Genomic DNA, 72,089 nt, shown 5'->3' on the forward strand with positions numbered 1-72,089 from the left:
AAGGCCACCCCTAGGTTCGGGCCAACCCCAGACCCCGGGGGTGGCCGCGCAGAGCCTGGGGTGGCCCATCGGGCCAGCCCTAGATGGATCTAGGGTTGGCCCGAAGGCCACCCCCAGACCCCGGAGATGGCCGCGCGACCGCCCCATGGACCAGGGGTAGCCGCGTAGCCACCCCCGGCCAACTTTGGGTCTAAGAAGAGCGGATCCTTCCCGTCCCGGAGCTACCCACCTCGTTCGGCTCCGTCGCGTCGTCGTCTTCTCCTTCGAGTTTCGACGCCGTGGAGTTGCCGATCTCAGGGTCCGGCGTTGCTGCGTGGGGCAGTGGCTGGGAGGAAGATTTTTCGTTTTGGTTTTGGTCTTTTTTTTTCTTTTCTTTTTTCTTTCTTAAGACCGAAAGAGTGAAGGAAGGAGGATGATTCGGTGTTGTGCCAACACTTAATTTTTTTGTGTTTTTTTTGTTCCTTGCTGATCTGTCAACTTCTTATTGGTGGGCAGAAATGTGTTGGTTTCTGCCGGTACCGAATTGAAGTTATTCTCTTTGCTATTAGCCTAATACCCTTTTCGTTTTTTAACCTTTTCTTCCTCTTTATGCTGGATCATAATTCAACGTTGAATTATCAATAATTTAAATCATCCTTCTTTGTGGTTGAATCTTTTGTGAGGATTAAAAAAATCAAAAAAATAAAATGCTATGAAATATATATATTTATTTCATACGGCTTGTTTAGAAGCTTATTATGTTGTATTTATTTTTTGTTTTTAATTTTCTGTTTTCAAAATTTTGAAAAAAAAATTTAAAAAATTTTTAAAAAAACTTTTGAAATTATGTTTGGAAAGTTTGAAAAACATAAAACGGAATTGAAAAAACATATTTGGGAGAGTTGATTTCATTTTCAAAAAACTGAATTTTTTTAAAATCAACATTTGGACGAGTGATTTTTATAGTTTATTTTCACGTATATCAAGGGAAGCTAATGAGCTGGCGCATTAGATGGTAGGGGCAGATCAACTACTCAGGTGATCCATAAAGCAAGGGGCAAATTTCGAGTACATCACGGTTGCGGGGGCAGCATGTACTCCCTCACTTTCAATCAGAGGATTAGGAAAAAAAAAACACAAAGTCCGTGTAGGCGATAGCCTGTAGGATTGCACAATTGCCATTATATACCGGTAGGCGGTAGCCTGTAAGATTGCACTATTGCAGTAGATGGAGGACAAAGCCCGTGTCAATATGAAGAGCTTCTAGAGAGTACAACAAAAGTCTACGACTTTATTTTCAATAGCAATACTTTTTTCTTTTTTCTTTTTTAAGCCCTATTTTTATAATTGCCCCACAAAAGAGAAAATTATTTAAATTTGTATTCCCTCCCCGGCTTTCGTGTGTGAATTTAATTTTGAAAATCAATTTAGTTAAAGTGACACATTGTCACATGAGAGACTTTAAAAATTATTTATGAATTGAATTAGGTTGAAAAAAAAAAAAAGACAAAAAAAAGAAGCAGAATTTTAGGTTTATTTGACCGAGACATGAATCTAGAGGAAAAAAGAAAAAGAAAAAAAAAGAAAAAAGAATTGGGTTGGATTTAGTGGCTTTCCAAAAAAGATAAATCCAACAATACTCCTGTTGTAGTCATAATTAACTCTTAATTTTTTTTTATTATTATTTTTTTTAAAAAAAAGAACTAATCTAAAAATTGGTTAGAACGACTTGACGGCGTGCATTTAAGCTTCATTTCTTTAGGGTACATACCCTAATATCGTCTGCATACTCCCAAAAGAAGCGGACGTGAAAGACTTGCATATGAGGGTAGGGGTGTAAATGAGCTGAGTTACTCGTGAGATTACTCGAGATCGGCTCGAATAAACTCGACTCGTGCTCGAATCGATTATTAAATGAGCTACTCGTAAACACGAAAATCAAACTCGATTATTAAACGATGCAAACTCGTATAAACTCGACTCGACTCGACTCGACTAAAGCTCGTGAACCCGCTCGTATAAGGATCGACTCGTATATATATAGTTTTATAATATAGTATATTAATAAATAATATACTATATGTAAGCATAAATTAAGTAATAAATAACAATAGTTATTAGTTAGTATATATTAATTGGTTATAGGTATATAAAAATAATAAAAGTGAATAATATCAATAATTAATTATTAGTCATATGATATAATGACAATTTGTATACTTAATCATATTATTCATGTTATATAATAAGATTATATGGCTATATATGATCATATAATAATATAACATTGTGCCATATGACATGTAAATATAAAATATGCAATCACTTTATTATATGTTATGAGTTTATCATTAAATACTTAATAATCATTATATCACGTGATCTAAGATCTAAGATTTAAGATCATACGAGTTGTTAAATCATGTTAATACATTAAATATGCTATCATATGATAATACTTAGATCGTATGATCATATAATATTAGTATTATTAGTAGGTAGTTATAAATTATGATTTATGACTCATAAATTCATAATGATCAATTTGACCATATTTAATTACTTATTATAGATTCATAGATAATTGTAATTCAGATTCTAGACTCATTGGCAATTGTCTTATTGTTTGCTTTTATTGCAAAATTCTAATACGTGCAAGTGCACATTATTTTGAAAATTTGTGGTTTAATTTTTAATTTTTCTTTTTTTTGCTAAAGTCAATAATTTAAACTATAATACGAGCCGAGCTCGAGCTCGAGTTCGGACAATAGTTTTTGTTACGCGAGCCAAGCTCGCACAAGATTTTTCAGCTCGTGTCGAGCTCGAGCTTGAGCTCGAGCTCAAGCTTTACTGTTTGTTAAATGAGCCGAGCCCGAACAGGCAATACCCGCTCAGGATCGGCTCGTTTACACCCCTATATGAGGGATAAGTGAAGGAAACAAGCTAGCATTGTTGACGGCAGGATGCGGAATTAGGTATTGGAATTTCGTTTATCATATGACTGTAAACGAAATGAGTCGAGCTACGTATTGCGATTTCGGGCTTGGCGCACAAAGCCCTTAGCCTTGCCCTAGTCGAGTACTCGAGTGATTTGGCTCGTAATTTTTTGAATTAAAAAAAATAAAACTCTTTATACGCGCTAAAAAAAATTGTTAATGTTCTTTACTCCATTTCGTTATTTACTCAAAGTTCTCTAATCTTGGTAAACATGTCAATATAGGTTTAATAAATAACACAAAACTAGTTTAAAAACGTTAATAAAACATAGTGCATTACCTCAGTACTTCAAAATAATAAGCCATGTCAAACAAGATTGTCCAACAAAAACCCCCCAATCAGAATATGCTATGGTAATAATATAGAATATATTATCACATATTCACATTACGTTACTTGTACTTAATACAAATTATCAATTCAGAATAGTCTCGTTCTAAATTCGTTCAGGTTTTTAGAACGGTAGATTCAAATCTTTTAAGATGTGATGTCATATTCAAACAACGTTTGAATGATTTCCTTCGTTCTAACACCAGACAGGTCGTTCGTACATAGCACTTGATTCCATCAATTCCTAACTTTTTTGCATCCATTTTCCTTTGTTTTTATAAGAAGAAAATTACAATTTAACCCCTCAAATTGTCAGCCGTTTTGCAAGTAGTCCTACGAATTGCCAACGCTTAGACCCTGACCTCCCAAACTACCAAAACGTTTCAAAAATGTCAATTTTGTCGAAATATGCCTTTATTACCCCTGTCATGTGTCGTTTTTCAATTAAAAATAATAAAAAAAAAACTACATTTTTTTTTAAATAACAAAATGTTTTTTTAATTTTTAATTTTTTTAGTTTTTTAGTTTTTTTTTTAAAAAAATTTTAAAATTTTTTAATTGAAAAATGACATGTAGAAAGAGTATTATTGGCATATTCGATAAAATGGATTTTTTTTTTAAATGTTTTGGTTGTTTAAGGAGTCAGAGTCAAAGCAATGGTAATTTGTGAGATTACTTATAAAACGATTGACAGCTTAGTAGGTGAAATTGTAATTTTTCCTTTTTATAGTTATTAGTCAAATCCTCCTCGTTATGATTACCTTCTGGCCCAACTTCTTTTCATGTTAAATTGAACGTGTGTGTTTTTTTTTTTTTTTTTGGGGGGGGGGGGACGGAGTATTACGACAAGTGCTTTGGGCTTTTTAATAGGTAACCTTGGGTCCTTGAGGCTTTTAGGTTAACAAACCTAGCCCTCTTAGCCTAGGGTGGTACACTAACCAATGGGCTCAAACACAAAACACAAGCTACAAGAGCATGCCTTAATCTTAAGAAAAGGAACGCCAAACCTCAATTGATAAATAGGGCAAAATAAGCTTAAATACTATTGAAGACATTGTTTGGATCTAGAGTTTGCCTGAGAGGAATGATTACACGAAGTAACCCTCCCCTTAAAGGGTTTTTCGTCACAAAATAAAATTAATATATATATTTTAAAAAAAAACCCTTGACTTTCATACTCAAGGTCAGAGAATATGCATCTAGGACATGCATGCCATGCAGAGTCTTTTGGCAGAAAAAGAAAATACTGCCCATCAGCTTTAAGTGAAAATCAAACCCGTGAAGCTCCTTCAAGAAGCTTTAGGGCCGGCTCTTCCACTAGGCGGCTGCCTAAGGCCCCCAAGTGGAAGAAGGCTCCCAAAAAATAGGTTTGTAAGAAAAAAGAAAAGAAAAGAAAAAAAAAAAAAAGAAGGCCTCTGCAACTTTCTTCACAAAAGAAAGAATAAGGCCAAAAAAAAAAAAAAAAAAAAAAATTTAAGGTCTCTCAACTATCTTCACAAAAGAAAGAATAAGGCCCCAAAAAAATATTAAATAAGGCCTATGCAACTATCTTCATAAAAAAAAGAATAAGGCCCAAAAAAAATTGAATAAAGCCTCTGCAACTATTTTCACAAAAGAATGAACAAGACCCCATAAATTGTAGAAAGAAAAAAATAAATAAAAAATTAAGCCCCAGATGCGGTCGCATGGTCCCTTCACAGAACCCCTTCTCCTTCTTCTTCTTTTTTCTCTTTCACATTTTCCACCACTTCTTCTCTTGAAGAAGAAGACAAATAGAGAGAGAAAATAGAATATAAAGAGAGAGAGTTGAGAGTATGAATGTAAAGTGGGTGCCGTGTGAGAGAGGAGTCAGGACAATAAGAGCTGCGTCATGTGTCATGATGTGGGGCGCCCCACATCATGACACAGGCAGTACTGTACACTTGGTTTTACTTTTTTGCTGTATAATACTTTTTCCAATTTTTTTTTTTTTTTTTTTTTTTACCAAGAACGTGTGGATGTACCACATGTTCCCTTTTTGCTTGGTTTTTTTTTTTTTTTTTCTTCGGTCATTGTCATGATAATTTAGGCTAAATTTTTTTTACAGTTAATTTGTTTATTCTTCTATTTATTTTTAGTTTAAGTTAATTTGTTTATTCTTCTATTGTCATGATGTGGCTCTTAAAATCACCATTGGATCAAAATTTAATGGTAATCTATCATAAATCTAATGGTAATTTCAAGAGCCACATCAATTTTGGGGTGACAAAAAGAGGACAAAGGGATGATGTGTACCATTACTCGTTGAGGAAATTAGATGATCTCAACATAAAGTGAAGTTGAAAGAAATCTTTTATAAAGGTTCTATTCTTCTTTTATTTTAATTTTATATTATGGATAATGTTTTTTTTTTATTTATAAATAATTTTTGTTATAATGTTTGCTATAAATATGCGTTTCAATATATAAAAAAACTGTAAAAAAATAGAAGAATAAACAAATTAACTGAAACTAAAAATAAATTATATGGATTTGATACTAACTAGCAATATAATATTAAATTGTAAAAGCTATACAAATAATTTTTAAATAAAAATATAATATAAAAATTAAAATAAATTATATTTATATTTATATAAAAAAGGCCCCGATTAAAATTATCACCTTAGGCCCCAAAATATATAGAGCCGGCCTTGAGAAACTTCACTCATGCATTGTGTCCAAAATGCCCCCGCAAGCTATCACCCATTGCATGGAAATGCTGATTAGGTGAAGGGGTATTTTAGACAAAATGCATGAGTGAAGCTTCTTGACAAAAATAAAATTAAAAAAAGTAAAAAAAAAAAATAAAAAAAAAATTGTGAAATTTAATTAGGTTTGTGCTAGAATTGTTTTGCAAGTGATGGAGCAATGAAAGCAATGACATATTACATGTCACTCTCCTTTTGGCCTACGCAACTTTACTATAAATATGGTGCCTCACCAATTTTTTTATTTTTTTTATTTTTTTTTTTTTATTTTTTTTAATTTTTCGAACTAAGGTGCCTCACCAAACTTGAAGCTACAGCTCGTTCCTTAAATCCCCTGCCCCAGATACACCTACTGATGAAGCAGATTAAATTAATACCCCGTACCGGATTGAGCCTTCATGATCACAATTCACATGCCTAAAAGATACTGTACGTTGGATCAGTGTATGTTTATGATTGTTCTTGGAATAAAATTCCTTTAACAACTACGGCCTCAAAAGTACTTTTGAGTTTTGAATATATTTACAAAGTGAAAACGCTTTTCAAAACATTTGTCAAACGAAACCTATCAAAGTATAACCTAAACTTTTGTGCTAGTCTTCATGGAAGAAATGTTTTAATTACCTTTACTTAGTGTTATAATATTTAGCCCAAGTTTGTTTACCAAAAGATGTCATCAGTCAGCCATATAAAATTCCTTCACGCAATTGAAAAACTCGCTTCAAATAGTGCATAGTGCATAGTATTTTAGCCCAAGTTTGTTTACCAAAAGATGTCAACAGCCAACCATATAAAAGTTCTTCACGCAATTGAAAAAGTCGGTTCAAACAGTGCATAATACTAACTAATTTTTATTTTTTTATTTTCTATTTGATCCACGCCGACTAAGATAAGGGCCGGCTAACTTGTGTTACAAGTGTACTACCCTGTGTTTCAAACGTGTAATCCTTTATGGAACTGGGCTTGCCCTGCATGTAAACTATTTTTGAAAATAACATTTTAAAATATAGTATGTACTACATATACTTTTCGTAAATCTCTTTTAAAACCCTTTTTCTCAATTACAAGTATTCAAAAGAGCAGTCTCATATCAATAAAATATTAATATCATTAGGGGTGGGCAAATTTTCCGCTTACCGCCTACCGACTGCTTACCGAACCGAACCAAACCGCCATCGACCGCCTACCGACTTTAACCGACTAATTTCGGTTCGGTAGTCGGTATAAAATTTTATTCCAAAAGCCGGATCGGCAACCGAACCGAACCGCCTTTTAAGCGGTAACCGAACCGAACCGAATTCTATTTCGACCGATTAACCGAACCGACATAAAACGAAACGACGTCGTTTTAGTAAGAACAAAATGTATGATATTTTTTTTTCCTTTAAAAAAATCAAAACGACGTCGATTCATTACCCATTTTAACCGAATGTTAACCGATTTAACCGACCGCTTATTAACCGCCTTACCGACTTAACCGACCGTCTATTAACCGCTTTACCTACTAAATCGACCGCCTATTAATCGCTTAACCGACTTAACCGACCGCCTATTAACCGCTTAACCGAAATAAATTCACCGACTACATTCCGACAAAAATCGGTTAACCGACCGAATTAACCGACTTAACCGCCTACTAAACCGACGCCCACCCCTAAATATCATGGTACGTAATTAAGTAAATGTATGCAAATAGTATCACTGCTGGTAAAGAGATTTACTTACAAATGCACTTATAAATTTAATTAATATTCTAGTTGGTAAATATATTTACTTACAATGCATGTAAATACACAATTGATACTTTAGCCCGTAAAATGATTTACTTGTCTTGCTTTAAATCCACTGTTCACATATCATGTGCCTAATTAATTTACTGAGCTTTCTACAGTCTCCATTTTTCTCATAATTTCTCTAGGTTTTTTCTCTTTCCTCACTTATAATATTCTCAAAAATCCATTTTTAGGTGCAAGCTACAGACTAAGGAATGAGAGTTTTAGAATTTCACTATGAAGCTCAGCTTTTTTTTTTTCTTTTTTTTTTTTTTTTTTTTTCGGAATTAATACATGGCACTACTAGGAGTTAACACATGGTGCTAACGTGATATTCCACTCGCGCTAATCTGACACGTGGCAATGATGTGATATTTACTCACATTGATCTAACACGTAATGTTGACGCGGCAAGCACAGATGCTAACACATGGTGCCATACGGACTTGACACATGGCATAATGCTCGGCATGATGTGTTACACAATCTAACATGTGGCATTGACATGACATGCGCATATGATATGTGGCAAGGTGTGTCACACGATCGGCTGTGGCATCCTTCATGGTGATTGTTTGATACATGGCAGTTGACGTGGCATATGCAGATGATAACATGTGGCATGATGTGGACTGCATGATGTTTGGCACATGGCATAGTGTGGGACTGACATGTGGCGCTATTTTGCGTATTTGATACTAATAAATTGGACACAAAGTATCAGAATTACGCATAAAACCTTAATCCGAAACTCTCTTTAGCGCTCATATCGTGGTGTTATTCTCAAACCAAAAATCCATCATTTTTATGTTTGAAAACCTAGTTTTAGTTATTTCTTGTCATTTAATTTCTAGGAAATATTCATTTTCCTTCGGGCATCTAGGGTTCTCTAATTTTTTCTTATTATCTATTTAATTTGAGATTTGTGTTGAAGCATTTTGAACTTTAAAATATGCTTAATCACACAAAAAATTACAAAACTTGTCTTCCATTTCGAAATTATATCGATAATTAATAGAGACATAAAAAATCAAAGACATATCAACGTATTTATAGATTGATTCTTCTTGTTTTGGCTCTTCTCGTGTCTACAATGATTATTGAATGGGTATTTTCAATTATGAAAGTTGTTAAAACAAGACTTTGCAATAAAATGGAGAATGAATCCCTAATAATTTAATTAGTTGTCTATATTGAAAAAAAAAAAAAAATTGTTGAGAACTTCAACTTAGATTTAAAATTTGATGATTTTAGTTATCTACAAGAGTGTAGGCTGTAATTTTAAATGCTTTATTTTAGTTCCTTTATGTACTAATGCGGCAAGCCTTCATGTTATGTTATTGATATATTAAACTGGACCTATATTTATGAATTTTGATAAATATACTTTTTTGATACATGTATTGTGTTACAAAATATTTTAGGGGAAATGTTACTTAACTCTCGTATATTGTCACCGCTTTTGCAATTATTCCAATAAACTTAAAAAACTCTCAATTTAGTGTATCTATCTTTTAATTTTTTTTTTCAATTTCACATCTTTATTAAGTTTTTTCGTTAAATTCTGTCAAAATTTTCAAAAGACTTTTAAAAACTGGGTATTTTTACAAATTTCGTTAAATATTGACCAACGCCTAAATCCTTCCAATTTTATTTTATTTTTTTTAAAAAATGGTATTTTTGGAAATTTAGATACCCTTCCATTAGGATTTGGTGAAATTGAAAGGTTGATGCACTAAATTGAGAGTTTTTTAAGTTTAGAGGAGTGATTGCAAATGTGATGAAAGTTCAGTGGGGTTAAGTGAAGTTTTCTCAATATTTTATTTCTATTTTAAATTGTATTTGTTATATTTTATATATAATAAAAACATAATATACAAATAAAAAATTATGTTATCATTATATTTAAGGAAAAATATAAAAAATCATTTTAACTAACAACGGTTTATAAAATAGCCTCATGAAATGACAAGTGTGTTAAAGTGGTACAACAAACTACCAAGGTGTGTAAAAAAGATCACTTTTTTATTATATTCCTATAATATTCTTATTCTCTTAAAAACTAAAATAAAAAATTAATAAAATAATAATAAAAGAACTAAACTAAACAAGTATAGTTGCATTTTTAGTTGTATAAAAAGTTAGCAAAAAATTATATCTATGTGACGATATGATGTGCACAGAAATTGGGACATGCATCTAGAAGACTTGAAGGCAATCCAGCTGGGAAAGAGGCCCACGTGTCAGACACACTAGCCATGATGAGGTCTCTACAGCAACCAAGGTGCAAGCAGCCGCAGGTATACATCCTTATTTCCCTTGTTTACAAAAATTTTTTGTCTTCAGTTTTGATCCCCCAAACAAAATATTTTTGGGGGCTCCGCTCTGACTTCAAAGGCATGCAATCCAGCTGGGAAAGAGGTGGAGCTGTGTCGAGACTGCTTGGTTGCATTAATATTAATATGTACAGATGGGCAATTAGACAAAGGGATAATGGTTTTTTAAAGGGCGTGTGTCGAATTTGTGGTCTATATGGGACCGGGCCAAGCAATCCCGGACAAACGCAGTTTGAAAAATTGAACATGTCTTTAATTTATTATTTTATTTTATAACTTTTCCTTTTCTTTTTTTTTTTGAGAAATAGATTTACTTTTCCAAAGATATCAGATCCCACCAAAAAAAAAGTAAGGCCTCCAATAATTCTATTATCCCAATCCAAACACGCCACACGCCCCTCACACGCCCTCTTTAAATACGCTCATGTTCTGCTTCGATCTCATAGTCGATCTCACTTTCCATCCATTATATATGTATATATGTCTTTTTGTGTGCAAACCAAGTAAGACACAGCAGATAGAAACTGAGCATGGAGGGAGGAGTTTTGCATCTTAGTCTCTTTTGTTTTGCTTTATTCGGAGGACTCCTCACCACCTCATTGGCCCAACCCTGGCTGCTAAATTCATCCACCTTGGAAATGTTCGTGGATCAGCTTCCTCATCTGCCCAAAATCTTTGCCTACGATGTTGTGTCTGGTGTTCCCAAATCCAAGTCACTGGAGATTGGCATGTTCAACAAGAAATGGGTAAGCTGCATGCCTTTTTCTTTTCTTTTTTCTCCTTTCTATTTAATTTTATATGTGCTCATTTTGTTTCGACGTAAAATATTAATTTTTTTTTTTAAAAATAATTTCCCTCCAAATATTTTCCGACGTTTGGGTCGAACAAAAAAATCACCAACGGCAAAAAATCACTGGTGACGAGATTCTGTCACTGGCCGGCAAGATTCCGGCCACTGCTGCTTGATTCCGACGATGAAGACCGGAATCCGGCAACTATGGCCAAATTCCAAACAGTTTCGTCAGCATCTAGGTTGGCTGGAATCCGGCGATATCGGATACCAAAATTAAGGTGATTTTCGGCGATAGATTCGGGCTATCAACAAACTCCAATGCCCGGCAGTGACGGATTCCCACAAATATGTCTGCAAGAATGAAGAGTTTAAATCCAAAAAACGATTCACAATTTTAAAATCATAAATCGTTTTTCAAAAATTAAAGAAGCTTTTACGGTCAAACTAAAAATGATTTATGTTGACCATCATTTTCGGTTGCTCAAAACAACGAAAAATACATAAAATATTTTACGCCCAAACACACAGCATTATTAATGGTAAATTTGGAAATAAGATTTGTAAAAATATCATTTCTCTTATGAATATTGCAAATTTGTAATGCCCTTAAAAATTAAAATATTTCCAAGTGTCGGACTTCCTGACTTCCTGTACCTCCCCCATCTACTCCAAGATATAACTGATGGTGAAGAACTCTCAGAAATTTGAAATGTCTTTCTGGTGGATTGTTTTTGTTCTTTTTGGCTAAATAATTAGAAGAATTAGAGAAGTTGATGAAGCCAGCAAATGTAAACAAATGAAGAAAAAAACAAACTCATGAATGGAGTTTACTTTGATGGTGGTAACTCGAGAGAATCTGTCTCTCTGTTTTTTTTTTTTGTTGGTAACAAAACAATCTCAGAAAAATTTCATATAAAATGATATCGAAAAGTATTTTATATATCAAGAAACGTGGCAATAATCATATATTTGATCGATGTGTGAAATATGCTTTCACATAATCTTGTTCAAATTATTTATTCATATATTTTGGCGTAGCTTAATTAGCTCCCGCTACAATCTTTCATATTGCATGCATTTCTAGGCGTGGTTAATTCACGCGAAGGATGAGGGTCTTTTTTGTCTTTTTTGTTTTGTACGAGATTCTTTTGTCTTTTTCCATATTATTGCAACGAGCAAAAACATAATAATGAAGGTTCTAGTTGGAGCCTTCACTGTGACTTTGGAATTTGACTGCCACTATTGAAATCAACGGTTGTGACTTGCTTTTGCTTCGCAGAAATTCCACCGAGATCTCCCTCCAACACCCGTGTACGCCTACGGTGTATCTGAGGACACCGCAACAGTTCCTGGTCCAACAATCGAGTCCCTGCACGGAATCGACACCTACGTGACGTGGCAAAATCACCTCCCTCAAAATCACATACTGCCGTTGGACACGACCATCTCAACTGCCGTACCAGCCAATGGGAAGGGCATCCCTACTGTGGTCCATGTTCACGGTGGGATCGATGAGCCCGCGAGTGATGGATACTTGAACTCATGGTTCACCGCTGGATTCAAAGAAAAGGGACCCACTTGGGCCAAAGAAACATACCACTACCACAACCAACAACACCCTGGAAACCTGTGGTATCATGATCACGCCATGGGGTTGACTAGAATGAACGTCCTAGCTGGCTTGGCTGGGGCCTACATAATCCGTCACCCAAAATTGGAGGCCCCACTTGGACTTCCTAGTGGCGACGAATTCGATCGATTGTTGATCGTATTTGATCGTAGCTTTCGTACTGACGGTTCAGTATATGTGAATTCCACAGGGGATAACCCCTCCATACACCCCCACTGGCGGGCAGAATATTTTGGTGATGCTATCATAGTGAACGGCAAGGCCTGGCCACGTTTGATAGTACGACGTCGTAAGTACCGGTTCCGTATCCTAAATGCCAGCAATGCTAGGTTCCTTCGGTTCTTCTTCACCAACGGTCTGGGGTTCACTCACGTGTCATCTGATTCGGCTTATCTTAACCAACCGGTGGTGAGCAATGACTTTTTACTGGGCCCGTCTGAGATTGCTGACGTGGTTGTTGACTTTTCGAACTCAAAGACTGATGTTGCTATCCTAGCAAATGATGCACCATATCCCTACCCAAGTGGGAACCCAGTCAACGAAGCCAATAGCAAGGTCATGAAGTTTATCATCCTGAATCGTCCAGAGGTTGACACGTGGAAAATTCCTAAGAAGTTGATGGATTATCCCGGTCCTGATGTATCCGGTGCATCGCACACCAGGTATATAGCTATGTATGAGTACACGAGCGTCGCTGGCCAGCCGACTCATCTATATTTGAATGGGAAATCATTCGGGTCACCGGTGACTGAGACCCCAAAAGTAGGGACCACCGAAGTGTGGTACGTGATCAATCTGACGCAGGATAATCACCCCTTACACATTCACTTGGGGCTTTTTGTGGCGATGGATCAGACTGAGCTGGTGAATGTGGACGAGTTTAAAAACTGCATGATGAGACTGAACGATGCGATCAAGTGCCAAATAAGCAAGTATGCGCGTGGCAAAAAGATAGAGGTCCCGGCATACGAGAAGGGGTGGAAGAACGTGTTCAAGATAAGACCCGGATTTGTGACAAAGATTTTAGTTAGGTTTTCTTACATACATTCTAATGCATCGTATCCGTTTGATGCAACCGTGGAGCCAGGCTACTTGTACCATTGCCATGTAAGTGATTTTTTTAAATCTGTCTAGATAAGATTGGCCCGCCGTCGTTTTTTGATCCGATCCATTTATTTAACATAGAAAAAGGCTCTTAATTTTCTTTCATTTTGACTTAATATTGCCCTTCAAATATATATACAGATCTTGGAGCATGAAGACAACCAGATGATGAGGCCCTTAAAGTTGGTCAATTAATTAAGAAGGGCCATATATGAGAAAGATGGGAATAGCCCAAAATAAGGTTGGTATTCAAATTTCTAACCCTCTTTTATGCTAATTTAATTAATTTGATATATATGTCTCATAATCTGTAAAGTTTTCTCTTTCTACATGCAGGATCATAACTTTTCTGATCCACTAAAGTCGATCAATCGAGAAAGAAATAAAGAGTCCGTTGTTGTGGAAATTGGACTCAGTAATTGGAGGGTTTATTTTGTTGTGTCAAAAAATAGACAGAAAATAAATGTAAAATTGATATAATATGTTGTACAATATGTATGGTACGGTGCTTACTTCTTTGAGAGTACGTACGAGTCGTATGCATAAATTCAAAGTTATATATGGGTATTTGATTTCATTATTATTTGACTTTTATTATACTTTAATTTTTATTAAGTTAATGTGACGGTACGTTTTTTTTTTTTTTTTATAATATGACCGATGGGGTTACGTATTGACCAAGCAAAAGTCAAATAGAATGTAGCAGCTAATCTGTGGCTCTGAGTGTAATCCAATTTGGACACTATCATGCACAATGTCCTTAGAGAATCGGTACCTCTAAACATTCAGTTATTAAAACTAATATAAATCATAGAGATCATGGAGTCAAATTTAATTCTATTGATATGAACCACCAGTCCATATGGATATTATCCATTTCTTTATTAACTTGTTTCACCAATTTTACTCAAGGGAGTAGCTTACTTTATTTTTGTTGGTACAGTTAACAGCATAACGATAGTTGGGTAAGCGGACTTTAAAAATAAAAAACAGACATAAGTGACGTGTTGGAAGTATTGGCAACAGACGCTTCAATGCCCAAGTCAATGCAATGCTTTGAGAAATGAACCATAAAACAAAAGAATAAGATCCGGCAAATTGTGAGTACCTTAAGCTAGGGTTTTTTAATGGTACAAATTTATATTATCACTCACAATTACAATGATTCAAGTCATATATATCACACTAAAAATAAGATTCCTCCCTTTCATCTTTTTAACTACTTTAGAAGTTATCATTACAAAATTAAAAACAATAGTATAAAAAATAATGAAAATAAAGTTATACAAATTCATGTGAGCCAAAAGAATTTATACTAGTTTGACTTGTTTCTTATTTCGAGCCCATGAGCCACCTACAGTACCCTCTTTGAAGGGTGGAGGGGGGGTCGAGAGGGGTCAACTGCCCTGCCTCACCTCTAAAAAATTCTCCTTAACCTTGGTAAATTTTTTTCAGATACCCTAGTTGCCCACCCTCCGCTCTTGTTAGGGGGCAAATAATTTTCAAGTGGATCGAAATTGATGACTCATGCTAATTTTCTTTCTGTTATAGTTTTAGATACTGTTTCGATAATTAGTCAGACGAAGGTTGAAGAAAGACAGAAGAAAAACATAATGTTTAAACTGTTTTGTTTTTTTTGGCTAAAAGATCGTTTAAATAAGACAAAATGCGCATGTTTGGAAAATACTTGTTTTATAAACGGCACAGGCTTTCAAGTTTAAGCCATTCTTTTTTTCTTTTTTTTTTTTTTTCAAAATCTGCACTGACTTTAAACCTAGGTATTAAGTATATATTTATCGCAACACAACACCAAGTGCTATTATCCACCCCACCCCTTTCCAGAACAAAAAAAATCAATTTTTTTATTTTTTATTTTTTTTATTTTTTTTATTTTTTTTTATTTTTTTTATGGATTGTTTAGAAATTGGTAAATCGTAATTTTCTGATTAATGTCTTAAAGTTGATTTTGCAATGAGAATATTTCTTACCTAAGAGTGAGTGCTATTTGAGAAATTAGAGAGAATTAGAACCCATTCAACAATTTGCGATTTGCAATTTCTTCTTACACTATTTTTTCCTACTTCAAGCCTTCAACAATTCAAATCAATTTATTCTTACTCTTTCTTAAAGGAATTGTACATTTTACAGAGACCATGTTAAATCTATTGTTGAAAGAGCATTTTCAACAATAACATTGTTAAAAATAATTTACGTAACTGAATGAAAAATCAGTGGATAAATGATTGTTTGCTTACATATATTAAGAATGATATATTCAAAACTATTAGCAATGAATAAATTATGCAGTAATTTTAAAATATAAAGAATTGACAAGGATAATTTGAATAAATTAAAGTTAGGCGTGAAAAAACAAATTGTAAGTTACATTCATATGTTTTAACAATAATTAAATTTTGTTGAATTGTTTATTTATCTCGTTAGTTATGTTTTTTAATCAATTTTTGTTCAATTTTAATTTTTTTTCATTCACTAAAAAAAAATTCTTAACCCCCCGAATCAAAATTGTAGCTCCGCCACTAACCTCATTTGTCAAGAAGAATCTAGCCCAACCCATGCACATGTCTCACCTAGCCACGTGTCCACTACTACCCCATATATGCCTTACCCATCTCAAACAAGTACTTCTCCATCAAATTCTATAACCACTGAATCAGCTCCTCTGAACGTATATGATTAGCCATCGTCACCCCCCACAATCCTTTCATCCTATGACCACATGTGCCAAAAATGATATCAACAAAGCAAAATAGTTCATGAACGATCTTGGTTACCCCGTACCTCGTGACCTCATTGCTAAATCTTGTCCTCTAGACATGGAACCCCACGTGTTACTCCTTAGCAATGAAGGATCCGAATTGGAGGAAGGCCATGAACATGGAATTTGACGCCGTGTTGAAGAAATCAGACATGGATGTTAGTTCCCTCTTCAATAGCACAAAAATGTGATCGGCTGTAAATGGGTTTTTTTGCTTGAAGTGGAAAGCGGATGGATCCATTGATCGCTACAAAGCTCAACTAGTTGTTAAAGGATTTCATCAGCAAGCAGGCATTGACTATGGTGAAACCTACAACCTTGTGGTTAAACCCTTCACAATAAGTCTTATTCTCTCTATTGCTATTTCTGGTGGCTGGCCAATCCACCAAATTGATATACAAAACGCTTTCCTTCATGGAAGGATATATGAGGTTGTATACATGACGCAACCTCCGAGGTTTACCCATCCTCAATACTCCTCTCACATCTGCAAGTTTCAAAAAGCTTTGTATGTCCTAAAACAAGCCCTTAGGGTTTGGTTTTCAAGATTAAGCAGTAAGTTGATTCATTTTTGTATTTTTTAGCTCACGATCCGACAACTTTCTTTTCATTTATCGGGCATTTGATTATCTCATTTTGGCAATAATTTACGTGGATGACATACTTATTACAAGCTCATGTCCTTTTGCCATTTAGTCTTAGCTCACTACACTACATAATGAATTTGTTGTCAAAGATTTGGGTATCCAAGTGCTACTTTGTGCTCGGGGAGTAATTCTATCCCAACAGCGATATATCCTAGATATTATCAACTGCACCAAAATGCTTGATGCCAAGCCCTTTAACTACCCAATGGCTTCATCTACTCACCTCGCTGCATTTTAGGGTGACTTATTTTTGGACCCTACATTATTTAGGAGTACACTCAGAGCATTACAGTACTTATGCATCACACATCTTGGTATTTCATTTTGTGTCAACAAACTTGTTAGTATTTTGGCCTCATTCTATTTGGACAAAATCACTTATGTGTAAAGATGTTGTAAACAGGGATTCCACTTTTCAGAGCATTCTGCACTGCGAAAAAGATAGAAGATTTCAGATTCCCTATCAACCGTTCGGACAACGGGTCATCCCGTCCAGACGTCAATCTGTCCATTGTTTAAATCCGTTCGGACGCCAGACAGACAAGCATCATCTGTCCGGACGACGTATTTTTTTCGTCCGGACGACGTATTTTTCCATCTGGACCCTTCACTGTATCGAGAAGCTTCTGTTCCAGTTTGCATCCGTCCGGAAATCTTAGCAGCCCGTCCGGACGTCCATCAGTGATCGATCAGCTTTAGATTCTTTCCAAGTTCAGAATAAGGGAAGATTGATACACCGTCCGGACGATGTGATTTCTCGTCCGGACGCGCTCATAAATAAGGCAAGAATTGCAATTCAAATACCACCGTCCGGACGTCAATCAGCATTGGTCCGGACGTGCGATCATTTGTTAAGGAAATTGCCGATTCGACTTCAACTGTCAGAACGTCTTCCTCTTATGGTCTGGACACGCGCATAGCAGATATGAAAATTGCGTGTTGAAGTTCAGCCGTCCGGACGTTCATCCCCCTTGGTCCGGACCCGCGAAAGCCTTATATGGAAGTTACTTGCAGCAGACATGCGACCGTCCGGACGTCAGTGTCTCACCGTCCGGACGCGGCTCTTAAACAGGAAAGATTTTCAGCGAAATTTTCAAAAAATCCTGTCGCACTGTTGTTCGTCCGGACGACCCAGGTTCACCGTCCAGACGGCGTCCGTACATATTACTGCAATCGCCCATTCTGCACCTCAGCCGATAAATAGAAGCCCCTGGGCATTGAGAACTGCAAGAATTCGGTATTGAATTTCACAAGAGCTCAGAGAAGTTCAAGATCCCTCTGAAGCCGTTACAAGTGTGCTGCGCTACATTTGAAGTCTATCTTAGGGGTTGGCCCTAAGGTAAAGGATTCCATTGAAGACCCCTTCAGGTAGGAGACCTGGTTGGGAAACGTTCGTGTTAGATTGCACGTCAGAGAGCAAGGTACGACCACTGCATCGGGTTAATGTGAGTGTTACTATCTTGTATCTAGCTTTGTCTTCTGAATAATGGAATTCCTAGGTTTGGCTGCCCCAGAGTGATTTTTCTTTTGATTGAGTTTCCACTTCGTCAACAAAAATCTGTGTCTTTTATTTTCCGCTGTACTTAAATTTTTGTTGACACTTGTGCACACACTTTTTAGAAGTCGATTTCAATTTTCAATTGGTATCAGAGCTTAGTACACTCTGAGAAGATTAATTTCTTTCTGACTTCTTTTGATCATAATATCTCAAACTCTTAATTCTGTTCCTGCCTTTGATGGTACGGACTACGGCTATTGGAAGGCACGTATGCGTTTCTTTCTAAAATCTATTGGTTGTTGGAGTATTGTTGAAACTGGTTGGACTAAACCAGAGGAAACAACACTTGAACTAGTCCCTCAGAAGAACGCATGCCTTTCAAATGATAAAGCCCTCCATGCTCTGTGCCAGGCACTTTCTCCATCTGAATTCGCAAAAATCTCAAATTGCGAATCAGCCCAAGAAGCATGGCAAATCTTGGAAACAACATATGAAGGCACGGAACTTGTTAAATCTACCAAACTTCAAATGTTGATTTCGAGATTTGAAGAAATTAAGATGTTGGAAGAATAGACCTTTGGAGAGTTTTACTCCAAGATGACTGACCTGAGAAACTCCATGGTGAGTCTTGGGAAACCTATCTCGGATGTAAAACTCATCCGAAAGATTTTAAGATCTTTGCCTGAGTGTTTCAGGATCAAGGTAACCACCATTGAGGAAAGCAAGGATCTTGAGGAGATGAAGATTGAAGAGTTGGTGGGATCTCTTCAAACATATGAGTTGTCTGATAAGCGTTGAATGTTTACATTCAAAGCCCCTTAATTTACATATATTAAACCCTAGTTTGTGTTGTTAAATAACGTGTTAGTATGTTTCAGTGTTTCATCTCTTTTTTAGGTCTTAATTGAAAAACAAGAAAAAATCAACAAGTTAAGCCTAATGAAGATATGTGAAGTTCAAGTGTTCCTGCCTAGAAGAGAAAAAATCGATCAAGTATATTCGATCGATCGACATTTCCTTGAGAAAATAAATCGATCGATCTAGATTCGATCGATCGAAATCTCCAAGGCAAAATAAGTCGATCGATCGACTTTGGATATTTCAGAAAGATCTGCAGATGTCGGCAGCTTTTTGTGTGGCTCAAATTCATCCTCAAGTTGTGCGGTTCTAATCAAAAGTTGTCACCATCATTTTGTGCGGCTGAGAGTGATTGTTTGAGCTTGGTTTTTCGTACCAAATCCTCCATAAATAGAGGATGGACGTGTGGGTTAATAATATAGTTAGTTTAGTTGATAAATTGTATTTTGAGCTTTTGTGCATTCAAGTGATGCACTCTTTTCTTCATGTTTTCCATAGAGCTAGTTTCAAGGTATGTTTATGCTGTAATTTAGTCTAAACTCGTTTTTATAGTAAAGTGAAGTTGGAGTTTGAGTTATTCAAGTGTTCTTTATAATTTCCTTATATTTCCAGCACTTCTTTCTTCTTCTTCCTTTTGTTTTTGTGTTATTTTATGTTGAAAACAATTCTGGAATCCTTAGATTCCAGAGCCCATAGCTTGTTCTTTAATGTTCTACTTAGAATTTCTTTTCTTTAGAGCTTGTTTTTTAGTATCTTTTTAGTTGTTAAAGTAGATTCAATAATTAAAGTTAGTAGTTTTTACATCTTATTAGTGTGGGCTGTAGTTTTTATATCCTCTAGAGTAATGGGTTTATCTTCTTCTATAAGAGAATTCCATAACTCCATGAGTAGCTAATTTAGTTGTAGGGTGTTGATGAACTCTCTCTAAGGGCCATGGGGTAGATTGTGTTGTTCTTGGATTTCTATACAAGTGTAATGATTACATAACCTAAGGATGGTTGTGTAATGGTGCTCATGACATAATTTATGTAAATTTGATAAACTCATGCTAGGGAACACATATCTCTCCACACTCTTTCTAGTTTAATTATTGCTTAAAGGTTTTTCCATTCTAGTGTAAGTTTAGGTGGAGATTATGTGTTGAACTAAGATGATTTATGCTTTTTCCATGAATGTGTATGCTTATTAATAGACCTTATAATCCATACTAGGAAGCATGAATCATTCAACCCTAGATTTGAGTTGAATGACTTGTGTATGAATAGATGTTTTATCATTGTCTTTAACTAAAGTAATTTCATATTGAGGTCGTCGTGTGATTGACAATCATTACGCGCTCGTATTGCATTTGTGAAAGAAATCCGAGAGGAATACAATATACCATGTGCTTAAGGATTGAGTGAAATCAATGCCCTACACTTTCCTTATTCTTAGACTTTTCATTATTACTTGTTTAGCTTAGTGTTAGAACAAAACAAATCATCTTTTTCATAATTAAATTAGGTAACGTTTTAGGTACTTCATAACTTGAACAACTTTCCAATCCTTGTGGTACGATACCCTTCTTAGTACTATACTACAAAGTCCCGTACTATTGCGAGTGGTTAAAAATATTAAAATCCACGTAGTTGTGAAAACCGATTAAGTGTAAAACCAAATTCCTATTTTTAAATCATCGGTTGGATCGCTACCACTGTCTCTGCCCCCGATCAAGAAGTTGAAGACCATAGCCCTAAAGGCCTCCAAGAAGAAGGTAGAAGCCTCATCTGAAGATGACTCTGAGGATGAAGAAAAAGCTGTGGCTATGTTAGCCAAGAATTTCAGAAGACTGATGAAAGATGATCGGTTCAAGAAGAAATTTTCTGAAAGAGTAAAGAAACCTCCCAGAGAAGCTGAACCTGAGGAAGAAGAGAAGAAAGATCCCAGAGGACCCCGATGTTTTGAATGCTCAAGCTTTGGGCATATCTAGGCCGATTGCGGGAATCTTAAGAAAGGCAAGGGGAAGGCTTATAATGTGACTCTCAGTGATGAGTTAGAAGAAGAAGCTCCAGAGTCTGAGAAATTTCTAGCCTTTGTGGCTCTGCTCGTTGAAGAAGAGGACTCTTATTACTCGGAGCATAGTGATAATGGAGAAGAGCTCAAGGAAGCCTACAAGACACTCTACTTAGAGTATGAGAAGCTGAGGGAAGGTCGTAAGCAGCACCTCTATGATCTGAACAATTTGCAAACTGAGAAAAGTTCATTGCTGCTTAGAATACAAGAGCTCGAGGAAAAGCTACTCGAGACACAGCTCTAGCTAGAGAGAGTCACCGATGAGAAGCTGACTCGTATGTTGTCCATCCAGAAAAGCCCAACTGACAAGACTGGTCTCGGGTATGTAGCTTCCTCTTCTGATGCTCCCTCTTCCTCAAAGACTGTGTTTGTGAAGCCTACAGTCTCAGAGGCTCCTCCCACTGTTGAAGATAAAGGGAAGGACAAGGTCAACGATGATGTTCCAGGCACTCAGGAGCCTCATTCCATCAGAAGACCTCCTATATGCCACCACTGCGGTTTAAGTGGGCATGTTCGTCCTCAGTGCTCCCTCTTGAAAGCACAAAAGGTCAAAGCCAAGAAAGAAGTGTCCAGACAGGCTCATTATGGCACTAGACCTACAGCCCAGCATCAGACTCCATGGCATCAAGCACCTTATCAAGCACCATGGAGACAAGCACCAAGGCATCAATATCAAGCACCTTGGCCTCATACTCCTTGGGTCCAGGCATCTCAGCATTAGAGGCCTCAGCAGTGGTTCGCACCGGCCAAGCACCTTAGAAGGCCACAGAAGGTGGAAGCTGATCAACACCACAATGAGCCACCTATCTGGATGCAGAATATGATGGAGTGGATGATGACATCATACCAGCAACCACCCACAGGAAGGCAGGCTTGGATCAAGAAGGATCGTCACCCCATGAGGGGGAACAGACGCACCTAGTAGGATCGGGTGTTTATGCCTAGGATTTGGTTCCTAATCCTATGGCATCAGGTTTGATTGCTTATTTTACTTGACATATTGTTATATGCAATCTAGGAACCAGTTGTGTTTGCCTCCTATGTCTCTCGAGAAAACTATGCAGGTACTTTTTGGGGAAGACAGAAAAAGCAGGTCAAGCGACTATTTTTCTATATTGACATCATTGAGCGTACACAGGTTTGATCTTGCCTTTGCATATGATGTCATTTCCATATTGCATTGTTTTTTTTTTTTTTTAACAAAAAAAAAAAAATTGAGGAGAATTTGCAGGATTTTTTTTTTTTTCTCTTGGCTGATTAGATAGTGTATGTATTTTCACCTGATATCTCAATTCTGTAAGCATTAATCTACTCTACTTAGATATAATTGAAAGTTTATGACTATATTAGCTAAGTGTTTTTCCTGTTTATGCAAAAGTAGGATAGCTTCTTTCCTCACGTGATGAAAAAGTGCACTATCCCGGGCTCCCCTAAAGGTATATCTTTCCTTCTTTGACCTTTTGTTTTTAGAAATTTTGGATAAGAGAAGAAGTCTTTGATAAGATGACCAAATTGACCTCATGCTAGTTGAACCTAGAACCTAAAAACTCTGGCACTCCCTACAGTTTGCAGCACCATAAGAATCAAACAGTAAGTCATAAAAAGTTCTGTGCTTTAAATTGATAATCACTGCTTATGTGCTACGTTTGCTTTAAGCCTTGCCCTTTACGTGCAAGTAAAAATATTTACGTTGTCCTTCATGGTACTAGTAAATCACTTAGGTGCTGCATCTCAGGGGGAGTGTATCAGATGAGGGTGGCTAGGCCCTAGCAAGTTATAAGGTTTGACTTTTGGATAATCTGTCACTAATTTTCTCTACTGTCTAGAAAATCTAGTTGCTCTATGTCATGTCATTGAAAGTCATACCTTGTGGGAAAAGAGTCTTCACACACACACATCCATTGCGTGAGTTGAGTTGTCTATTTGAATTTTCTATGACCAGGAAAAATATTCGTGCTAATTGAACTCTCAACTCTCTTTTATATCTCTGTTTAGTTTTGAGATGTTCTCTGATTATTGTTTAGAAAATTCAATTGCTTTAAATCATATCAGCGAACTTCATACCTTATTGAAAAAGCTTTCACACATACACATGTGTTGCATGAGTTGAGTAATCTATTTAAATTTTCTATCTGCAGGAAAATTTATGCTAATTAAATTCTTAACTCTCAATTATATCTTTGCATATTTTTGAAATGCTATTTGATTGCTTTATCAATTGATTATACATATGTGATTTGAAGCTATTTTTAGGGAAAAAAAAAAATTTATGCAAATTTTCCTCCAGTTTTAGATTTTCAGTGTAAAGCGTTCGGACGGACCATCTTTTATGTCCGGACGCGTGTGACTCAGGCGTCTGGACGGTCAAGTGACACATTCACATTTGGACGCACGCGGTCTTGTCGAGTGCTGACATGGCAGCGGCCGTCTGAACGGGTAAGTTACGCGTCCGGACGGATGCCCTACAGGTTTAAGTCCGCATCTTTTTATCCTAGCCGCCGCACGCTCTTATTTTCACTTTTTCTCATTTGATTTATGAGTTTTGGTGCGATGTTCTAGTGCTTTCTCACGAGTTCTCAGCCTATTTTGTCGTTTTCTGCATATTATCTCCTGTTCAGGTATTTTGATATATCTTTTATATTCTTTTCAGTTTATTTTAAACTGTTAGAATATTAGATTTCTCTTTGGAATATTTTTGTTGAGATAAATAATGCATGAATTTGTCAATATCATTTGCTGCTACGGTTAGGATATTCTATCAGTTATTTAATTGTTTTGGGTTGTTTGATGTTCATGTGTAATTTTGGAAAGTCCATTTTTCAGTTGTCATAATGCCGATTTTTTTTTTTTTTAGATTAACAAGTTCTAACTGTTTATGGCATTTTTTTGGGCATATATTTCTTTGTATTTTTTTAGAAATATGTCTTCAGGCAGCTCTCATCGCAGGGTCAGACAAAAAACAGAAGAAGGAATGGCTTCCACCATGGCTAAAGTGGCAAACAGGCAAGCATTCCCAAAGAGGAACGTACTCAGAGCAAATATTATGAGGGCTCCTTTGGATTTCATTGTTGAAATAATCCAAGCAAATCACTAGGAATATCTGTACAATTGTGCATGCCCTGTGTATCCCAAGCTGGTGCGTGATTTTTATGGGCTCTTGGAGGTAGTTTAGGATGATGACCGTGGGATTATTCTTCAGACTACTGTTCAAGGGCACATCATTCAGATTGACCCGCAGATTATCAGTTCCATCATCAGGGTTCCCATGCTTACTATTTTAGCCAACCCGTTCACAGAGGTTATGGAGCCTCCTAGCATAGAGCAACTTAGGGATTACTTTGATGCTCATCCATAAGGTGATTAGTGAGCTCATGCTCATAACAAGATCTATGCCTTCTTTCCCCCGCACCGGCTGCTCGTGAAGGTTGTTTTGCAAAATCTATGGCCCACAGCTCGTAGGAGTAAGCTTGGTCTGAAGAGGGCTCAATTTTTGTATGCTCTGTCTATGAGCATACCCTTCTGCTTGTGCAAGCACATTCAACCGTATGCTCGAGTCAAGAGATGATCATGCTACAGGTCTTCCTTTTGCATGCCTGGTCACGAAGATTTGTCTTTAGTTTGTGACTGATTTCTCTGCAGAGCCCAATATGAGAGTACATGAGCCCATTGGCAGTCAAACTCTCATGAAGTCTAATGCCCAGTTGCGGCATGAAGGTCAAGGCGAAGCACCTCAGTCTCATCCAGCTCTGGATGATCAGCCTGCAGCAGCTTCCTCATCTCAGATTGCTCTCCTGCTTCCACTTTATGATGCTGGATATACTCAGATTATGGCTGCCTTGAGCTCTATTCAGTACGATGTCAGCTCTATTCAGCAAGAGGTCAGCTCTATCATTCTCAGAGTGGAGCAGTGCCAGCTTGATATCTAGGAGTGTCTCATGCACCATCATCCATATCATGATGATGAGGATTGACTGGTTTTGTTGTTTATTTTAAGACAATTTTTACTTTTATTTTTCTTCTTCCTGTTTTTGGATATTTGTAAAATTTATAACTCTGGATTTTATATACTTTGTTTACCATTGTCCTGCTGAGACATTAAAGGGGAATATTTTATAACTGTGGTTTTTCTACTTTGTTTACCCTTTGTCCTTTTGAGACAAAAAGGGGGAGTATTTTTTAATTTTGGACCGGGCATGTATTTTTAAACCTGTTAAGTGATTTTTGTCCTAGAATGGCCAAATGGAGAGTTTGTTAGTTTGTGTTGGCTGCATTATGTTTGACAAAATCACTATCATGTAATGTTGCTGTCATAAACAGGGATGCCGTATATTTTAGAGTCTTCAAAAGTATTTCAGAAAAGCTTTTTCAAGTGTTCAAGGAAGATTTTGTGCAGATTCCAACTTAGAGAAGTTGGATCCCATGTTTCCGTCCGGACGGCATAGTTATGTGTCAGGACGCCCATCAGTGTCGAGAAGCTTCGAACAATTCAAGATTGCATCTATTTGGACGTCATGGCAATACCTCCGGACGCTTTTTAGAGTTTGAGAAGTTTCCAACTTTCCTTCGCAGACACGGAGTGGGAAGACAGCTTGCACCTTCCGGACTTCAGGGCAATACCGTCCGGATGCCGAGATCCTTGATAAGGAAATTGAGTGCATACACTCTGCATCCGTCCGAACGACAATGCAACACTGTCCAAATGCAGTCCTGCTATGACAATTACGCGGACAAAGTGCAAACGTCCAAACTCTAAGGAAACACTGTCTGGATGCGGCCTTAAGATGAAAACACGTGGAGCGCGTTATGAAAAGTTTGTTGCACAGAATATTGTTCGAACGCTCAATGCTTCCGTCTGACTGCCACCTAGAGAAATCAAAGACAGATTCGATTTAGGTCTTCTTAGCCTATAAATAAAGGCATTTAGGCATGTATTCTTTATAGAATTCGGTATTGAATTCTTTATAGTTTAGAGACGGTGTTTAAGAAGATATTATGAAGATCTGCTAGCTCTTAAGCTGTTGCTGTGCTCGTATTGAATTCTATCTTAGGGAGGAGCCTTAAGGTAAATAAATCTATTAAAGATCCCTTCAAGGTAGTTACTTGGTTGGGAGACGTTCATGTTGGGTTACATGTCAGAGTGCAAGATACAATTGCTGCATATGGATATGTGAGTGTTACTGTCTTTGTACTAGCTTTGTCTTCTGAATAGTGGATTTCCTGAGTTTGGCTGCCCCGGAGTGGTTTTTCTCTTAATTAAGTTTTCACTTCGTTAATAAAAAATTTGTCTCATTTAAATTCCACACTTTTGATATTTTGTTATACGTTGCATACACATATGGTTAAATTAGAAGTCAATTTATTTTTCAATGACTTTTTAGAACATACTTGATAAAAAAATTTAGTGCAGGTCGATACATGATTTTGTGTATGATTGAAGTTGTCAATCATGGAATGGGTATGGACTTTACTCTCAATCATGGAAAATTGATGTCGTTTGTTCGTAAGATAACAAAATGAAGTCATCTCTATTATGTTACTGATATGATAGTATATGGTAAAGGATGTTGTCAGATAAAAATAAAAAAACATGTGCACATAGAATCTTGTCAAGATGTGACGCCAATTTGTAGATTTTACATATGAGAGTTAGCATGGATCAAAGATTCAAAATTATTACCATCATGGTAATCATGCTCTACTAAAGTTTATCACCAAAATATTATAGTGTGATCAAGTGAGAGATGTAGATGTAGTGGTGATCATTCCATATTAGTGTGGTTATCCTCACACCCAATTGTCCCTATGGAAGGTGATAACTTCTATTGAGGTTATAGAGAAGCAATATAACTCTTCATGAAGACTTATATGTTATAGAGAAGTAATATAACTCTTCATGAAGAGTTGTGTTACACTTCTATATATACAAGGAAAAACAGAACGTAAGATTCATTCAAACATTATCTATCATTTTGTTTTTCTTTCTCTTTAGTCCTCCATCAGATTTCTACGCTAACGGAACAAAATCCTTCTACATTAGATCCCTATAACAATTTTCCAACACATCTAAGAAACGAAACTACTTTTTGCTTTCTTATCCAATTACACTCTATAATAATTTCAATTATATTTTCATATACTGTTAAAATAGTATTTCTTTATAAAATACAAGTTCCCTACCCACCCTCACACATTTTACAGAATATCAACACAGTATCCAATGAAAGGTAAAAAGATGAAAGAAGAGATAGAAATATTTTGTGTTATAATAATGGATAGAAAAGCTATACGGAAGCTAACATCCTACCAAATGCATTGTATAGTACTGTAGCATACTTAATGTTTAGGGAATGTATATGGTATCTGGTGCATGTGGTTTTTTGTGAAATTTTTGAAAATTTTCTTATATTTAGGGAAGGGAATAGGTTTTAAGATAGCTACTGAGAGTGCTCCTATCGGTTTGTTGTTAAAGAATAAATTTCATTTTAAAAAAAGAGTAACGCTATACTTCACACAACAATCATACTATGTTGATGTAGCATTGGCTAGTAGCCTTTAATTTTTTTATTTTTTTTTTTAACAAAAGCTTTTTCAAAGATTAAATCATACTACAAGAGTATAGTTTGATTATGATATGATTGTGGTGTGAAGAATAATATTTTTTTTTTAAAAAAAGAAATAGAGAAAGAAAAAAAATGGAAAAAATATAAAAAAGCTCCCTGAACGAACAACCTATTTTAAAATATCTTTTTGAATTTTTAAGTTTGCTAAAGTGACCCATCAAACTATCAAAGTGTGCCAAAAATGCTATTTTTGTTGAAATATTCCTATAATACCATTGCCACATGTCATATATCTCATTAAAAAAATAGTATCTATGTATTTTTTTAAAAAATTAAATTTAAAAATTAAGGAAAAAAATTAAAATATTAAAAAAAACTAAAAAAATAAAATAAAAATTCAAGGGATGACTCGAGCCACCTCTTGGGGCCATTGCCCACCCCATTTTTGCCAATGGGGGCGGTTAAGCCACCCAGAGTCGATCTGGGGGTGATCCCCCACCCCCGAAATAGCAAAATGGAGGTGACCGAAACCATCCCCAAGAGCCTTGGGGTGGCGAGGCCACTCTCGTTTGGCCCGAGAGTGGTTTCGGCTAACCCCAAGGGGACCAAAGTCAAACTTTTTTTCTTTTTTTTCTTTTTGACTGTTGGGGGTTGTTTCGACCACCCACCAAGTATTAGGATCCTCTACAGTTCAACTGAACTGAATAGTATCCAGTTAGTTGTAGTGTAGGGGTATTTCTATGCCAAAAAATGTGAAAAACCAAAACTACCCATATACTTATAACTAACTGGATACTCTCCAGTTCAATTGAACTGGAAATGATTTATTTCCACAGGTCCAAAGGGAGTGGCGCACTTCCATCTTGCTTTTTCGGGGTGGCCGAACCACCCCCAAGGGTCTTGAGGGTGTTTTGGCTGCCCCCAAATTGGCTCTAGGGGTGGCTTAGCTGCCGCCATTGGCCCACGAGCCACCCCTTCAGTTTTTTTTTTTTCTTGATTTTTTAAATTTAATTTGTTTTGAAATTTTATTATATTTTAATAGAATATATGACAAGTGGCAAGGATATTAGAGAAATATAATAAAAAAGTGATATTTTTGACGTACTTTAAAAATTTGACAAATCATTTTAATCCACTTGAAAATTTATGCACTATTTTAAAATTAACTATTAATTCCGAGACTTTTTTATATTTTTTCCTTGCACCATAAACCCAAAAGAAGTGTCTTTCTGAAATGAGCAGGGCCAAATTTCTGAAATGAGCCGGGACTCCTTATCTTTCCCTGGACGGCACAAATAATCCACACTCCGCCAGAAATGGCAGTCCATCTCAACCGTCCACTTCCCTCTTTCGCCGCCCAAAAGGTTTTCTTCGCGAAATCCCAAACGTCCAGTAAACTACGCGTCTCCTGCTTCATTCCGTTCCACTCGGGCAAGGTGAGCTTCCTCGCTAGCTGATTCTCTTCGTCTTTTTGCTGTTTGTAAATTCAGAGAAAGGCGAGGGCAGAGAAATGAGACTGTGGTTTGTGTTTGGACGCGCAGTTTAAGAGGGACTACACGAGCGTGATGATAGTCCCGACAGGGATAGGAGCCGCCATTGGTGGATTCGCCGGCGACGCTCTGCCCGTGGCCCGCGCGCTCTCCTCCGTCGTCGATTGCCTCATCACTCACCCCAATGTAATGTGCCTCCACACTCTGGGTTTGCTTGAATTAGGGTAGCTTGATCTTTTGGACGTTCATACGGAAATTTATGTTTGGGTCTGTAACGCGGGCTTAGATGGTTTTCAGAAATTGGATTCTGCTTCATTTTCATCAGCCCTTTTGCAGGTGCTTAACGCAGCAATGCTCTACTGGCCCATGCCAAATGTTTTGTACGTTGAAGGTCATGCTCTTGACCGCTTTGCCGAGGGATTATGGGCCCTTCAGCCTGTACACCAAAATAGGGTGTGTTCTAATGTCTCCTTTAGATAGGATTGTATTGTTATTATGTGTCACGTCTCTCAGCCGAGAAAAGAAAAAATGAAAAAAAAGAAGGCTAAAATATATGTACCCCTTCAACTTGGCCCTTGTCTAATCGAACCTTTCAGTTTTTGAATATTTTGATCACACATCTATGCCCTGAGATCGATTTAATTATACCCTTTTATCCATAGGCCATTAGCAAATTGCTGGTGAAAGTGTGTCACATGATATTTATGTGCCTTCCTAATCAAGGGGCACATGTCACGTGATTTGTAAAGCATTATCTTTATATCGAAAATAATTTTAAAACAATTGAATCTGAGGGGGGTGGCATTTAGAATAGGGACAAAGCTGGAGGTGATCATACATTTTACCCCCAAAAGACTTGTGACAAGGTGCTGTCATGTATCAAACATTTGTTCGACCAATGTCATGCAATTGTTTATTGAATTTGTGATGTGAAGCAGGTGGGATTGGTTCTTGATGCTGGAATGGAGGAAGAGCTTCAGATACGCCATTTACAAGTGGCTGATGCTGTAAGGGCTTCCCTTGGATTGCCTATGGTGGAATATATTGTTACTGACACCCCTTTGGAGGTACCCATTTTTATTCTAGCTGAGCTATGGAGCAGAATGTGTTGAATTCACTCAGTTGGCTCGTTTTAAAAAGAGCAGTGGTAACAGAGGAATCATGCAAATCGAATTATGTAACATACTTTCATTTGCTAAATGGTTTTGTTTTGGAGTCAAGTACTTAATAATTGATAAATAGGCTGTATCTCATATCTGCTTATGATCTAACTTCATGAGGGCATTTCAACTTGATTCTGAAAGTCTGTAAAGAGAGGGAGAGGGAAAAAAAAAAAGGCTGTGATTAGTCAGTAACCATGCTGTATTTGAGAAGTTCTTGTTATATTTCAACTTAATTGCTAATAATATATTTTCTGTGAGTTTTCACTTATCACATATTTGATAGGGAATTTCTTTTTTGTTTTTGTTTTTAATCTTTTTCTCTTTCATAGTCAAAAGTCCTACTTCCAATTTTTGTGGTTTTAGATAAATTCTGAATTGCCTAACCATGAAAACAGAAATTTTCTTCCATTGTGAGTGCCAAGAACCTAATATATGTCTTACAGGTTGAAAAGTGGGTTGATCCAAAGAGTGGGCAATCAATAGGGAGAATTAAACACCCTGACTCATTACTGAGAGCTGTACAGACTTTAGTTAGGCGGTCAGGGGTGAATGCCATTGCAGTTGTTGGACGCTTCCCAGATGATGATGTTGAACACACAGATGACTATCGGCAAGGAATGGTATGTCAATAATGGCTTTGGGTACTACACTGCATTGTAATTTATTTATCTATTTTTTGGTTAGGCCATACTGCTGTTACAATCATTCAACATTGAACACAATGAGCACGTCAAGGCATGTTGTAGGTTTTAGCTACCTAATTTGTTGAACAAGCTCTTCATTATAGAGACCTTTGCATTATTGTATGAGAGCATATTTTTTCTGTTTACAATCGAATTATTTTCAAATATTACAAGTTCCAAATAATTCTGGAAGTTTGGACTGAAATAACTTGTATGCTAACTTTTCTCTCTCCCATATTACCTCTATTTCCTTTCAAACATGACCATGATTACTTTTAGAATTTTATTCAAAATTCAGTTAAGTACCATTCATATTAATTCCTGTACTCTGTTTTTGTTTTGATTTTTCCCTCCTGGTTCTTAATAGTTCTGGATGTCAACTTTGTGTCTATGGTTGTGAATTGATATGGTTCATTAAGTCTATGAGAGCAATGCTTGAGTCATTTTCCACCTTGTAACTCGTAGGAAGAGCATCAGCGTGGTGCACATATGTGTGGTTTCTGTCATTGAAACACCACTTTGCTACCAAGTTGGCTTTTATTTACTTCCTAAGGTGATCCAAAAACTTGGCATCTTTGGCCGTATTGGTTGATGATGGGGTTTTTTTATTTTATTTTTATTTTTTTATTTTTTTAATTTTTTATAAGTAATAAAATTTTATAAAAAAAGCGGTTGATGATGGGTTTTAAGCTGAAGCAACTTTGGTTCATTTCATACCATTCAGGTTCTTATCTCATTACGCCTTGTTCGCTTTTCTTTGCAGGGAATAGATCTATTGGCAGGAGTGGAGGCAGTTATAAGTCATTTGGTGGTGCAGGAATTCCAAATTCCTTGTGCACATGCTCCTGCATTATCACCCTTTCCCCTGAGCTTATCGCTGTGCCCAAAAGCAGCTGCTGAGGAGGTCAGAAACTCTTACAATAACAAAGAAAGTATAAGCTTTTGAAATCTAGGGGTGAATCTCTCTCTCTCTCTCTCTCTCTCTCTCTCTCTCTCTCTCTCTCTCTCTCTCTCCCTCCCTCCCTCCCTCCCTCCCTCTCTCTCTCTCGTTGTGTGTGTTTGTGAGTGCAAATGACCATCAAATCATTCTCAAGTTACTCAACCGGTTAGCATTAGACCATATCACTATCAGAAGACCTCCCTCCCTCCCTCTCTCTCTCGTTGTGTGTGTTTGTGAGTGCAAATGACCATCAAATCATTCTCAAGTTACTCAACCGGTTAGCATTAGACCATATCACTATCAGAAGACTAAGGTTGAAAAAACTGTCCGAGAATTATTGGAATCAAAGAACCATCGCACCAAGTCAGTCCTTTCTCCCTTTCCGTTTTGTTGGTCACATTGGCTGATGGAAATGGGAGGATGTGCATAGACTAACAGGTCCTAAATCAAGAAACTATTAAAGATAAGTTCCCAATTCCCGTTGTTGATGAATTATTAGATGAATTGTAATGGCGCTACAATACTTTCAAACTTGGACCTTAGATCGGGATACCACCAAATTAGGGTTGGACTGGAGGCCCAAAACTGCCTTTAGGACTCATTAGGGGCACTATTGGGTTCTTAGTATTGCCCTTTGGGCTTACTAATGCCTTTAATGAATGACATTTCAATCCTTATCTAAGAAAATTTGTCCTAGTATTTTTTTTTATGACATCCTGGTCTACAACAAGACCTTAGATCACTGGAATCACTTATGGCTAGTGTTAAAAATCTTGCAGCAGCATCAATTATATGCTAAAAGATCAAATGTAGATTTGCTTGTAAGGTGGTGGATTATTTGGGGCAACTAATTTCGGAAGTAGTTAAGGTAGACCTAGTTAAAATTGAAGCTATGATAAAATGGCCTTTCCCTAAAACCTTAAAGCCTTTAGGGGTTTTTAGGTTTGCCTGGATACTACAGGAAAATTATTAAGAACTATGGGTTAATTATTTCCCCTCACAAATTGCTCAAGAAAAATTCTTTTCTGTGATAGGTTTGCCTCAAAACTGCTGTCACTAGTACACCAAGCCTTACACTGCCTGCTTTTTCTAAAGATTTTGTCATTGAGTGTGATGATTCAGGTGAAGGAATAGGGACAATTTTAATGTAGGATGGAAAACCGATTGCTTTTTTGAGCAAAGAATTAAAAGGAGGCCATATTTATTGGGTTGACCCTTCAAAATCAAAAGTGATAAACAAAATCGTAAATTTTTGTCAGAGCAAAAAGTGGGAAACCCATAACAACAAAAATGGATCTTTAAACTTACGGGGTATGATTTTGTTATGGGAAAAATGCAAAATCAATCTCAGTGGTTTACCTGATTTACAATTAACTTCATGTGGTATTAAAATGAACTAAGAGGTTCCTAGGATATGCCAAAAATACAAATCACTCTTTACAGTCAAATTCCATCAAAATACTTGACGGATTCTGTTAGTGTACTTCGTTAACACAAATAAAATGATGACACGTGTCACTCTTATATATATATATATATAAAATATAAAAATTAAAAAATTAAAATTTTTTAATTAAAAAAAAGAAGAAAAAAGCAAGGGGCGGCTGGGGTGTGTGTGTGTGAACATCAAGAACAGAAAAACGAAGAGAGACAAGAGAAGTAGTAGATGCCAGAGGTGTGTGCTTGAGGCTGGTTGCTTCGGACCCCTCTCTCTCTCTCTCTCTCTCTCTCTCTCACACACACACACACACACTCTACTCACGTCTCTCTATGGCCTTCAATTCTTGCATCCAAAGACGGGCGCTTGTTCATTGATTTTGTGAGATTGTATTGCTTTTTTCATTTTTTTTTAAATTAAAAATTTATACTTGATAAGTTTTTAGTTTCTTTAATTTTTTAGTTTTTTATTTATTTATTTATTTAATATATATATATATATATATATATATATATATATATATATCTTTTTTATTAAGAGTGACACGTGTCGTCATTTTATTGGCGCTGACGTGGCACACTAACAGAATTCGTCAAGTGTTTTGACGTAATTTGACTACATGGAGTGATTTGTATTTGTGGCATACCCCAGGGACCTCTGAGTTTATTTATTTGAAAAAATTACAGTTTAGCTTCCCAAATTACCACCCATTTTGCAACTAGCTTCACAAACTGCTAACACTTCGACTCTGGTCCACCAAACTACCAAAACGTTTAAAAAATGCCTATTTGGATGAAATATGCCCATAATACCCCTGTCACGTGTCATTTTTCAATTAAATAATAAATAAAAAACAAAAAAATATTAAAAAACCAAACTAAATAAAACTTATTTTTTTAATTTTTTAAAAAGAAAGGATTAATTTCTTTTTTCTTTTTCCTTTTTTTTTTGAAGGCTATACCTATCAATTTCTTTGGAATAAGGAAAAGTATATACAAAAGATATTTATTTTATATTATATTAGTATTTTCCATTTTCCATTTTTAGTTTTTATTTTCTGTGATTTTCTTCTTCCTTTCCCTTTTTTTCCCTTAATTTTTCCATCTAATTTATATATTATTTTTCCTTTTGTAAATTTTACATTGAATCAGGCCACCCCATTCCCAAGCATTTTCCTTTCTTTTTTTTTTTTTTTTTTTTTTTTTTTTTTTTTAATTTTTCAAATTTATTTAATTTTTTAATTGAAAGATAACACGTGGCAAGAGAATTATGGGCATATTTCGTCAAAATGCGCCTTTTTTAAACTTTTTGGTAGTTTGAGGGGTTGGAATCGGAGTGTTGGCAGTTTGTGGGGCTAAATGTAAAACGAGTGGTAATATAAGAGGTTAAACTATAATTTTCCCTCTTTATTTTTTTTATAAATAATGTCATTTCATTAAAAAAAACGTAAAAGCGCGCAACCATAGAAGAAGTATACAAAAATATCCCTAAAAGTAGGAAACAGATGAACATGAAATTAAAAACTCCGCAAAAGTAACACTATTCGGGTTATGATGAGTTGAGACCCATAAAGATAAAGTATTAAGCATAGTTCGACGCAACTCCAACATCGGGGTTTCTACATCTTCAAAGTGCCGAGCATTCTTCTCACGTCAAAGACCTCACATTACACATAAAGGAATCTGCTTCCAAATTTGCTTAACTTGACCACGACCAAACGAATTGCCCCAGTTGCTCAACAAATCCAGCATTTGTCGCGGCATAACCCACTCCACCCCAAACAAAAGAAGAAAATAGCTCAATATATCCTGTACAACATCACAGTGAAGTAATAGGTGGTCAATGGATTCCCTTCTCTTCTTGTACATACAACACTACTCCACCACCACTATATTTCGCCTACGTAGATTGTCATGCGTCAAGATCTTTCCTAGAGCTGTTGTCCACCCAAAAAATGACACTCGCGGCGAAGCCTTAACACGCCAAATACTCTTCCATGGAAATGAAGAACCCTCTTGACTATCTAAAGCTTTATAGTATGACTTCACTTCAAAGTGCCCCCTCTTAGAGAGGCTCCAAACTATCTTGCCATCCGCTCCATGCCGAATCCGATGAGAATACAACCGCTCTTAAAAAGAAAGAACATCTCCCCCTCCCAATCCTGTGCAAGGCGCATAAAAATAACATTCCACTGTGCAACTCCATCTAACATCTAACACAGACAAATTACCTACCACCCAGGCGTCTTTATATCGAGCAATACTGAACAAAATTGGATAACAAAGCTTCAGCGGACTATCTCCACACCATAAATGCCAAAATTGTACATTATACCCATCCCCCACCTCAATGCGCACAAACTTATAAAAAGTATCACACTCCCTTCTGATATGTTTCCACACACTCACACCATAAGTCCCCACAACTTATGATGAACACCAACCACCCCCTCAATCTCCCATATCTAACTTCAATCACCGATCTCCATAAAGTTTCCCTATCTAAAGCATACCTCCACATCCACTTCCCCGATAAAACTCAATTAAACTTAATCAATTTTTAAACTTCCAAACCACCTATCTTTAGTGGAGTACAAATTGTGTGCCAGTTTACTAAATGAAATTTTACCTCATCCCCAATGCCACTCCATAAAAAATCATGTTGAAGTCTCTCAAGTCTAAGAGTTACACTCATAGGAATGGGGAATAACGACAAATAGTACGTAGGAATGTTGGAGAGAGTGCTTTTAATGAGTCAACCGACTACCCTTAGACAAATATAATTTCTTCCAACCAGTTTATTTTGATATCACAAGGAGTTAATTGTAAATCAAGTAAACCATAGGGATTGATTTTTCATTTTTCTCTTTTTCTATTGAATACAAAAAAGGGCAAGGAAAATAAGGTCGCTGATGCACTATCTAGAAAGGAGTATGGTGTAGATGAAAGTATTTTTCTCATTACTTTCCCTAACATATGTGGCTGGATGAATTGAAAACCAGTTATCCAACAAATAACAGTAGAAAGTATTCAATAAAGAATGAAGTACTGTTCTACAAATACAGAATATACACAAGCAGACTGTCAAACTTGGGAAAATTCGAGTGGGTTCACAGTAGCCCTTTGCATATGGCGAAGGCAGAATTCTACTGGTCAAGGATGAGAGAGGAGATTAAAAAATTCATCCAAGAATGTGATATGCGCTAGAAGAGTAAACGTGAAAACACTTTACCACCTGGACTTCTACAACCTCTTCCCATTCCAACACAAATTTGGAGACATTTCTATGGATTTTTTGGTGGTAGTTGACAGGCTAAGTATGGTTATTTTATTTCGGTGTCCCATCCTTACACAACAGCTAGAATAGCATAGCTATTCGTAACTAATGTTCTTAAACTACAAAGAATGCTGGCAACTCTAATGACAAATCGTGATCATATTTTTATAAGCTCCTTCTAGAAGGAACTATTCAAACTACAGGGCACTAATTTGGCTTTCAGCTTAGTACCCATTAAAAAATGATAAATCCCAAAAAGTAGCATTAAAAAGCTGACCATAATAAATTTTATATACGAGGGAATGTTGGCATTTTTGTCATTTGAAATAAAGAAAATTTTCCCTCAGGCAAGGGATTGTGGAGTCACATCTCTTTAGAAGGGAATCCACATTCCCAGCAAAAGGCTGTTGAATGGGAATCCACATTCCCTTGGGTGTCTGGATTCCGTTCACATAAATGCAGCCAAACAAGGTAATCTTTTAAGATTCTCAGGAATCCTAAAAGATTACTCCCATCCAAAAAACCCATAAGGTTTTAGGAAAATGCTATTTTACAATAGCTTCAATTTTAATTGGGTCTGCCTTGACTCCTTTCGAGATTAGATGCCCCAAGTAATCCACGTCCTTACAACCAATCTACATTTTGATCTTTTAGCATATAACTGATGCTGCTGCAGGGTTTTTAACACTACCCTTAAATGCTTCAAGTGATCTTCTAAGGTTTTGTTGTAGACCAGGACGTCATAAAAAAATGATTATGACAAATTTTCTTAGATAGGAATTGAAAAGGTCATTCATTAACCCTTGAAAGGTTGAGGGCCATTAGTAAGCCCAAAATGCATTACTAAAAGCTCAGTGCCCCTCATGAGCCCTAAAGAAAGTTTTGAGTATATCCTTCAGTCTAATCCTAATAAGGTGGTATCCTGATCTAAGGTCTAGTTTTGAAAATATTGTAGCTCCATACAATTCATCTAATAATTCATTAACAAGAAGAATTGGGAATTTATCTTCAATAGTTTCTTGATTTCGGGCCTGGTAGTGCATGCACATCCTCTAGCTTTCCTCAGCAAAACAGAAGAGGAGAAATTACTCTAACTTGGTCTGATGACTCTTGATTCCAATAATCCCCAAACATTTTTTTTCAATCTCAATCTTATGGTAATAAGGATAGGGACATGGTCTAACGCTAACCGGTTTAGTACCTTCCTTGAGATGATCACAACTCCTGGATGGTGGCAGCTCTTTAGGTTCGTTAAAAACTTCTTTCAATTCCTCCAAAAGCTTAGAAAATGAGGTCACTTTCCTTGTTTGCACAAAAATTTCTCCTTCATTTTTTAATTGCAAAATCAGTCCGTTTCTATCCATCTTAGTAGATTTACAAAATCTTTCTCTGTCCATAAGAGTTGATTCAGTCCTCTAAGTTTTATAGTTCTTCCCCATAACAGAATTCCATTCCAAGAATAGGGCCCAAGTTTCCCAGCCACTGGACTCCAAGCATTATGTCACAACCAGATAGGTTTATAAAAACACATCAACTTTGAAGGAATTACCCTACACAATTAAAGCCACATTCTCACACTTTCCTTCACTAAGCATTCTGTCACCATCAGCTACCTTTACTTGCATTTTTTTTTTTCAGACTTCTGATGCATAAATGACTATTTCTTACAATTCTTGGATCCAAGAAGTTGTGAGTATTTCCAGTATCCACCAGAATAACCATCCACTCATTCTTGGAGACCCCGAGATTGCTTGCTATGATATCTTGGGCAAATCTGCCATTAAATCAACAACTTCTCTATTTTCTTCTATCTATCTCCTTGCTGACTTATTTTCTTCTTCCAGCTCTTCCTCTTGGTTCCACTCTAGTCCTTCCATCAGAAACAACTTAGGCCCTCTACAATTATGACCCTGGTGCGATTTTAGTTTGTGAAATTCTTTGAATAAGGATAGAGAGTTTCTGAATTCCCTTTGTTATACTTCGCTGGAAATTTCCCTGAATTATCCCCATCTGTCTCAAATTCCTTCTTTTAGTATTCACATGATCTTCTTGCATCTTGGCTAATCCAAAGGCTGCATTGAGAGTGGTAGAGTTAAGCATTCTTACCAGAAGCCTAATGTCATCCCTAAGACCATTCAAAAAGCAACTCAACTTATGTTTTTCTGATAAGCCTTTAATCCGGTTAGATATCAACTCAAATTGAGTCTTGTAGGTTACCACCGAAGCTGTCTGTTTGAGCCTAGTAAGAGCCTCCATTGGGTCATCATAAGCTTCAGGCCCTAATCTGACCTGTAGGGCTCTAATAAAGGCTTCCAAACTTGTAAAACATCCCAATTCTTCAGCATCCGGAAACCATGCATCCCTTCCATGGGGAAATAATCCATTAAAATTCTTTGATGTTGTGGTGTTTGATAATAAATAAATAATTAAATAAAATTTATTTAGATTCAACTGTTTTTTGGACCAAATAACATCTCGTCTCCCCATAAAAAGGAGGTAGAGGGTAAGGTCTTGGGTGGAATCCCATGGGGTACATAAATTTTATTTATCTATGTATATCTACAGTTTATGGTTGAAGGAAGGCAATAACTTGTATTCATAGCTAGGGATGTCTTATATTTGTCTTTGTGTCAGTTTAGCATAAGATTATCAGGGGGTTCATAGTTTTGGATAATTTATTCTCGCCACATATATGCTGGTATTGTGGACTATTTACTCTCCAAGTATGCCAATAATTTATTTATACCAGAGGTGTGTTCTGTTTAAATATAAAAATAAAAAGATATACTTAAGAAAAGGGAGTTGCATGTGTGATCAGCAATTCTTTATGAAGGGAAACATTTATTAGTCATCAGATGAAATATTCATGAATCAAGTTGGATAGTAACAAGTTGTTTTAATAAAAAAGAGGGCATGTTGACTGATTACGGGGGAGAGTAGAAAGGATAAATAAATAAAAAAGTGTTTTGTAAAAATGCTAGTGCAGCACAATTGTTCTTGAACAACATATAGGCAACTAAGATGATATGGAGTTATGCAGATCAAGCTTTTGCTTTACAGGTGTGAAGAGGTGGGAAAATGTAAGGATCTAAAAGGTGAAGTAGAAATTAAAAAGTGAAAATCGATAGGGTTAGAAGATAACAAAAATTCTCATGCTCTAGCTGAAGGCTTGATTTTTTGTTAATTGAAGGCTTTTCTATATGTTGTGGGGGTAGATTCTGTAGATTTGATTGGGAAAGCCTCACTTGTTTTTGCAGTTGCAAAACAGCATTTAGACACTTCGATTAAAAAATAGAATAAAATTGCTCAGCTATTAAGTCAGCATCATTTACTCGAGTTCAATAAATGGGTATTAACATCAAAAGTATAATGCCAAGCAGCCTTATTAAATTTTATGATTATACTTCTTTCCTTGACTTTGTAATGGAGTTAAATTGGTAGAACATAGGATCCATGGCAAGTATTTATACCTTTGTAGGATATACGAAAAGGAAGGAAAAGAAACAACCAAAATGTATGGATGTAACAAGCTTCTTTTGTTCTTTTCTTCACAAAGAGTTGTATGGCGTATTACCAAGCACGTAAAATTTTCTTTCCAAATATGGAACATTGGAAAAGAAATAAATAAATTTTCTTTCTCCATGGATGAATATCATCTCTAGGCTTTTACAGGTTGTTTTTTTTTTTTGTTAGTTAACATCTCTCTTTCTATCTTATGCAACAGTTAGGACATACATTCTTGCCATGTGTGCTTGCTGGGCTAAGTAATGCTCCACAATACGTGGTCAAGAACAATGAGTCTTTGGAAAAGGGTTGCATATTGGCAAGTGATGTTGATAGTGTTGTTCTTCCTATAGATGCTTGTGGAGGAGAGGGTGCTCTTGCTTTTGCTAGAAGTAAAAGGAACAAGGTACAAATATCAGACATGTCTATTCTCGCGCTTTCTTCTTTTCCTGATTAATAATGGTGGTTGATTATGGAAAAAGCAAATTGGCCTGTTGGAACTTTGGCTTATGTAGTCACCTCCATCCATCGTACACGCTCGAGCAATCGGGTTTTAGCTACTAGTTGCTTAATTATTTCTGACATAGATTTTCATACAGATACTTATTATTGCTGTGGAGGAAAATGAAACAGTTCTCAATGATACACCAGATAAATTTGGGATTGAAGCGGTATGCATTCTAATTCTTGTACACCATTTTCCTGTCTTCTTTTTGTTTACACTCTTTTAGTTGTTCTGGGAGCAACTTCCATGAATAGGTTAGTGTTGTTATGCTTGTGTTGGTATGCCTGAACTTGCTTAGTCCAAGTCAACTTCGTCAATGGAGCACTTCTACCCTGACCTCCATACTTCTTTTTCCAGTTTTCCTAGAGTCGTGAGACCAGCATAAGATTTGCTTTCGATATTACTGTTACGATGTATCCTTGAAATAGTGGGCATTAATATTTTCATTGTGGGTGAAGTTATAAAGGTCTATTTAAGACAATTTTATTTTTCATGTTCTTTTTGGAATTAGGTACATCTGTATGTCATACAATTTTCTGAAAGTCATGAACTTAGATTAGATTAAGATATTGTTCATTACAATTTGCATTTACGGTAAAAATAGGGGGAAAATGGAAAAAAATTGGAAGAGACAAAAAAGAAAAAGAGTCAGGTCCCCCTAACAGGGCCATTGTAAACCATCCTCGTGACTGTTGGAAGTCATTCTTCCATCTGAACATATCATAAAGTGATTTGTTTCCAAATGAACTGCATGTATAATAACGGAATTCAATCTCTCATACAGGTCAAGGTCTCAAACTATTGGGAAGCCATTGGTGTGATTGCAGCTCACAAGGCAGGAATAGACCCACATTCTCTCAGAAGAAACAGAATAAACAACATCCCGTGCACTCCCAATATGCCTGCTAATGGTTATGCATTTTCAAATACCATGCCGATCCCCTGATTAAAGTTGGAAACCTCATTTATATTAATAAAGTTATATTCAAAACAAAGATTTTAAAAATTATTCTTTGACTCGTGGCCCAGTAAGTCTGAGCATTGTTATACTTTTTCGTTAATTTGTGTTAGAATGAAGGAAACAGAGCAGAAAAATTAAAAGGTTCATTATAGTTTTTCATGGTCGCTAGAAAAGAAAAGAAAAACTGTCTATTGATATTGAACATGGTACTGTCTATGTTGGTCTTAATTAAATTGTGATGAAAACATTCTGGAGTGTTATTTGGTGCAATGGGATTGGTGGGTCGGTGGAATGCATGGGGAATCAGCAACTTTGTAGGCCAATTTCAAGCTCCAGCTGGTTGACAATGAAAGAAGCAACTATGGAGATTGACAGCCCCATCAAAGTCATCACTGGGAGGTTAGCCGACATCTCGTTTTGGTCTCCATGATGATATCTTAAACTTTGCTGGTAACTTACGCAAAAGGGTACTGAAAACAGATGTAAACATCAACTAATTTGTTTGCATTAGGATGATTTAACGAGGTCAGTTTTGTACTATTCGCATGGTTCAGCTGGCATTGACCCACATAAAAGCTTGCATGATGCTGATTTATGATATCTGCAACGACCATAGTTTTGTTTGTTTACTGTTTCTAGTTTTATCATTATTGATTCTCTGGTCACCAAAGTCCTGGGCCTCTCTTGTCTGAAGACCGAAATGAAAGCCTCGTGACTCGTGCCTTTCCATCAACAAATAGGCAACACATAAAGTGCAATTTTTTTTTTTTTTTAAAAAAAAGTTTACCCAACTCCAATTATTCGTCATGATTTAATGTTATTAGGCCTCACAGATCTATCATTTACGTCACAATCTCACTTGCCCAAAAATAGAAGTTCACAAACCAAAAGCCTGGTGCTCCATTTGTACACACCAGGGGCACTCCGCTGTTTGGGTCTTCGCTTGATGCGTGATGTTAACCTTGCTCTCGTCTATGGGCTTGGTTGTAAAAATGCCCGGTGTGTCAATTTTACACGTGAGAAACACATGTTTTTTAAATAATAAGAATAGAGTTGAAAGAAATTTTATTAAAAAAGTATGTTTCTTCTAACTTTGTCATTGCTATTTAATAAGCATGTATTTCTCACATGCAAAATAGACACGGCATTTTTATAAATGCTCTCAAAGTCCATAAAAAGAAAATCACTTTGTAACACTTTGCTGCCAGGAATGCAAAGCTTCTCAAGACTGTGGAACGGTGGTCTCCTCTTCCGGTGGGCTATTTCAAGATTAACTTTGATACAACCATTTGTGATCATTTCTCTGCTCAAGTTGTTGTTTGACGCAACTCTAGTGGAATCTTTGTTAAATCAATCTCTAAGATTTGCCCTTCATGTGATCCTAGTTAGGGGTATACAACCGGTTGTAGTTGCGGTTATTTCATCATAACCACAACCACAACCAGGGTGGCCGGTTATTCACTTTTAAATAATTGCAATCGCAACGGGTCTAATGATTGCAGTTATTAACAACCAGTGGTTGTACGATTATTAACTGGTAACCGCTTTTCATAAATTGTCAAATTTTTTATTTTTTATTTTTTGGTTTTTTTTTAATCCATACAAAAATTTGACTTTGCATTTAAAGCTCCCTTTTTATTAATGAGCAATGCACAGGAGTAAAGATGATTGCATCCTCTCATATAAAACCCAATGACCAAAGTGAACAACCCCTTGCCCTGCAACTTTGGTATTTATGCATTATGTAATCTGAACTTCACTTTCATTGATAGCTTCTAGCTGTCTTCTGCTCAGTGAAATCAGAGGGTTATTTTGATTATCATTACTAGGTGTTGCGATAAGAGTTATATCCTGCCCTATTAAATGGATTATGGTTTTGGGTAGCTTTCATAGTTTTAGATTGGCCAGTATATTGATCTCTTTTTTTATGTGCAAATCTGTAGTGCGGTGAAAGGAGGAGAGGCAGGGAGCAATGCGTGAAAAAGAAGAAAAAAATAAACTTAGAGGCTAAAATTATTTTTTAATTATTTCTATTTTTAATATATGTATATATTATAATACAATCAACTGATTATCCAGTTATTAACCAGATTTATAAATCCTTATAACCAGTAACCGCAACCGGCCTAGGCGGTTGTCTGGTTGCGGTTATTTCCAGTTATGCGATTAGCGGTTTATAATCGTCCCGCTTGTACACCCTTAATCTCAATTATGGTGAAGCTTTGGCAGCTCTACCAACTGCACAACTGGCGCGTTCTTTGGATCTCACTTCTTTCACTCTGGAGGGCGTTTCTGTTGGGTTTTGACTTGTCACCCATCAATTAGTCTTGCTATCTCATGTTGAAGAGTTTGACATCTTAATTGCACATGAGTAGTTAAGAAGTTCATGGTTGAGAGTTGGGCATCTTAATTACATGGGTAATTGTGAGGCTCATGATTGAGAGTTGGACATCTTAATTGTACATGTATTGTTGGGCATTTAAGATGGGTTGGTGGAGCTTGCCTATATAAAAGAATGAGAGCTCATTTGTGTATTCAATTACAAGAGAGTTAGAGAATAGTGAGAGAAAGAAGATCCAAAGTTCAAGTGAGCCATTTGAGAGAGTGAGAGAATCCTCTTTGTAGAAACACTATCAAGTGTTGTTTTGGGTGTACTTGGGTCTTTAGGTGTGAGCCACTATTTGTATCTCCCTTGTTTTCATAGTAAAAGATCTTGATCTGTCTTCTCTAGTGGACGTAAGCCAAGTTGGGGCCGAACCACTTAAATTCTTGTATCTATTTTGGTAGTTTTGTTTCTTGATCTTTACTTCTCAATTTATTTTGATGCCTCTGTTATAACAAACTGGTATCAGAGCTAGGTTATATCAAGCTGGATTTTATCTGTCTGGGTATTGTTCACAAGTACTGTGAACGGGTTTTGTTCAATTCTACATCTAGGGAGGTTCTGTCAACCGGCAAATTTGTTGTCTAAGGAGACTGGGTTTTAAGTGGGACCAGTGTGACCCCTCCAGCCTTTCATGGGAACTTTCCTAGTTGTATTTTTGACTTACCTGTTTGATAGTTGTAACTTGTGACAGTATTGACAGATTCGACAAAAGATGGCGGCAAAATTCGATATTGAGAAGTTCGATGGAAGAAACAACTTCAACCTCTGGCGGGTCAGAATAAAGGCCTTGTTAGTGCAACAAGGGCTGCCCAAGGCGCTAAAGGGAAAAGATGCACTGCCAGAATCATTAACTAGAAGGAAGAGATCTTGGAAAAGGCACACAGTGTAATTTAGTTGTGCTTGAACAATGAAGCACTACGCGAAGTAGTAGAAGAAGACACAACTGCCAATTTGTGGTTGAAGTTGGAGAGCTTGTACATGACCAAATCACTCACAAATCGCTTGTATTTGAAGAAGCGGCTGGCCACACTTCATATGCATGAAGGTATGTCAGTTAAGGATCATCTTGATAAATTCAATCGAGTGATTATTGATTTGAGAAACATTGATGTTAAAATTGAGGACGAGGATCAAGCTATTGCTTTTCTGTGTTCTTTACCACCTTCATATGAGTACTTTGTCGATACCATGATGCATGGTAGAGAAACTCTCTCTGTAGAAGATGTGAAAGCAGCCTTAAACTCCAAAGAATTGAAGAAAATGGTGTCTGAAGGTGTTGCAAAAAGCTCGGGTGAATGACTGGTTGTAAGAGGACGATCTAAATCACAGTCCAGAAAAAAGAAACTAAAATGTTTCGAGTGTCACAAGGAAGGCCATTTTCGGAAAAATTGTCATAAGCTCAAAAATAAAGGGAAAGAGAAAGTCTTTAATGATGGTAATGCAGCTGTAGCAGAAGGCTATTCTGATGATGACGGAAATGTTTTGGCTGTATCATCTTCTAGTATTTCCAAAGGATGGGTTCTTAATTGCGCATGTTCCTTTCATTTATGTCCCAACTAGGACTGGTTTGCTTCTTATAAGAGTACTGAAGGCATTGTTTTTATGGGCAATGACATGGCCTGTAAAATAGTGGGGATCAGAACAATCAAAATCAAGATGCACAACGGAATTGTAAGAACACTTACGGAGGTGAGACATGTTCCAGAATTGAAGAAAAATCTAATCTCTACGGGTGCTCTAGACACCATCGGTTGCAAGATCGTGTAGCAAAATGGAGTTCTGACGGTTATTCGTGGTGCCCTGGTCGTGATGAAAGGCAGCAAGGTGGGAAATCTGTATCATCTTGCTGGTGAAACAGTGACTAGGAAGCAGCAGAGGCAGAAGTTGGAGAAGATGATGGGGCAGACTTTCGAAACTTCTGGACAAGCCGAGGCCATGTTGGAATGCCTCAAAATGCTTTGAGAAAGGACTGGGTGAAGGCCCCGGAGAGTTCATCCACCGGTTCAACGCGGACGTTGAATTCAAGAAGTGTGGGTGGTTTGTCACAACCTTGACATGACTGTGGCGCGGTGGCACTGGTGTGTGCCTTGCACCCTTGCTGACCGCCGAGCCATGGCATGAGGAAGGCATGCCATGGGTGCAAGAGGGATGCTGCTGGGCCCATGGAGGGCACATGGCCCAGCAACTTGCTGGATGGTTGGGTTGGGGCCTAACTTTGTGTGATGATAGCTCAGGGAAGGTGCTTGGAGAAGGGCTAAGGATGCTACAAAGAATCAGTTGGTGTGGCCAATGTAAGGTGCATGGCCTATGCTGATGGGGCCCAAGAGCAGTTGTGGGGTGTAGGACTTGTTGGTGTGGCTTGTGAGTGGGTTGGGCATGGCCCAGATTGCATGCTGACTTGACCCTTGTTGCTGGATGCTGCTGAGAGGGACCATATGGCGTCTATGATGTCCTGCCTAAGTGAACCTACGGTGCTAGGGTGTAATGAGTGCACCATATGGCTTCTGCATGATGATAGGCGTGCAGAAAGGCCTTGAGTGAGGCAATGAGCCTACCATGGGCCCTGCCCAAGTGATTTGCATAAAGGATGAGTGCTGCAATGGAGAATGCTAGTGATGCCAGGCTTCTATACATGTGTTGGGCGTGCCAAGTGGCTGTGGTGTTCAATAGTGAACTTGTCATGGGTGATGCCCAAGTTATCTGTAGGAAGCTTGCGTGCTGCAGTGGACAAAGGGTTGCTATGACATGCCTGCAAGAGGTAAACGTGTGGCAGTGTGCTGGCTAGGAATTGGTGAAGCTGTTGTTGCCTTGTGTGGGTTGCTGTGCAAATGCAGGAGAGTTTGCATTGGTGCTGCCTTATGGCAGCGCGTCAGACAAGACATATGGATGGTTTTCCTGAAAATGTGGAGATACGTTCTTGATGGTTTTCAAGTCAAGGTGGAGAATTGTTGGGTTTTTACTTGTCACCCATCAATTAGTCTTGCTATCTCATGGTTGAAGAGTTTAACATCTTAATTGCACATGAGTACTTGAGAAGTTCACGGTTGAGAGTTGGGCATCTTAATTACATGGGTAGTTGAGAGGCTCATGGTTGAGAGTTGAGCATCTTAATTGAACATGTGTTGTTGGACATTTAAGATGGGTTGGTGGAGCTTGCCTAGATAAAAGAATGAGAGCTCATTTGTGTATTCAATTACAATAGAGCTAGAGAATAGTGAGAGAAAGAAGATCCAAAGCTCAAGTGAGCCATTTGAGAGAGTGAGAGAATTCTCTTTGAAGAAACACTATCAAGTGTTGTTTTGGGTGTGAGCCACTATTTGTATTTCCCTTATTTTCATAGTAAAAGATCTTGATTTGTCTTCTCCATTGGACGTAAGCCAAGTTGGGGCCGAACCACTTAAATCCTTGTATCTATTTTGATAGTTTTGTTTCTTGATCTTTACTTCTCAATTTATTTTGGTGCCTCTGCTATAACAGTTTCTCTTGTGATCATCCTTAATCTTCAGCAGCCCTCCCTTAGCATGGATTGGCGTTTTCCTCCTCTCATCCAAGACACTTTGTCCTGTATCCCTTATCTCTCCGCTTGGGAAGCTAGGAATGTCAACTGAATTGCAAACTTATGTGTCCACCATGTTGCTTTTTTTATTGAGCCACTTCCAAATGCTTTCTAGCTGCATTCGCATCTCTCTTCTCCCCTCCCCTCCCCCCCCCCCCTTCCCGGCTTCTTCCTCTATCCATAGTGGGAAAGACCCAGGGCAGAGCTACCTTGGGCCTTAGGGGGGCTTGGCACCCCACAAGTTTTCCCCCATCCAAAAATAAAAAATAAAAAACTCTAATATCTATATATCTATATATATATATATATATTAAAATTTTACCCAATTTTTTTTTGCCCCCAACCTCCTCTGGCATTATAAGCTTACTTAAAACATGTTATTTCAACATGTGTGACATGACTGTAATTAAATGGATGTGAAGAATAACATTATTCTTAAAGGAAAAGTAATGATATACTTCATACTCATTTATCACACGAGTAATGCTACATGCCATCATTTTATCCCTCAAAGCTGATGTAGCTTTTAAAATTACAATGGATCAAACTCCAATAGTGATATATCCCAAATTCAATAGTGATTTTAAAAGTCACAACAACTTTAAAATGGATAAAAATCAGAAGAAAATTGAATGCTCTCATTCAATTTTCTTAACGATCTATTCATCAAGTTTCTCCATCTGCCGTTGATGAACGATCAAGGAGAAAATCCAATGGCGAATATGCCGTTCTAGTTTTCCATTTCGTTCTGGGGAATTTTTGTTCTTCAATCTCGTTGAGTTAAAACCAGAAAAGTGTACAAGGTAATGATCAATCTGCCATCCCATCCCGTCGATCCCGATCGCTCCAAAGGCTACCAAGCCTCGCATCTTGCAGCCAAAATCCCTAACCCTAATTGATCTGATGGATGTGCTACCACTACTAGACTTTCTAACTTTGAGTGTTTTATTTTATTTTTTTTCTTTCATACCTGCTCTTGCTCACTGCTTTGTCTTTCTATGTTTTTATTTGGTTGTTCATTCTTGCACCTTGGGTTTGTGATTTGAGTTTCGAATACTTGAAGGCTGAAGCCGACTACATCTACGTCTACAAGTATAGATCTTGGGTATATAATCCTGGTCTCAATGGAGTTTCTTATTTACATTTTTTTTTTTAGTTTTATTTACTTATCAAAACGTTAGTTAATGTTTGGATTTGTTTCACATTTCAGATGACAGAATCATGGATTTGTTTTCAAATCTACAAGATACAATCCCTATTAGAAATTAGAACAATATCCAGCCAGAGGTTTGTTTGAAATATGTAATCTCTTATGTTGTGCTAGTGTGCTTTGTTTGAGAAACTGAGTTGTTTGAAAAAAAATATGCTTTGCTTTGTTTGAAATCTGTAATATATTATGCTTGCCTTTGTTTGAGTAAAAGTGGTTCTTTAAGATATTATGCTCTGCTTCGTTAGAAAGCTGTAATCTATTATGCTGGGATTTGTTTGAGTAACTGAGTTGCTTAAGAAATTATGCTTTGCTTTGTTACACATTTCACATTAGTTGTTTTGGCTTGTTTATTGTTGTGTTTTGTAGCTGTGTTAGGGTTTGTTTTTGTAGGCTTGTTATAGTCGTGTCATGTTTAGTTTTTAACTAACAAAACATAATCTGCCATGTTCTTTCTTTAATCTATTATGTTTTGCTTTATTGTATTATATAATCTTCCCTACTGTTTGAGGTTAGACTAGTTAGTTGACAGCCTTAGAATCCGCAATTCTTTTATTAGTCCACATTCTATAATCTGTAATCTGTTATGCTGGCCTTTGTTTGAGTAACTGAGTTGTTTCAAAAATTATGCTGCCATGTTGTTTTAGTATATATCCTGCCACAATCTATTATGCTTTGCTTTGTTAGAAATCTGCAATTCTCTTTGATAGTCGACATTCTATAACCTTAAACCCTAAACCCTAAGAGATTCTCATTTTCCCTAAACCCTAAAACCTTAATCTCTAAAAAACTCTAAAACCTTAAATCCCGAAGCCCTATAACTCTAAAACCCTAAAACCCTAATCCCTAAAAAACTCTAAAACCCTACAAGTCTATAAATTTAAAAACCTAAATACTTAAACCATAGAACTCTCATATTTCAACCTAAATCCATAAGCCCTAATCCCTAAAACTCTAAAGCCCTAAATCTGTAATCTATGTTAGAAATCTGACATAATCTATAGTTAACAACCCTAGTTTTGTTATAAAGATAAAAGTTTAATAGTTATTTACAACTTAAAACAACACATGGAGGACCGAAGTCAATGAAGTTGTATTAGTCAATGAAGTAGACTTAGGTGATGAGACAACTACTCAGTCCATTACCCCTGGAGTTGCTGGTAGTGGAAATGCACCAGACCAACCAGTAACTTTTGGTATTCCTCATTTGGATCCCCAAACTATAAGCACTCCTGGTCCTACTGATTCTCACACCATGGGTAGTGCTCCTACTCTTGGTGATGTTCGTACTGGTATTAATGCATATGAAAAGAAATAGAGGCAAAAGACATCTAAAGTTTGGGATGATTTCTTTCAAATTGAAGTTTTAGGTGTAAAAAAAATCTCAGTGTAATTGGTGTAGAAAGCTGTTTGCTGTTTCCAAATCTAGTTCTACCTCAAAACTTGGTAGGCATTTGGTAGCTTGTGTGAAGTATGTGGAGTCCAACAGTAATGTTAGTTTGTGTTGGCTGCATTCTGTTTGACAAAATCACTATTATGTAATGTTGCCATTTTATCAAGGAGCCGTTCATTTCAGAAATGTGTTTCAAGATGCTCAAAAAAGATTCTGTGTAGATTTTAATTCATTTGGACAGCCAGGTCATGAGTCCGGATGCCCATCAGTGTCTAGAAGATTCGAACTGTTCAAGGTTGCATTCGTCCGGACGTCATGGCATCATGTTCGGACGTACATCAAAGTTCGACAAATAATCGAATTTCCATCACAGACATGTATATGGGAAGACAGCTGCATCCATCCGGACAACAGGGTAACACAGTCCGGACAAGGTCCTTGATAAAGAAAGACGTGGAGAAGAATTGCAACCGTACGGACATTCGGGCAACACCGTCTAGACGCGTTCCTTATTATGGTAATTACATACAGTAGAAGTGCAACCGTTAGGACGCTAGGGAAACATCTTCCGGACGCGGCCCTAATATGGAGAGTGTGAAGCACGTTATGGAAAGCCGGTTGCACAGCTCACTGTCCGGACGACCTCAGTTTGTGTCCGAACGCCGCCTAGAGAAAACAGAATCATTCTGATTTAAGTCTTCTATAGCCTATAAATGGAGGTTTCTAGGCATGTAATATTTATAAAATTCGGTATTAAATTCTTTATAGCTTAGAGAGTATAATTTAGGGAGAAATTGTGAAGATTCGCTAGCTCTCAAGTTATCACCGTTGTGTTGTTGCTGTGCTCATCATTGAAGTCTATCTTAGGGAGGAGCCTTAAGGTAAAAATATCCATAGAAGACCTCTTCAAGTAGGAGACTAGGTTGGGAGGTATGCACATTGGGTAACGTGTTAGAGTGCTAGATACTATCGTTGCATCGGGTATGTGAGTAATACTGTCTATGGTGGTTTTTTTCTTAATTGAGTTTTCACTTCGTCAAAAAATATTTGTGTTCGTTAAATTCCACATTTAGAATATTTTGTTACGCATTGCACACACACACGGTTAAATTATAAGTCATATTTATTTTTCAATTGGTATAAGAGCTTGGTACACTCTGTTTAGATTTATTTCTTGAATGTATTCCTTTTGACTTTTATTTTTGTTAATATGTCTCAAAATCTTAATACTGTTCCTGCCTTTGATGGCTCGAACAATGGTATTGGAAAGTTCGCATGCGTTTCTTTTTAAAATCCATTGATTGTTGGCAGATTGTTGAATCTGGTTGGACTAAGTCAGAGGATACAACTATGGAACTAGTTCATGAAAGAAACGCACGACTTGCTAACGATAAAGCCTTCCATGCTCTATGTTAAGCTCTTTCACTGTCTGAATTAGCAAGAATTTCAAATTGTGAAACCGCTCTAGAAGCATGGCAAATCTTAGAAACAACATATGAGGACACAAAACTTGTTAATGCTTGAAGAAAAGACATTCGGGGAGTTTTACATTAAGATTAGTGACTTGAGAAACTTGATGGTGAGTCTTGGGAAGTCAGTCACGAATGTAAAACTCATTTGAAAAATTCTAAGATCTTTGCCTAAGCGTTTCAAAATAAAGGTGACTACCATTGAATAAAGAAAGGATTTAGACGAGATGAAGATCGAAGAGTTGGTGGGATCTCTTCAAACCTATGAGTATTCCTTGCCTCCAGTCAATAAGGTAAAGACCATTGCTCTTAAGGCATCTAAGAAAAAGGTCAGAGTCTCATCTGAGGATGACTTTGATAATGAAGGTGATGCAGGGGCATTGCTAGCCAAGAACTTCGGGAGACTAATGAAGAATGATAAATTCAAGAAAACGTTCACCAAAAGATTGAAGAAGGCCCCTAGAGAATTTGAGCCTGTAGAAGTTGAGAAGAAGGACCTGAGAGGTCCTAAATGTTTTGAATGCTCAGGATTTGGGCATATTTGAGCTGACTGTGGGAATCTCAAGTAGTAAAAAGGGAAAGCTTCCAATGCCATTCTCAATGATAAGTCAGAAGAAGAAAAAGAGCTCACGATCAGAATTTTCTAGCCTTTATGGCTCCACATGAAGACCAGGAAGATTCTCAATCTTACTACTCTGAGCACAATGATGAAGATGGGGAAGAACTCAAAGAGGCCTATAAAGTCCTCTATGTCGAGTTCTTGAAGTTGAGGGAGACTCGCAAGCAGCACATCCATAAGCTGAACAATTTGTAGATTGAGAAGAGTTCCTTGCTGCTCAAGATTCAGGATCTAGAGGAGAAGCTATTGGAGACATAGATACAATTGGAGAGGGTCACTGATGAAAAGCTTACCCACATGCTATCATTCCAGAAGAGCCCAACTGATAAAATCGGACTCGGGTATGTAGCTTCTTCCTCTGATATCACCTCTACTTCTAAGACTGTATTTGTCAATCCCATAGTCCCCGATCCTCCATCCGTTTGCTTGGATAAAGGAAAGGAAGTTATTGGTGGGGATGTTCCAGCCAGTGCAAAGGTCACTCAAAAGCCTCCTACCATTATAATGACTCCTATATGCCACCAATGTGGTTTAAGTGGTCACATCCGACCCCATTGATCCTTTCTCCAAGCTTAAAGATCAAAGGTCAAGAAAGAGCTACCAAGACAAGCTACATTCGACACTAGACCTCTGGCCCGACATCAGGCCCCATGTCATCAGGTTCCTCAACATCAGCGGCAATAGCATCGATTTGTTCCTGCCAATTAGAATGGCAAACCTAAGACAAACAAATCAAGGCACTACATAAAGAAGCCGCAGAAGCTTGAGGATGATCAATTCTATAAGGAGCTGCCTATATGGATGCAGAGCATGATATGGTGGAAGGACCACCAGATGAAGGCCTGTCAACAACCACCACCAGGAAGGCAAGTATGGGTTAGAAAGGATGAAGACATTCACCCCTTGAGGGGGAAAGGACTCACCTAGATGGTAAGGGTACACATGCCTAGGATTTGATTCCTAATCCTAGAGCATCAAGTTTGATTGCATTGCATTATTCTCTCCCTGACATATTTATGTTTGTTTTGCAATCTAGAAACCATTATTGTTTTATCCCCATTGTTTTCTCTTTTTGTCTTGAGAAACTTCTGCAGGTACTATTTGGGGTTGGTAGAAAAAGCACGTTGGGTGGCTGCTTTTCTATCTCGGTAATTCTGAACCTCTCTCCTTGAGGACAGGTTTGGTTTTACCACACATGCTAGGTTTAGTTTTTGTTTCTTTACCATTGAAGCATGTCTTTATTGTTTTTCATTAAAAAAAAAAAAAATTTGGGGGAGAAGATGCAGAATTTTATTTTCTCTTTTAATGGCTTTTCAGATATTGCATGTATTTTTTCCTGATATCTCAGTTCATTGTGCATTACTTGAATATGCTTTTATATGATTGAGAGTTTATGTCTGATATCTGCTAAGTTTTCCTGTGCATCTTAATGCTAGATAGTTACTTTTCTCATGCGATGAAAAATTGTGCACTATCCAAGGCTTACCCTAAGGTACATTTTTTTTTCTTCTCTCTAACTTTTGGCTTCTGGAAATTTTGATGAGAGAGTTTTTCTGCTAAGATGGTCAAATTGACCAATTCGCTAGTTGAACCTAGAACCTGTAAATTCTGGCATTCTTTCTAGGTTGCAGCACCAAGTGATACAAAACATTTAAATTTTAGAAATATGGATAAATAAAAAGATCCACTGCTTATTGTACTATAAATCTATTCTTGAACTTGTCCTTAAAGAAACAGAGAGTGACCAAATTATTGTGAAAATAGACGGTCACTAAAGGACTAAGTAAAAGAAAAGTGATGCAGCTTAGGGGGAGTGTATTAGATGAGGGTGACTAAGCCCTAGTAAATAATAAGGTTTGACTTTTGACTGATCTAACATTAATTTTCTCTCTTGTTTAGAAAATTCAGTTGCTTTAAGTCATATTAGCGAACTTCATATCTATTGAGAAAGTCTTCACACACACACACACACGTTTTGCATGAGTTAAGTAATATATTTAAAATTTCTATCTACAGGGAAATTTGTGCTTATTGAATACTTAACTCTCAATCATATATTTTGCATATTTTTGAAATGCTATTTGACTGCTTTATCAGTTGATTATACATGCGTGTTTTGAAAGTTAACTTTAGGCAAAATATTTTTTTCTGCAAATTTTCCTTCAGTTTCTGTTTTTCAATATGAAGCGTCTGGACGAACTTCTCTTGCGTCCAGACTCATGTGGCTCTAACTTCCGAACGAGTACCCTACAGGGTTAAGATTGCATCTTTTCTCCTCCTGTGCCGCATCTCTCTTTTGGTTCTCTCTTTTCATGTGTTTTTGGTGCATTTTATCGTGCTTTCTCACGATTTCTCAACCTTTTGTCCTTTTTTGCATTTTGTCTTCATTCCAGGTACTTTGGTATTTTTCTTTATTTTCTTTTCAGTTCTTTTTAACTATTAGATTTTTAAAGATATATTTTGGGATGTTGTTGTGATAAAAATTGCATGAGGATGATTGTTTTCTGCAGCTAAGATTATGATATTTGTTATGTTAGTCATTTAAACTGTTTTGAGCTATTTGTTGTTATGTTTAAATTTTCGGAAAGCCCATTTTATTGCTGTCATAATGCCGATTTTTTTTTTTTAGACTAACAAGATCCTAACTGTTTGTGGCATTTTTTTTTTTAGACATATATTTCTTTGTATTTTTTAAGGAACTATGTCTATTAGCAGCTTTCAGCGCAGAGTCCGTCAAAGGACAGATGAAGGCATAGTTGCATCCAGGGCCAGAATAGAGAATAGACAAGCTATCCCAGAAAGGAATGTAGTCCGAGCAGATGTCATGGTGGCTCCTCTGGATATCATTGCTGATATTATCCAGACATATCATTGGGGATATTTCAATGGATGTGTATGCATAGTGCTTCCCAGACTGGTGAGAGAATTTTATGGGCATCTGGAGGTGGTATAGGATGAAGACAGTGGCATTATCCTTCAGTCTACTGTTCAGGGGCACATCATTCAGATTGATCCACAGCTTATCAGTAGGATTATTGGAGTACCTGTGCTTCCAATTTCAGCAAATCCCTTCAATGAGGTTTTGGAACCTCCTACTTTGGAGCAGCTTAGGGATTTCTTTCATGCTCATCCACAGGGCAAGGAGCGAGCACATACTAAAGCCTTTTCTCCCCCACACCACCTGCTCGCAAAGATTGTGTTAGTTTTTGTGTTGGCTACATTATGTTGGACAAAATCACTTCTATGTAATGTTGCTGCTTTCACAAGGATGTTGTTTTATTCAGAGTCTACACTTCAGTTATGAGCTTCAAGAAGACTCTGTACAGAATTCAAATCAGTCAGTTCAGTTCCCTTGCATCCGTCTAGACGACATGGTATTCCGTCCGGACGCTCATCAGTCAGCAACATCCGTCCGGACGACGAGAACTTTCATTCTGAACACCCATCATTGTCTAGAAGCTTCGAACTGTTCAAGGTTGCATCCATCCGGACGTAATGGCAAATCGTCCGGACACTCTTCAAAGTTTGAGAAGATCCCAGTGTGCCAGTGAATCCGTCCGGATGACGTGGCTATACCGTCCAAACGCCATTCAGTGTTTGATAAGCATTAGGGTTTCTGCCTCTAGACACAGTCCTGGGAAGATAGCTACAACCGTCCGGACGATGTCCTCCATAAGGCAAGTCATGCATACAAAGTTCAACCGTCCAGACGTCAGTCTTCATGGTCCGGACGATCAAGCATCATATATGAAAATTGCGTGCACCAGTTCAACCGTTCGGACATCAGTTTTGAAGGTCTGGACGCTCAAAGTCTTATTATGGTAATTACGTGCAGTTGAAGTGTAACCGTCCGAATGCTAGGGCAACACCGTCCAGACGCGGCCTTGTTTTGGAAGCTTTCAGCACTATTTTGGAAAGGCAGTTGCAGTTTACCGTCCAGACGCTCGGTCAAGTAGTTCGAACACCCTCTGGTATTTTGGTCATAACTTTTTACTCAAATATTGGATTGGGACGAAATCAGCGTCGTTGGAAAGCTAACAAAATATTATGTAAATTGATGGATTGGAAGGCCATTAGAATCGTCCATACGGTACCCATACGGACGGAAACATCAAGCTTCTGGATGGCCTTGCAGAATTTTCCATAATAGCTTTTCGGACACGAAAATAGTAGCTCGTTCGGACGGCCAAGGCTATCATCCGGACGCACGTGCCAGAGACTCTGATTCTGACCCATTTTAGGTCTTCTAAAGCCTATAAATAAGAGGCTCGTGGTATGCATTCAACACAGAATTTGGTAGTGAATTCCTTACAGCTTAGAGAGGTTGTTTAGGGAGATATTGAAGATCCGCTAGCTCTCTAGATTTTTCCAGTGTGTGATTTGATCAGCTGTGAAGTCTATCTTAGGGGTTAGCCCCAAGGTAAAGGATTCCATTGAAGACCCCTTCAGGTAGGAGACCTGATTGGGAGGCGTTCGTGTTGGGTTACACGTCAGAGTTCAAGGTATGACCACTACATCAGGGGTATGTGAGTGCTACTACTTTGTAACTAGCTTTTTCTTCTGAATAGTGGATATCCTGGGTTTGGCTGCCCCGGAGTGTTTTTTTTTCTTAATTGAGTTTCCACTTTGTCAACAAAATATTTGTTAGTTTATGATTGGCCTCATTCTGTTTGGACAAAATCACTTGTATGTAAAGATGTTGTTTTACAAGGGATTTCGCTATTCAGAAGTGTTTCAGAAGATTCTGTAATCAGAAAAGTCGGTTCCCTGTCAGCTGTCCGGACGCCCATCTGTCCACTGTTCCATTCGTCCGGACGCCCAGACAGACCTAGCATCATTCGTCCGGACGACGTAGACTTGCATCCATCCGGACGTCTCAGCAGCCCGTCCGGACACCTCTCAGTATTCGACGGACTTCCAGACGCACTTCTCCTTAAGGCAAGAATCACAATTCAAATTCAACCGTCTGGACGCCAGTTTGCCATTGTCCGGACGCGCGTGCACCTGATATGGAAATTGCGTTATTCAACTTCAACCGTCCGGACGCCTGCCTATCATGGTCCGGACGTGCGCAACAAAGATATGGAAATTGCGTGTTGAAGATCAGCCGTCCGGATGGCCCTTCCCTTTGGTCCGGTCGCGCGAAAGCCTTATATGGAAATTACTTGCAGCGGACATGCGACCGTCCGGACGGCAGTGTCTCACCGTCCGGAAGCGGCTCTCAAACAGGAAAGATTTTCAGCGAAAATCTCAAAATTTCTGGTCGCACAATTGTCCGTCCGGACGGATCAGGTTCACCGTCCGGACGGCGTCCGTACATATTACTACAGTCACCCATTTGAACCCTCAAACTAAAAATAGAGGCCCCTGGGCATTGAGAACTGCAAGATTTCGGTATTGAATTCCTTCAGAGCTTAGAGAGTTATTTTGTGAAGTTATCGGAGCTGATTCGTTCTCTCTCAAGCCATTGCAAGTGTGCTGTTGCTGCACTACAACTGAAGTCTATCTTAGGGGATGGCCCTAAGATAACGGATTCTATTGAAGACCCCTTCAGGTAGGAGACCTGGTTGGGAAGTGTTCTTGTTGGGTTACACGTTAGAGAGCAAGTTACGACCACTGCATTAGGGGTATGTGAGTGTTACTGCTTTGTATCTAGCTTTGTCTTCTGAATAGTGGATATCCTGGGTTTGGCTGCCCCGGAGTGGTTTTTCTCATCTTGAGTTTCCACTTCGTTAACAAAAATCCTTGTGTCATTTATTTTCCGCATTGTTATTTTTGTTGACACTTTGTGCACACACTTGCCTTTTACTTTTAGAAGTCAATTTTATTTTTCAGTATTTGTCTCCTTTAATTCCGCATTTAATATTTGTTGCACACTGTTCACACACATAGTTAATTAGAATCCAATAATTTTCAGATTGTTCAGCACTATCTTTGGCCCACTGTTCGTCGGAGTGAGCTTATTCTGAATAGGGCTCCGTTCTTATATGCTATTGTTCTGAGGATGCCTTTTTGCTTGTGCAAGCACATCCTCAACATTATGCTCGAGTTTAGAGATGATCATGCTACAGGGCCTCCTTTTGCGTGATTGGTCACGAAAATTATTCTTAAATCTGAGATAGACATCTCTGAAGAGCCTAAGATGAAAGTGCAGGACCCCCTTGGCAGTTAGACTCTTATGAAGTCAAATGCCAGCTATGGCATGAAGGCCAAGATGAAGCTCCTCATCCATCCCCTGTTTAGTTTGAGATGCCTAATAGAGCTTCCTCTTCACAGATTGCTCCTCCGCCTCCATAGTATGATGCAGGATTTGCTCAAATTCTAGCTCCATTGGTGTCTATTCAGGGGGATGTCAGTTCTATTCAGCGGGAGGTCCGCTCTATCAATCTCCGGGTGGAGCAGTGCCACCTTGACATCCAGGAGTGTCTCAAGCACTATCATCCGACTATTGATGACGAGGACTGATTTTGTTTCGGTGTTTTGATGATTTTATTTGACACTTTTTATTGTTATGTTTGTTTTGGATATTTTTAAACTTTTATAACTCTGGGGTTTATTTACTCTGTTTACACTTGACCTTCTGAGACATTAAAGGGGAGTAATTTTTACCTGGTTTTTCTATACTTTTTTTTACCCTTTGTCGTTTTGAGACAAAAAATGGGAGTATTTTTTGTTTTTGGACCAGGAATGTATTTTTAAACTGATCAAGTGATTTTTGTCCCAGAATGGCCAAAAGGGAGAGTTTGTTAGTTTGTGTTGGCTGCATTCTGTTTGACAAAATCAGTATTATGTAATGTTGCCATTTTATCAAGGATGTCATTCATTTTAGGGTCTTCATTTCTGAAAAGTATTTTACGATGCTCAAAGAAGATTGTGTAGATTCCAACTCGGAGAAGTCAGATCCCAAGATTTTGTGCAGATGGCCAGGTCATGCGTCTGGATGCCTATCAATGTCTAGAAGATTCGAATAGTTCAAGTTTGCATTCGTTCGGACGTCATGGCAATACGTCCAGACACAAATCAGAGTTTGACAACTAAGTGAATTTCCTTCACAGACATGTATATGGGAAGACAGCTACATCCGTCCGGACGAGGTCCTTGATAAGGCAAGTCATCAGGAAGAATTGCAACCGTCCGAACGTCAGGGCAACACCGTCCAGACGTGGTCCTTATTATGGTAATTACATGCAGCAGAAGTACAACTATCTAGACGCTAGAGCAACATTGTTCGGACGCAACCCTAATATGGAGAGCGCGAAGCGCGTTATGGAAAGACGGTTGCACAGTTCACCGTCTGGACAACCTTAGTTTGCGTCTAGATGCCGCCTAGAGAAAATCGAATCAGTGTCGATTTGGGTCTTTTGTAGCCTATTAATAGAAGCCTCTAGGCATGTAATATTTATAGAATTCGGTATTTAATTCTTTATAGCTTAGAGAGTATAATTTAGGGAGAAATTGTGAAGATCCACTAGCTCTCAAGCTGTTGTCGTTGTGCTATTGCTGTGCTCATCATTGAAGTCTTTCTTAGGGAGGAGCCTTAAGGTAAAAATATCTATAGAAGACTCCTTCAAGTAGGAGACTTGGTTGGGAGGTATTCACGTTGGGTAACGTGTTAGAGTGCTAGATACGATTGCTGCATCGGGTATGTGAGTGTTACTATCGATGTACTAGCTTTGTCTTCTGATAGTGAATTTTCTGAGTTTGGCTGTCTCGGAGTGGTTTTTCTTTTTATTGAGTTTCCACTTCGTCTACAAAATATTTGTGATCTTTAAACTCCACATTTACAATATTTTGTTACAAGTTGCACACACACACGGTTAAATTAGAAGTCATATATATATTTTTCAAGTAAGAAGCAAAAGGTTCTGACCTATGATCACAGTCAGCTAGGTGGACGTGTTGGTTGGACAAATTTTTCTTGTTAGTATTTTGACCTCATTCTGTGTGTGGACAAAATCACTTGTGTATGTAAAGATGTTGTAAACAGGGATTCCACTATTCAGATGTTGTAAACAGGGATTCCACTATTTAGAGCACTCTTAGAAGACTTTGCACTACGAAGATTTCGGTTCCCTGTTAGCCGTCCGAACGATCGAGCCATCCCGTCCGGACCCCCATCTGATCACTGTTCCATCCGTCCAGATGACGTGCCATACCGTCCGAACGCCAGTCGGACCAAGCATCATCCGTTCGGACGACGTGTATTTCCGTCTGGACCCTCCACTGTGTCGAGAAGTTTCTATCCAGCTTGCATCCGTTCGGATGTCTCAGCAACACGTCCGGACGCCTCTCGGTACTCGACCAGTCTCAGATTCTTTCCAAGTTTCGATAAAGGAAAGATCGATCAACCGTCCGGACGATGTAGTATCCCGTTCGGACGCGCTTCTCCTTAAGGCAAGAATCGAAATTCAAATATCACCGTCCGGACGTCAGTCAGCCTTGGTCCGGACGCTTGTGCAACTAATATGGAAATTGCCGATTCGACTTCAACCGTCCTGACGACTGCCTCTCATGGTCTGGACGCGCGCATAGCAGATATGGAAATTGCGTGTTGAAGTTCAGCCGTCTGGACGCTCATCCCCCATGGTCCGGACGCGTGAAGCCTTATAAGGAAATTACTTGCAGCGAACGTGCGACCGTCCGAACGATGTGCCATCCCGTCCGGACGCGGCTCTTAAACAGGAAAGATTTCTCAGTGAAATTTTAAGAAAATCTTGTCGTACAGTTGTCCGTTCGGACGGCCCATGTCCACCGTCCGGATGGCGCCCAGCTATGTTTTGCCTGACGCTCATTTGAGCCCCCAGCCTATAAATAGAGGCCCATTGGCATTGAGAACTGCAAGAATTCGGTATTGAATTCCACAACTGCTCAGAGACGTGATTTTTCCTCTGAAGCCATTTCAAGTGTAATGTTGATGTGCTACATCTGAAGTCTATCTTAGGGGTTGGCCCTAAGGTAAATGATTCAATTGAAGACCCCTTCAGGTAGGAGACCTGGTTGGGAAGCGTTCGTGTTGGGTTACACGTCAGAGAGCAAGGTACAACCACTGCATCTGGTATATGTGAGTGTTATTATCTTGTATCTAGCTTTGTCTTCTGAAAATAGTGGAATTCCTGGGTTTGGCTGCCCCGGAGTGGTTTTTCTCTTGATTGAGTTTCCACTTCGTCAACAAAAATCTCTTTGTCATTTACTTTCCGCTGTGCTTAATTTTTGTTGACACTTTGTGCACACACTTGCCTTTTTAGAAGTCAATTTCAATTTTCATTTCTTATAATGAGAAGAGGGTTAGGGAACTTGCTACCCATATGGTGCTCTTCCACTAGTACCCTTTTAAAATGATGGAACATGAACCTTTTAACAAGTTTATGAAGGCATGCACGCCCCAATGGAAAAAGATTAGTTGTGCAACTTTGAAAGGTGATTGTATGGCTACATACCTTAGTGAGAAGAGGAAAATTAAAACAATGCTTGGTGGGGTTGAGAAGGTAAACATAACAACTGATATGTGGACATCTTCGCAGAGAGTGTCATATATGGTTGTTACTTGCCATTATGTAGATTCGGATTGGTTCCTCCAAAAGATAATTTTGAACTTTTTTGATGTATCTCCTTCTCATAGTGGTGTTGTTATTGCTGATGCCCTTAGGAAGTGTTTCATAGAATGAGGCATTGAAAATAAGGTATTAACAATAACAGTTGATAATGAAAGAGCAAATGATTCTGCCATTAGAATCATTAAAAATGATTTTGAGTTGAGGAATGAACTGGCTGTTAGGGGTCGGTTATTCCATGTGTGATGTTGTGCGCATGTGATAAATTTGTTGGTGCAAGCAGGGCGTGGTGAAATTGGAGACATTGTTGATTCTGTTAGGCAGGGAATAAAGTATGTGGTTGCTTCGGAGGGAAGGTTGAAAGAGTTTATTGAAATAGTTAAACGTTTGCATTTGCCATCTAAGAAATTGGTTCTAGATGTCCCCACACGTTGGAACAGCACCTACTTGATGCTGGCCACTGTAGTAGGGTTCAAATAAGTGTTCCCAAGATATCACCAAGTTGATCAAGCATTTCAATGGGTTGTGAGTTTGGAACAGTGGGATAAGGTTGAGAATGTAAACCAGGTTTTGTCGGTTTTTAATGAAGTTACAAACATGGTATCAGGAAGTGATTATCCTACCTCAAATTTGTTTCTACCTGAGGTATGGAGAATGAAGGAAATTATGCAGTTGAAATGTGTTGATAGGAATGACTACATTAGATCAATGGCAGGTAAAATGGCTCAAAAATTTGATAAGTATTGGGGGAATGCAATTTTTTGATGTCCATAGCTGCTGTCTTGGATGTGAGGTACAAGATGAAGTTGATCAATTTCTATTTTCCTCTTATTTACCCTGATTCTGAGTATCCATAGCACATAGAGAATGTGTTGGCCGATCTACATGAGTTGTTTGAAGTGTATGTCACTGCTTGAAAAATTAAATGACTTCTAATATAAACAAGTGTGTACAAAAATGTGTGCAACAAAATATCAAAATGCAGAATTAAAGGAGACATATATTTTGTTAACGAAGTGGAAACTCAGTCAAGAGAAAAACCACTCCGGACAACCAAAGCCAAACCCAAGATATCTACAATTCAAAAGACGAGACTAGTTACAAAGCAGTAGCACTCACATAACCTTTTGCAGTTGTCGTACCTTGAACTCTGATGTGTAACCCAACACGAACGCCTCCTAACCAATTTTCCTGATTTGAGCCGCGTCCGGACGGTCGCACCTTAGCTGCACGCAATTTCCATATCAAGGCTTCGCGCTTCCGGACTGTAGGAATGATCATCCGGATGGTTGATTTGATGTAGGCAATTTCCATATATGTAGCTCGCAAGTCCAGACCACGAAGACTGGAGTACGAACGTCTGAATTTTGAAAGCACGACTTGCCTTATGGATGAGCGCGTCCGGATGGGAGTCCACATCGTCCGGACGATTGCAGCTATCTTCCCATATCTGTGTTTTGTAAAGAAATACCATAGCTGATCAAACACTGAGTGGCATCCAGACGTGCTACTGAAACGTCTAGACGGATGCAAGATGGAGCAGTTCAAAGCTTCTCAACACAGAGGAAGGTTTGGACGGAAAGTTCTCGTTGTCCGGACAGATGATGCTTGGATAGTTGAGCGTCCGGACGGTATGTCACGTCGTCCGGACGGCTGCAAGGGATCCGATTTCACTGACTTGTAATCTGTGCAAAATCTGCTAAAAACATATATCTGAAGAAGACTTCTGAAAATTGACTGAACCCCTAATTAAAAAGCATCATTGTTTATGCTATAGACTGATGAGTGTCCAGGCGTTTCACTAGGTCGTTCGGATGAGAAACTCGAGATCCGACTTTTACTGAGCTGTAGACTTTGCAGAGTCTTCTTAGAGTCCGAAAATTCCTTCTTGATGCTTGTGACATTGATCTTGTCATAATAAGGCCCATTCCATATCAGAGAAATAAACTCTGAATATTTGAAGACTCTGAACTGATACGGCATCCCTGTGAAATCAGCAACAGTACATGATAGTGATTTTGTCCAACAGAATACAGCTAACACAACAACTAACAAACTCACCCTTTGGCCATTCCAGAACAAAAATCACTAGACCGGTTAAAAATACAATCTCGGTCCAAATCAAACATATACTCCCCATTTTTGTCTCAAAGGGACAAAGGGTAAACAGAGTATAGAAAGACCATAGTATACTCCCCCTTTATGTCTCAACAGGACAAGGGTAAACAGAGTATATAAAATCCATAGACAAAAATGTTTTATAATCCAACACAAAAGGAAAATAGAGAAGAGTCTGCAAGTGGCCCAAAAGAGAGGAACAAAAAAATCCTCCTAGTACCGAATCCCATGGATCCACTGAAATCAAGTAGCGGGGAGAAAGCTGTACAAAAGGCTGGATTTGAACTACTTCAGCTTCTAGATCTGGAAGTCGGGAACCATGGACTGGAAAACCTTCAGTCGCTTGATTTTGCAAAGCCTGAACCTGGTGATCCGTAGATTGACATCCTCTAAGCAGCTGGTCAGCAGAATAAAAGAGGAGATTCACCACCGAACCTCTAACTGATACAAATCTGAGGAGGATGCTACAGAAAGCTATGCATGAGCTGGGGGAAAAAGCTCATTTCAAACCCTGAGACCCTTGGACTTTGAACATCCGACTTCAACAACAGTCAGTTTTCCAAAGGATTTATCTGTCAGATATTGTGCTCGAAGCTGCTGGACGACATATTCCTGAAAATATTTAAACAAAAATATTTCCAAAATAACACTACAAATGAATATTAGATCCTGTTAGTCCCAAAAAGAAAGTGGTATTATGACAGCTGTCAATTGGATGCCCAAGTATTACAAAAGCAAAGATCAATCCAAATGACATAGATATATCAATATTAACCCAACACACATACATAATAGGATTTTCATGTACAATATCTCAAGAAAATATCCCAATCAACGAAAATTCTACTATTCTAAAAGCACAAAAACTTAAAAGAATAATGGAAGACACAATGAAGATCATGGAATGAGAAGAGATGTTCGAAGAATGCCATAATCTCGGGAGAAATCTGCAGGAAAAGAACACACAACATGACATGATAAATCAATAAAAATGAAGAGATGTGCGTATAGCAGAGAAAGAGACGCAAGTCTTAAACTTGAAGAGATCTCGTCCGGACGTGTCACTTAACTGTCCGGCTACTGCTAGGTCAGCATACGGCAAGACTCCTTTCGTCTAGACGTAAGAATAGGTACGTCAGGATGCTTCACACTGAGAATCTGAAACTTGAGGAAAATTTGCAGAAAAATATTTTTCTCTAAGGTTAGCTTCAGAATACGCATATATAATCAACTGATAAGGCAGTCAAATAGCATTGCAAAAATATGCAAAGATATAAATGAGAGTAATGTATTCAATAAGCACAAATTTCCCTGCAGATAGAAATTTTAAATAGATTACTCAACTCATGCAATGCATGTGTGTGTGTGTAAAAGCTTTCTCAATAAGGTATGAAGTTCACTAATATGACTTAAAACAACTGGATTTTCTAAACAAGAGAGAAAATCAATGTTAGATTAGTCAAAAGTCAAACCTTATCTTACTAGGGCCTAGCCACCCTATTTGATACACTCCCCCTAAAATGCAGCACTTAATTGTTTTACTTGTACCATGAAGGACAAGATATAAAGCTAATTCAGCACAGAAGCAGTGAATATAAGCATATAACACATAATTTAGAAGACTAACTGCTTGTTTCTCATGGTGCTGCAACCTAGAGCGAATGCTAGAATTTTTAGGCTCTAGGTTCAACTAGCATATTGGTCAATTTGACCATCTAATCAAAAACATCTCTCTAATTAGAATTTCAAGAAGCAAGAAGTCAGAGAGGAAAATGATGTACCTTAGGGGAGCCTTGGATAGTGCACATTTTCATCGCATGAGGAAAGTAACTATCTATCATTAAGATGCAACAGGACATTTGGGTTGGATGTGACCGGTGATGCCGCAATGATGATAGGTGAGCAAGTTTCTTTTGTTTGAATGCTTCTTGACATTCTCTGTAGAATTATGGTTAGCATTCTTACAAATAACATTGCCCTTACCTTTTATATGTCTCCTATGCGGAGGGACATATTTTGATGAGGAAAAATCTTCAACTTCACTTTTCCTTAGAGCATCCTGCTTAATCCAAGGCCTGTGGGATTTCAACAAATAACAATTTGGTCTAATATGACTAATTTTCCCACAATTATGACAAGTAGGAACAAACTTACCTTATGTTCCTGATTTCTTGGACTTTGGCATCACATGATTATTTAAGCAAGAATTTTCTAAACAAGCTGTATCTACTATCACAAGCTTAATATCAATTGAATCTAATTCAGAATCAGAAGCATGTGAAGTAGAAGTACCCATGTCATCAACAATTAAAGCAGGCTTGTTAGAAAAATTTGAATGAATACAAAGCATGCTTTTCAAATTATCACTTGAGAATTTTTTCAAGAAATCTTCAGATTCTTTTAATTTATTCTCAAGTGTATCAGTAATGTCAAATAGCATGGTATTCTCAGATCTCAAAGAGTTAATCAAAACATGTGATTCAGATAACTGAACAATCAAAGACTCTTTTTCTTGCTTCACCTTTTTGAGCTCTTTTGGATAAACAATTTTATCCAATTTAGCAAAAACTTTAGAGAGCTCAATATCATAATTTTCTTCAGAGAACTGAGAGAATTCCATGATAAAAGGTGTAATAAAAAAAAAAAGTCACAAAGAGATAAGGATCACATTTAGGAATTAAATCCTTTAAATGGAGTGTACCTACTCTGATACCAAATGAAAAACTAAATAACTTCTAATATAAACAAGTGTGTGCGAAAATGTGTGCAAAAAAATATCAAAATGCAGAATTAAATGAGACAAATATTTTGTTAACGAAGTGGAAACTCAGTCAAGAGAAAAACTACTTTGGGGCAGCCAAACCCAAGATATCCACTATTCAGAAGATAAGACTAGTTACAAAGCAGTAGGACTCACATAACCTTATGCAGTAGTCGTACCTTGAACTCTAACGTATAATCCAACACGAACGCCTCCCAACCAAGTCTCCTACTTGAAGGGGTCTTCAATGGAATTCTTTACCCTAGGGCCAACCCCTAAGATAGACTTCAAATCAGCGCAGTAACAGCACACAATGGCAATGGCTTGAGAGAGACTAACTGATAAGTGTCGAATGTTGCACATTCAAGCCCCTTAACTTATATATGTTAATTCCTTAGCATTGTTATTTGTTTGATTTTGTGTTGTTTTAATGTTTTCAGGTTTTAAATAAAGATACAATTAATTTCAATGATTTTGGGCTTAAAGCACACTTTGAGAAGACCTAAAAGATATTGGTAAGCTTAACCAATCATAATAGAAAACCTATATGATGTGGTTAAGTTTAATCAAATCAAGAGAATGATTAAATCGAAATTTCTCCAATAAGAGTCAAAATTGGGTTGGATTCAAATTTGGATTCTACACATGTATCAGTGTTTTGATCATAACTTTTTTCTCAGATGTTTAATTGTGATGAAATTTGTGGCGTTGGAAAGCTAATAAAACATTCAACAAATATGTCAGAAATAGCTTTTTCCCAATTCGGATATTTACTATGCCAAAATCATCCCACAATAAAATACCGCAATTTTGGACGAATTTGGAATCCTTTTCCTACTTGGATTGAAGTTTCAATCTCCTACTTGGACAAGAAGACTCAAGAGATGATTTTTTTGGAATTCTAAAAGCTTCTAAGCCTCTCCTAGTCTCTATAAATAGATCCCTAAGCTTCAAGAGAATGTGTGCTTGTGTTTGTACTTAGCTTTAGTAGAAAATTCTTCTTGGAGGCTTGACAAGTTGAAGAGGAGAAGAACATGGCAGGAGGCCATCTCAACACCACGATGAGTGGCTAAATTCTTACAAGGGTGTTGATGTAGCCCTTTCCAAATAACAATGGTTTAATTGTATTTTAATTTGGTATTTTCTATATGCATGATGGTTGTATAACTCTGAGATTTGATCTTAATGTTTATATTCAATCATTATGAATTTCTTATATTGTCTTAGAAAGTCTTTTATATTGATTGAACTCAATCCTTCATATTTTCTATGATTATGTGAATGATTGTTATACAACGATTTTAATTGACATATGATCAAGAGGGTTAGATAGGCCATGCTTAGGGAAGACGAATCGTACTACACCCTAGTTTAGTGTAATTTAGGTAGACGATTCGTACCAGCTGAAGATGGGTTATACTTTTCCATTGATTGTATGTATCCTATTAAAGACGTGGCTACTCCATGCCCATGGAAGACGGGTCGTACCGCATCTTAGTGGTTAGGTGGACGGTCCATGCCAACTGAAGATAGATTATACTTATTCTTTAATATGGTAACTTGTTTATTTATAGCAAGCATAGAATGAATTTCTCTAATTAAATATGATTAACCATTGATTTGTGGATAGCGGTGAAGTCAATACTCTACTCTTTCTCTCTCTTATATTTCAATTCTCTTTTACGTTTATTTTATGCACTTTAGTTAATTACAAATTCAACAATCTTTTCCTTAGTTATTTTTAATCTTCACAAACTTTATAGCAATACCCCGACAGTCCTTGAGGTTTGACACCCTCTCTATAGCCTTATCCTACAAGGATTCATCCTATTGCGAGTGGTTATTTATTATTGATATATTTTGGTAAACAAAAGACCACATCACTAACTCAGCACAATAACTCTAAAATATAACTCTCTAAGAACTATAGAATTCAATACCGAATTCTTGCAGTTCTCAAGCCTAGGGACCTCTATTTATAGGCTGCAGGTTCAAATGAGCGTCTAGCTTGGAAAACCTAGGCGCCGTCCAGACGGTAGACATAAGGCGTTCGGAAGGACAGCTGTGCAATCGGTTTTCCAAAATTTCGCTGAAATTCTTTCCTAATTTGAGCCGCGTCCGGATGGTGTTGCCATGTCGTTTGGAGGGTCGCACCTTAGCTGCACGCAAATTCCATATCAAGGCTTCACGTGTCCGGACCACAGGAATGATGGTCCGGACAGTTGATTAGATGCATGCAATTTTCATATATGTAGCTCACTCATCCGGACCATGAAGATTAGCGTCCAGACATCTGAATTTTGAAAGCACGACTTGCCTTATGGATGAGTGTGTCCGGACGGGAATCCACATCGTCCGGACGGTTGCAGCTTTCTTCCCATATCTGTGTTTTGGAACAAAATCCCATAGCTGATTGAACACTGAGTGGCGTCCGGACATGCTACTGAAATATCTGGATGGATGTAAGCTGGAGTAGTTCGAAGCTTCTTGACACAGAGGAAGGTCCGGACGGATGATGCTTGGACAGATGAGTGTCCAAAAGGTATGTCACGTCGTCTAGAAGGCTGCAAGGGATCCGATTTCATTGACTTGTAATCTGTGCAGAATCTTCTAGAAACATATCTTTGAAGAAGACTTCTGAAAACTGATTGAACCCCTAATTAAAAGCATAATTGTTTATGTTACTGCCTGATGAGTGTCTAGGCGTTTCACTAGGCCGTTCAGACGATAAACTCAGGATCCGACTTTTACTGAGCTGTAGACTTTGCAGAGTCTTCTTAGAGTCCAAAAATTCCTTCTTTATGTTTGTGACACTGATCTTGTCATAATAAGGCCCATTCCAAATCAGAGAAATAAACTCTGAATATTTGAAGACTCCGAACTGATACGGAATCCCTGTGAAATCAACAACAGTACATGATAGTGATTTTGTCCAATAGAATGCATCCAACACAAAATCTAACACTGCCCATAATTCTTTTGTTTTGAAACAAAGTGCTAGTGAGCAGGTTGCAGTAGTTTCACAAGGTGTTTCTACCCCACATGTTCCTAAAATGTCCACAGCTCGATCAAGGTATCGGGATCATGTTAGAACTACTGATGTTATTCGGCCCCTTAAATCAGATTTGGATATGTATCTTGAAGAGGATGTGTACATAGGTGAGAAGGATGACAGTGGTGAAGATATTGATAACGAATTTGAAGCTTTGGCATGGTGGAAGTTCAATGCCTTGAAGTACCGAATTTTGTCTAAGATGGCAAAGGACATTCTAGCTGTACCCATTACCACAGTTGCTTCTGAATCTTCATCTAGTGCAGGTGGTAGGGTAATAGATCCACACCGAGCATCCTTAAAAATTGAAATTGTTCAAATGCTATTATGTGGCTCTGATTGGGTGAGAGCAATCCATGGTCTCAAGAAAAAAAACCTCTGAAACTGTAAGTGGCATTTTAATCACATAATTTGCATGGAATTACATGTGTTTATCACAAATTCTTGTTTAGGTATAAACTAACTTTATTAACTAACTTTGTGCTTCTTTTTGTAGAAACTGATTGAAGTTGAATTGCCATCATCTTCCTAAATTTGATTCAAATATTCGGACATTATTAACTTTATATATGTTTTTTTTTTTTTTTTTAAGTATGTAATATGAACTGCTGCACAATTTGTTTAAACTTGAACTGTTGGAAACTTGAATTGCTTCATGCTGGTATTAGACTATTAGTCCACATTCTACGAATCTATAATCTTAAACACTAAACCCTAACAGATTCTCATTTTCCTATAATCTTGAACTCTGTTACTTATAACTTTAAAACCCTACAATCTTAAAAACCTAAATATTTAAACCATAGAACTCTCACATTTCAATCTATCATTAGAGCCTAAGTTAGACCTTTAGTAATGGGACTTGTAAGTCAAGAGACTCCTATTTGCCTCTTATGCGCGTAATTCAAAAGAATCATAAGCATAGGAGGCAAGTGGGACTCCCTTGCATGCATGTCACATTACCAAATGACCTAAGTTATGCACTAATGATAAGATTGAAATGTGAGAATCTGAAATATCTTATGCAATTTATTTTATCCGAAGAATGTCTTAGTGCAGTGTGGTTTTATGGCATTTGGCAAGTGGCAACTCAGATTGTTTTTAACTTTTCATTTTCAAATTGTTAATATTTCGTAATTTAAGTTATGAAAATTAAAGAGACTTCTAATTTAATGTGTGTGTATGCAACATGTAACAAAATATCAAAATACGGAATGTAAAAAACACAAATATTTTGATAACGAAGTGAAAACTCAATTAAGAGAAAAACCACTCCGGGGCAGCCAAACACAGAATATCTACTATTTAGAAAACAAAGCTAGTTACAAAGCAGTAGCACTCATATACCCCTAATGCAGTGGTCGTACCTTGAATTCTGACGCATAACCCAATGCGAATGACTTCCAACCAAGTCACCTACTTGAAGGGGTCTTCAATGGAATCCTTTACCTTAGGGCTCCTCCCTAAGATAGATAAAAAAATAGAAATTAACTTCTAAAATAAACAGCAAGTGTGTGTGTGCACAAAGTTTTAACAAAAATTAACAATGCGGAAAATAAGTAACACAAGGATTTTTGTTAACGAAGTGGAAACTCAAGATGAGAAAAACCATTCCGGGGTAGCCAAACCCAGGATATCCACTATTCAGAAGACAAGACTAGATACAAGATAGTAACACTCACATACCCCAGATGCAGTGGTTGTACCTTGCTCTCTAACGTGTAACCCAACACGAACGCCTCCCAACCAGGTCTCCTACCTGAAGGGGTCTTCAATGGAATCCTTTACCTTAGGGCCGACCCCTAAGATAGACTTCAGTTAAAGCACAACAACAACACACTTGCAATGGCTTGAGAGAGAACGAATCAGCTCAATAACCTCACTGTTAGTTTGTAATTGGCCTCATTCTGATTGGACAAAATCACTTAAATGTAAAGATGCTTTTTAACAGGGATT

The 72,089-nt window shown here is 37.6% G+C and overlaps 3 protein-coding genes across 3 annotated transcripts; all 3 read left to right on the plus strand.

The window, feature by feature from the left end:
* Positions 1-10,578: 10,578 nt before the first annotated feature.
* On the plus strand, positions 10,579-14,253 carry LOC133876578 (multicopper oxidase LPR1-like). Its single transcript, XM_062314877.1, has 4 exons — positions 10,579-10,889; positions 12,216-13,673; positions 13,812-13,911; positions 14,007-14,253. Exons 1-3 carry the CDS (start codon positions 10,674-10,676, stop codon positions 13,863-13,865), a joined length of 1,728 nt encoding a protein of 575 aa, XP_062170861.1. The 5' UTR covers positions 10,579-10,673; the 3' UTR covers positions 13,866-13,911; positions 14,007-14,253.
* A 2,279-nt stretch (positions 14,254-16,532) lies between these two features.
* Positions 16,533-25,427, plus strand: LOC133852197 (uncharacterized). The gene is made up of 4 exons (XM_062288934.1): positions 16,533-16,604; positions 16,668-16,877; positions 24,432-24,504; positions 25,141-25,427. The coding sequence occupies exons 1-4, from the start codon at positions 16,533-16,535 to the stop codon at positions 25,425-25,427; spliced, it is 642 nt and encodes a 213-aa protein (XP_062144918.1).
* Positions 25,428-29,278: 3,851 nt separating this feature from the next.
* On the plus strand, positions 29,279-42,180 carry LOC133858666 (uncharacterized). The gene is made up of 9 exons (XM_062294138.1): positions 29,279-29,497; positions 29,603-29,737; positions 29,888-30,004; positions 30,490-30,618; positions 31,158-31,334; positions 32,161-32,301; positions 40,776-40,961; positions 41,155-41,226; positions 41,845-42,180. Exons 1-9 carry the CDS (start codon positions 29,378-29,380, stop codon positions 42,004-42,006), a joined length of 1,239 nt encoding a protein of 412 aa, XP_062150122.1. The 5' UTR covers positions 29,279-29,377; the 3' UTR covers positions 42,007-42,180.
* Positions 42,181-72,089: the final 29,909 nt, after the last annotated feature.

This window comes from Alnus glutinosa, chromosome 1 (assembly GCF_958979055.1).
Source record: "Alnus glutinosa chromosome 1, dhAlnGlut1.1, whole genome shotgun sequence".
Lineage (NCBI taxonomy): Eukaryota > Viridiplantae > Streptophyta > Magnoliopsida > Fagales > Betulaceae > Alnus > Alnus glutinosa.

Bases quoted from the DNA above. Each gene is read 5' to 3' on its own strand.
- LOC133876578 (XM_062314877.1), top strand. From the start codon at position 10,674: ATGGAGGGAGGAGTTTTGCATCTTAGTCTCTTTTGTTTTGCTTTATTC. The intron at 10,890-12,215 runs GTAAGCTGCATG...TTTGCTTCGCAG, and splicing joins GCATGTTCAACAAGAAATGG to AAATTCCACCGAGATCTCCC. The intron at 13,674-13,811 runs GTAAGTGATTTT...ATATATATACAG, and splicing joins GCTACTTGTACCATTGCCAT to ATCTTGGAGCATGAAGACAA.
- LOC133858666 (XM_062294138.1), top strand. From the start codon at position 29,378: ATGGCAGTCCATCTCAACCGTCCACTTCCCTCTTTCGCCGCCCAAAAG. The intron at 40,962-41,154 runs GTACAAATATCA...ATTTTCATACAG, and splicing joins CTAGAAGTAAAAGGAACAAG to ATACTTATTATTGCTGTGGA. The intron at 41,227-41,844 runs GTATGCATTCTA...TCTCTCATACAG, and splicing joins ATAAATTTGGGATTGAAGCG to GTCAAGGTCTCAAACTATTG.
- LOC133852197 (XM_062288934.1), top strand. From the start codon at position 16,533: ATGAAGGATCCGAATTGGAGGAAGGCCATGAACATGGAATTTGACGCC. The intron at 16,878-24,431 runs GTTGTATACATG...ATATGTCTTCAG, and splicing joins TTCATGGAAGGATATATGAG to GCAGCTCTCATCGCAGGGTC. The intron at 24,505-25,140 runs GCAAGCATTCCC...ATTTCTCTGCAG, and splicing joins ATGGCTAAAGTGGCAAACAG to AGCCCAATATGAGAGTACAT.